The 70,805-nt window shown below is 52.7% G+C and overlaps 1 protein-coding gene across 2 annotated transcripts; it reads right to left on the reverse strand.

The window, feature by feature from the left end:
• Positions 1-7,724: 7,724 nt before the first annotated feature.
• Positions 7,725-41,950, reverse strand: ATOH8 (atonal bHLH transcription factor 8). Of its 2 annotated transcripts, XM_036874070.1 has the most exons (3): positions 41,077-41,950; positions 31,585-31,776; positions 7,725-8,770 (listed from the first exon to the last, which is right to left on the reverse strand). In XM_036874070.1, exons 1-3 carry the CDS (start codon positions 41,830-41,832, stop codon positions 8,765-8,767), a joined length of 954 nt encoding a protein of 317 aa, XP_036729965.1. In that variant the 5' UTR covers positions 41,833-41,950; the 3' UTR covers positions 7,725-8,764. The 2 variants fall into 2 exon arrangements, with proteins under 2 accessions (XP_036729965.1, XP_036729966.1); XM_036874071.1 differs by lacking the exon at positions 7,725-8,770 and having other exon boundaries at positions 31,592-31,776; positions 41,040-41,950.
• Positions 41,951-70,805: the final 28,855 nt, after the last annotated feature.

The raw sequence follows: 70,805 nt of genomic DNA on the forward strand, positions 1-70,805 counted from the left end.
TTGAACTGAGGCATGCAGGCAGGACAAGGCAGTGTGGAACCCAGGATGGAAATCAGCTGCGAGGGACCTTGGAGGTCACAGAGCCACTGTCTACTTGTCTACTCAAGACGGGTCACACGGGGAGTTGAAGGTCTGGCCAAGCTGGACCCCAGGCCCCCAGGTTCCCAGAGGACCGCGTTCTCCCCCAGTCACAAGGGGCTTGGCTCTGGGTGTTTCCTCCCTTGCGTTTCCCAGATCCCTGAGCTTGGGAGAAGAATGCACAGCAGAAGGCCCTCTGGAGGAGGGTGAGCCCAGAGGGCACTCACTTTGCCCCAGCAGGTCTGCCCGTGGGAAGTGCTGACGGGAAGGGCAGGGAGGGGCAGTGGTTTGGAACAGTCCGTCCAGCTCCCTGAGGAGCAGGACAGGGTGCACCTGTGAGGCTGCCAAAAGGGGACTGGGGCCTCCCTCGGGCTTGGCTCTGGTCCAGTCCTGTCATCAAAGCCAAGGGAGGCCGCCCTGACAGATGTCACCAGCACGGAGCTGTCAGTCATCCCAGCAGGTCTGCTCACCACAGCCACCGTCCTGTGAGGGTTGGAGGACAGAGCTCTTCCTGGCTCTCCCCCAGCGCTGATCACTGATCACCCCTCCCGGGTCCTTCCCAGACAGCTTCACCTCTTGGGGCTTTAGCCTCTGCCTTCAGCTTCGAGACTGAGCCGATCAGAGCGCCTCTGGCAGTACCTGGGGCCGCCATGTGGGTAAGGAAATCCTGGCCCATCCAAAACCCCCATTAACCAGCAGTCCCCAAACTGTGTTCCGTGGACCTCCCCACATGGTGTCCAGCGAGAGACTGGGGCATGAAATAAAGAATAAATGCCTTGCAACAACAGATGAATGGGTAAACCAAATGTAGCACACACATACAACGGAACATTATTCAGCCATAAAAAAAGAATGAAGTTCTGATACACGCTTCAGCATGGATAGACCTTGAAAATCTTATGCTTAGTGAAATAAGCCAGACACAGAAGGACAAATATTGTATGATTCCACTTATATGAGGTACTAAGAATAGGCAAATTCATAGAGACGGAAAGTGGAATTGAGTTTACCAGGGGTGTAGTGGTAGAGGCGGGAAAGGGGGAGTTATTGTTGAATGGGTACAGAGTTTTTGTTGGGGATGATGAAACAGTTTGGGGTATAGATAGTGGTGATGGTTACACAACATCGTGACTATATTTAATGCCACAGAATTGTGTACTTAAAATGATTTAAATGATAAATATTATGTTATACATTTTACCACGATAAAAAAATTTTTTTAAAGAGTAAGTGCTCAAACAACTTTGGGAGACACTGTGTCCTCAAATTTAAATGGAGGGGCAGTACAGGGGTAGGGGATTAAATTTTTTTTTAATAAAAAAATTTTTTAATTTAAAAATTTTTTTAATAAATAATTTTTAATTAAATATATTTTTAAAAAAGGGTTGTTATGGGATTATATGAAATCATGTGTGTAAAACTTTTGAAAATTGTAAAGCACTATAGAATTTAAAGAATCTTTCACTCAATAAAAAATAAATTTAAAAAAATTTAAATGGGTTTTCCTTGTGCAGGACTTTTCAGAGCCTTTATGAAGGGGAAATATTAGCTATGGTTCCCAGTGGAGAGGATCACTGAACACTTTGTTCTTAGAAAGCCTATTCATCTTTTTTTTATTTTAATTTATTTTTGGCTGCGTTGTGTCTTCGTTGCTGCGCGCGGGCTTTCTCTAGTTGCGGCGAGCCGGGGCTACTCTTTGTTGCAGTGCGCGGGCTTCTCATTGTGGTGCCTTCTCTTGTTGCGGAGCACGGGCTCTAGGCGCACGGGCTTCAGTAGTTGCAGCACGTGGGCTCAGTAGTTGTTGTGCACGGGCTTAGTTGCTCCGCAGCATGTGGGATCTTCCCGGACCAGGGATGGAACCCATGTCCCCTGCATTGGTAGATGGATTCTTAACCCCTGCCCCACTAGGGAATTCCCCCTATTAATCTTAGAGCTGCCCCCGAAGTTACAACATTTGACTTCCTAGGCTGCCTCTCACACCTGAAAGAGGCACTAAAATATTCGTCAAACCCTTTGTCCTGATTTTTATTTAGAAAATAAAGCATAGCATAGCTATCCCAAAGCGTACCCGAAGCTTGATTTTTTTGCTCTATTTTCTTCTCCAAAAATAGAAATTTATTTCCTGGGACTTGGAAGGGTTTTGAGTTCTTTATTAAAAAAAAAAAAAGTGTGTGAGTTGCATGCATATGTGTGCCTGCAAGAGGAAAATTCTGTAGAAACTTCTGGTTGTGGGGATGGAAATGAAATCCCGGAGGAGGAACGCATGTTGTCTGTGGGCCAGATGGCTTTGAATGTGGTTTGGGGTATGGGCTTGGCACGGGGCTAAGTTCAGGGCCCTGCTTGCCTCTTGGGGGAGGGGGCAGGCTCTGTTCTGTCCCTTCCTCCCCACGGTATTACCAGTCAGCTGCCCTTGGTTATAGGAGAGCCTGGGGAAAGGAATGCGCATCTCTCCACCCAGAGGCAAGACCCTGGATGCCGGTTCAGCTGAGTGTGGGTGAGAGGCCTGGCCAGCTGTCATGTTTGCTTGTGACCTTTCCACTGGGCATCGTATTTTATAGTCTCCTGTTTTCAGGCTGGGATTTGGTGGTGACCTGGGGTTGGGTAGGGAGATGTTAAATTGAAGAAAAAAGACTGGATTCAAGCCCCAGCTGTGGGACAACTTCGGTGAGTCACAGCCCAGAAATGTAGTGTCAGAGAGTGAAGCCAGAGGGGAAAATATTTATAACTGCCGGAAACATGATGAACCTGTCAAAAATACATGAAATCAGCTAAATAAATTGGGAAGAAAAAGGCAAGGTCTTATTTGGTTTTCTGTGAGTGTAAACATTTTAAAAAGTCATCAGGAAGGAGAAAAATAATTCCTCTATACACAACTGCCTTGTGTGAGTGATGTTTTGGGGAAATCAAGGGAAAGTGGCTGTGTTCCCTGTAAAGCGGAGTAAAGAGAAGGGATCAGCCACAGGAGGCGATTGAGAGAGAGATAATTAGATCAAAGCAGAGATAACCATGGGGATGTAAGCCCCTCAAGAATCCTCAGAGACCTGGGGCAATGCTGGCTTCTCAATGAAGATGGGGCGGCAAAGTGATGTTCTGATTAATATATATGAACAGGAAAGATGAGTCCTTAGGATAGGAGGACATGTACCCAGGCCATTGCTGTTGGGTTAAGCAGGGCCTCTCCGCCTGTCCAGGTTCTGGGATTGAGAAACCTAGATGTCCCCTAGGGAACCAGGGGCCTGGGTGGATGCAATACAGAGGAAAGTTAGATTAAACAGGAACTGTTTCCATTGCAGTAAACACGAGGGTCCAGAGAGAATCTTGTTTTGTGGGCAGCCAGAGGAAAGGGAACTGAGACATGATTAAGAAAGAGGGGCTCTTAACACCTGGGGATGGGATTCAGCCAGCATCCTTAGATGCCCAAACTGGGGGTCACTGAGTCTGGGGAGGCACTGGAGTCACTGGAGGAGGGGATGTGACCCTCCATGACAAGTCCTATAGGTAGCTAAGGAGACTGGACTTTGCCTGGAGGCGATGGGCCCAGGGCAGGAACTTCAGGACACACCTCCATCAGCAGGAGGGAGGGGCAGCAGGGAACAGATCAGACAGCGGGAGGCCAGCCAGCAGGTGGCCGCATAGCCCTATGGGCATAAGGAAGGCGACCTCCTAACATATCCTCAGTCATATCATCCTGATGGTGCCCCAGGAGGCTGGTCTGAGGGTGTCCCCACCTACCACTTACTCCAGGATGGCCCTGAGACCCAGATGGCCAAGAGAGCACATCTCTTCAGTGGATTAATAGCGACTGCCTGAAGCACTGTCCTGAACTCAGGCAGCTTCAGGGACCAGGGAGAAAAAGAGGCACCATTGATTAGAGATGTCTGAGGAGGGGCATGAGGGTGGGGCAGCGTTCATTCATTCATCCACACACCTTCAATAAATGTTTATTCAGCACCTAGTGCATGCCAGGTGCAGGTGCTATGAAGCTCTCCTCTTTGCTGGAGCACAGTTCTCAAAGGCTCAGCCACAGAAAGAGCAAAAAGCCCCAAGCCTGGGCTCCACTCTGCTCTGGACCTTCTCCCTTTGAGCCTCTTTGAAGCCTTGGCAAAGGCCTGTGTCCGAGTCTCTCAGGGTCTTGAATAAATTAGCTGCTTGGTAGTTATTTGTGGAAGGAAGAAAATACATGCGTGACTTACCATATTTTTCATTTTTATCCATTCATTCAACAAAGAAACCAACATATACATTTTGCCAGGCCTTTTCAAGGATTTGGAGATGTATTTGACCTAATCTTTGCCCTCTAGGAATTCATAGCGCCATCTGGAGATTAGACACATGCCCGCATAGCCGTAGAACAAAGTTGTTATTTATAAATCCAAGTTCCTTGGAGTGCCTGGCTTCAGGGAGGCAGGCATAGCTTGTCTGGGGTCCAGGGGACCAGAGGGGACCCGTGGGAAGGTGAGGACCCTGGGGCAAAGGGCGAAGCCAGCCGCCCCCTCCTCTCCACCCCTCGCCTAGGCAGGGTCTCCTCCATGCCTCCCCGTCCTCCTGGAGCCTGGAAACAGAAGGCAGCTGTGCAGGTGGCAGAGAGACAGAGGGAGAATGGCAACACAAATCCGCTGAAGGAAACACTTGGAGATGTCTGAGTCTTGCTTTGAGAAGGCCAGGCTATTTGTCAGCTGGGCTGCTGGCAACAGTCCCTTTTAGCCCAGGAAGCAGCGTGGAAGGTGGGAGGCAAGTGCAACCCCTGCTCCAGCCCCCTAGCAGGCCTGCCCTGGCTGCCTTACAGTACGGCTCAGCCTAATTAGCGGTACCCAGGTCTCTGCCCTGTATCTCGGGCACAAAGGAGCCCTGTCTGCACCTCAGCTCCCTACACAGTCCCTGCTCACGGCTCTGCTACCCAGTTCCCAGCCCCTGAGACCTGCCGGCTCCTGCCTCTCACTGGCTTGGAAGGAAGGGGAGATGCGTGGGAGGGATCAGGAAGAGAAATAGGACAGCACAGGACAAGGTGAGGTGGAGGGGGGCGGGGGAAGGAAGAGGTCCAGGACAGCGTGGTGGGCCATGGGGACGGGAGGAAGGACAGTGTGGGGAGACAGAATCCACCGGGGCCCTGGCCACGCTGTGAGACCAAAAAGGGGCCCAGGGACGCGTGGAAGGCCCTGCCCAGAATTTACACCTCTCTTCTGGCATTGTCCGAGGCCGGAACCAGGAAGCAGCGGGCAGCCCGTATGCATGGAGTTTTTGAAGAGTCTTGGAGGGCTCAGCCTTGAGCTGGGGAGATCTCCGACTCGCAGAGCCATTCTTTGTGGGTTTGTCCTTTGGAGAGCAGGAAGCAAGCATGCTGCAGGAACCAGGCATGCACCAGAGGTGCAGACACGTGTGTACACACGTGGCCTCCAACAGGGACACCCTCCCTCTGTGGCTGGTGGCTGATGAGCCATCCCCGGCATGTGGAGCCAGGACCCAGAGCAAACAACGGAGCAAGAGGGTGTGTGCGCAAACAAATCTGCCGGGGCCCTGTGACCACACCCTCGGCTGGACCGGGACAGGCGCTGTCAAGGCCCCATGAGGGTGGCTCTTCATAACTTTTATTTTGGTGAGGGCCTTCTTGCACGGTTGTTTACACAAACTGTTGAGAAGGCTGCCGATGAAATCTGAATCCATGTGAAATGGATTTCCCTTCTCTGGGAATGTACGCAGTGGGTATCTGGGTGTGCATATGCACACAAGAAGGAGTGTGTGTGTGTACGTGTGTGTGCACAAGAACCCAAGCTGCTGTATTGGGAGAGAAGCTGGAAAAGGAAAGAAAAGCATGGACTTTCAATCACTCATATACACACATACCTGTGTGCGTACATTCAGTGGTCGTCTGATGGTATCACAATTATTAGCTTGTCTATTTGTATACACACACACACACACACGTATCCCTGTACATTTTTGGCACAGCCTGTATCCCGTATCAGTGTTTCTAAATCACTTTTTTGTCAGAGATCTCAGCCCACTTCAACCGGTAGCTCTCAACCTTGCCTGCACATTGGAATCACTTGGGGAGCTTTTAAAAATCCCAAATGCCCAGACCACACTCCAGACCAATATAGCAGAATTTCTAGAGATGGAACTTTGGTATTAATACTTTATGTCAGTATTTAAAAATCTCCTCAGGTGATTCCAATGTCTTTCGAGGGCTGAATACTTCTCTGCGTAGAAAGTCCTTCTTCCTTTCCTCTGCTCAGAAAACTTCTATTCATCCTTCATGACCCAACTCACATAGCTCCTTTCTAGGAAGGCCCTTCATGATACCTCCCCAGGGAGAGTTACCTTTTTCTTTCCCGAAACTCCCAACAACACCTTAGTTATCCAACTGTATCACAGTTATTTGCTTGTCTATCTGTCCGTCCCATCTTCTGTTCAGAACTCTGAGCTCCGTGAAGACACTGCGTGGGATCCATCTCTCTATTCCTGATACCCAGCTTAGAGTCTGCTATGCGGCTGGTGATCAATAGATGCTTCAGAATGGAAGGGAAGTACGTAATGAAGGCCATGAGTAGGAGAGGGGTGGGGAGTAGAGACCATTATTGTTTCTGGGTAGAAAGGCCACGGGTCTGCTCCCTTGTCAGCAGGATGGGGGTATCTCCCCCAAACCGTTAGTAACAGGGTCCTTTTATGTCAACAAGTTTGCTGCAGGTTGGTCCACATTTCCTGCTTCCCTAGGAAATGCCACCAGTGTTACTCAGAGGCTCAGAGGGACACCAGAGTGAGTCTGTCATCTGTGCCTAGAGGCCTGGGGTGACGGACCACCTCCCCCTGCCCCACTCCAAGCCCACTCTGTCTGGCCTGTTTCCAGGGCACTGTTGCTCTGAGGAGCTCCATGAACAGCCTGTGGCCCCTGCTTCTGCCCCAGATCCAGGACCAGCCCGCATAGCTCGGTCCTTGGGCAGAGCCATGTCTGGGAAACACTGGTGCAAGAGGAGGTGCAGACGCTGCAGCCCCAGCCCAGGAGCCCGGGAGTAGACAAGAGAGGGCGACCCTGGGCGGAACCATGGGACAGGTGTGTATTCTGCAAGGGCACAGCCTCCTTCCCTCATCACCCCCCCTCTCCTTGGGCAGCCCTGCCCCTCCTACACAGCCCTCTGCCCTGACAGTACTTTCCTAGTTCTTCTCTTATTAACCCTCCCCCATCCCCACTGAGCCATTATTGCCCCATCTTAGGCCAAGGCCACACAAAGACTTCGGGCAGGAGCTGGCCTATGGGGCTGGAGAGGCGCTAAGCGCACAGGCAGTGGAGTGAGGCCGCCCTGATGTGAGAACTGTTTCTGTCACTGACTGGCCCTGTCTCCTCCCCACCTCAGGTTCCTCATCTGTACAATGGGATTAAAAATTCAGTCCCCACCTTATAAACTCACAGTATGGAGTAAATGAGGCACAAAGCCGAGAACGCTCCTCACATGTTCCTGACCTGGCCTCCTGGTCACTAGTCCAGACCAAGGCCATGGCGAGGGCCCCACCCCCTTACACACACACACACACACACACACACACACTGCTCACTTCCTGAAGGGTTCTCAACCTCTCCCTCCCCCCACAACCCTCTCCAGCTGACCGGCCAAAGGCCTGGTCACCCACAGAGTCCATCAACACAAGCAAGTGTTTTCTTTACATGTTGGGGCTTTTACTTCAATTTGAAGCAGATGGTTGAGCACAGATGTGAACAGCTTTGGCCCTGTGAGCACAAGGAAGGAACAGGCCTTGACTTTGAACATGCCCGCCTCCCCACATACTGGCCCATTACCCTGGTCCCTTCCTCCCCTCTGCCCCCCTGCACAACCATCACAGACCGCCGGCCCCCGGCCAGGGCGCCATCTTGTGTGCCCAGTCAGGAGGGCGGGCCCCCGGCAAGGAGTGGCTGGCTGGACCGGCTGGGGGTCACCCTGGGGCAGGTCCCTGGGGTGAGGCATGGGTGGTCGGTACTGCCCCCCACCCCGCCACTCACTTCTCATGATGCTTAGGGCCCAAGAAGGAGCCTGGGCCCAGGGAACATGGGAAAATCGGGGTCAGAGGCCTGGGCAGCCAGCGGGAAGGAGAGGGGGCCCGGGATCTCAGATCTCACTCCCCCACAGGCACCCCCAGCCTCCCTATCACAGCCCCCAGAAGGCTTATCTGCGTCCAGCCAGCTCGGGGCCCAGCTGTAGAAAGGGAGTTCCGGGTCAGAGGGTCAAGCGCTTCCAACAGTCACCAAACGTCCATCCTTTCCACGAGTTCCTAGTGGAACTGCTGACTCGTTCTTTGGCGTGAGATGGGACCCGGGCAACAGGAGGAGCAAACATCACAAAGCAACAGTGTGGCTTTTCACTATGGGGTCTTCTCACCCCATCTTGTTCAGTGTCTCTGTCGAATCTTTGGCAATGAATTTCTGCAGCCAGACGGTGGGCCTCAGGCCCGGGCAAGGGGAAGGCTTTGCTCTCCCCGTCCCACCAGGCAGAGAGCAAAGTGCAAAGTCACTATGGAGTGGTTGGCGGGGGGAGGGCGAGAGGGGGGCAGGCAAGCTCCTGTCCTGAGAGGTGGTGGTCTGAGCATCCGGTGGCAACTTAGAGAGGACGACAAGGCTGGACTTGGCGAGCTCACCTTCTCCTCAAGCTTGACTGGAAAGAGGGCCCACAGCAGCGTCCTTGGACAAGCCCATGGCCGGTCACTCCTGAAAGAAACAACCAATGGGAGGAGAGGGATAAATTAGGAGGTTGGGATTAACATATACACACTACTATATCTAAAATAGATAATCAACAAGGACCTACTGTAGAGCACCAGGAACTCTACTCAATACTCTGTCATAACCTATATGGGAAAAGAATCTGAAAAAGAATAGATATCTCTATATATCTGTATATAAAACTGAATCACGTTGCTGTACACCTGAAACTAACACAACATTGTAAATCAAATATACTCCAATATAAAAAAATTAACTAAAAAAATAAAGAAACAGCAGCTAAGACCCGGCACAGCCAAATAAATAAATAAATAAATGTTTTTAAAAAATAAAAATAAAGAAACAAACAAAAAATAAAATAAAATAGGTAAGCTAAAAGGATATATTGTATAGCACAGGGATTATAGCCAATATTTTATAATAACTTTAAATGGAATATAATCTATAAAAATTTTGAGCCCCTATATTATATACCTGAAACTAATATAATATTGTAAATCAACGATACCTCAATAAACTAGCAAACAAGCAAAAAGAAGGGCTTCCCCGGTGGCGCAGTGGTTACGGATCCGCCTGCCAATGCAGAGGACACGGGTTCGAGCCCTGGTCCCGGAAGATCCCACATGCTGCGGAGCAGCTAAGCCCGTGCGCCACAACTACTGAAGCCCATGTGCCTAGAGCCCGTGCCCCACAACAAGAGAAGCCACCGCAATGAGAACCCACAACGAGAAGCCACCGCAATGAGAAGCCCGCGCACTGCAACGAAGAGTAGCCCCTGCTCGCCACAGCTAAAGCCCATGCGCAGCAACAAAGACCCAACGCAGCCAAAAATAAAAATTAAATAAATAAAAATTTTTTTAAAAGCCAAAAGACAAACAAACAAAAAACAACCAATGGTCAGAAGTAGCCCCTACTGGTCCTGACTCCAGAAGGCCGACCTGTACCAGGTGCCGGCACCCAAGGCACCTCCGCTTACTCAATCCTCGCAGCTGCCCGGGGAGGGACTCGGGAGGGACTCGTATGGCCCAGGCAGGGACTGAATCTTGAAAGGCTCGGTAAGGGATGGAGCCAGCAGCTGGACCCAGGACTGGCTGCCGCCAGAGCCCACACTGTCCCCTTACTCCCCACCCCTACCTTGCTGCATTTCAGAGCCACTGCTGATTTTGTTGGTTTGGGGGATGGGCGGGGTTGTAGAGGAAGCTCAGGGACCCCTGGTCCTGATACCACAATCCCCCAGGTCACACCTCTGAGGGATATCAGAGTCAGCCCTGTCCCCCACGGGAATGGCATCCTTACCTCCTTCTCCCTACACCAGGGGTCCCCAACCCCCGGGACCCCTGTACCGGTCTGCGGCCTGTTAGGAACCGGGCTGCACAGCAGGAGGTGAGCGGCAAGCGAGGGAAGCTTCATCTGCCGCTCCCCATCGCTCACAGCACCTCCTGAACCATCCCCTCTCCCATGGTCCGTGGAAAAACTGTCTTCCACGAAACCGGGCCCTGGTGCCCAAAAGGTTGGGGACCGCTGCCCTACATCCTTCAGACAAGACACTATACCAGCAGCCAAGAGACTGACTCTAGGTGCAGCCCATCCCCCCGCCAGCTGGGCCTCAGTGTTCCCATCTATAAAACGACAGTGTCTTCATCTATAAGAGGTCAGTGTCCTCAGCTGTAGTAGAAATGAAGTCTGACCTGGGAATTCTAACACAGAAAACAGATGACCATGGTTCTAGTCTATTTGGATCGGGAGAGTACAGGGGACACAGAGAGAGGGGAGCCCAGAGTCTACAGTATTCCTTCCAACGTGGAGCCTGGGATGGCGGTGAGAACCCAGGTGCTATGGGGCAAACTGGAAAACTCCTAGGTTAGACCGTCTTTCAGTTCCTTGCAGTCCTGACCTTCGGAAACTTCACTCTGGCAGCCGAACTTGGTGTTGCTCGTGAGCAAACTGACCAGAGGGCTTGATTTGCTACAGGAAGGGACAGGAGATGCGAAAAGGTCCTGGGGCTGCCGGGGCTTTAGCTTTGGGGGAGGTCAGAGCTGGTGGGGAGGCTCTTCAGGGGTTCCCAGTGCACCCAGAACACGCAGGAGAAAAACAGCCGTCCGTTACCTGGGCACAGCACACCCCTAATAACGCAGTTCCAAATCCCTCTCTCCTGTTTCCTGCAACAACCCTGAACAAACAGCTAAGCACTTATTTTTGAAGCAAAACATCTGTCAGGCACCTCTGACATGCCAGGGAGCTCCTCACATCCCCAGCTCAGAGGTAAGTGCTACGAGCTGGCAGCAGCACGACTTGAATCCAGATCGGCAGTGTTTATTCTACCACACAGAGCCCGCTCCTGCTGAAAGGGAGGCTCGGGAAGCCGGCCGGAGCCAAACCACGGGGCTGGAGGGGCTGCGAACCACAGGCCCTGGTGAGCCTCAGGCCTGGGCGGTGCTGGGCAGGCAGCCAAGGTGCGAGGCCGGGGCAAGGCTGGAAGTGGGGTCCAGGGAGGGCGAGGGAGCCCAGCCAGGAGGAGGGAGTGTCCTCCAGCTAATAGAGGCTAAGAAGGGGAAAAGGAAAAGTGAGAGGAGGGAGCATCTTGATGTGGTGAATCCAGGCTCACATTCTCCGAGCCCATGGTGCGTGGCTGGCCCCAGCAGGAATCTGCTTTTTGTTACCGAGTCTGAGGAGGAGGATTAAGAAGCGGAAAGGAAACCCGTGGGGATGGCACTGGGTCTGTGGTCCACGGGGTGATTTACAGCCGCGTCATCCCGGCGCTGGCTGCCTGGGCGGGCCCTGCCGAGGACTGGCCCGGAGTTCCTCCCTTGTTCAGTCTGCCTGCGGTCGGGGAAGGCACGGAAGGCTGGGGCAGCTGAAGCCATCCCACTGGCTGCCCTGTAAAGGCGGCCGCCTGGCCGGGCCCAGCCCCAAGCCCTCAGTCGGCTCTCAGACTCCACTGAAGCCATGGCTACCGCCCAAGAGCAAGGGAGACAGGGGTTTCTCTCGCCAAGGCCTGACCTTCAATTCTCAACCCCACCCTTTCCCTAACGTCTACACGGGACCTGCATTCCCACCACCCACCTTGGTCCAGGAATCCCAGCACATGCATCATCTGTCCAAGGAAGCCTTATGTCAACTGGAGCGTGGTGGGAAGAACACTGGGAGGCCTTAGGTGCCACGACCCTTTTTGCAATTAACCAACTGTGTGACCTTGGGGAACTGACTCTCCCTCTCTGTGCTTTAATTCCTTCACCTGTACGGCAAGTACACGTACATGGATTAGCACCCCCCAAAGGGTGCTCTTCAGAATACTAGCCAGGTGAGGTATATCCCATGAGTTTGGGAAACATCACAGACCTTGGCCCTACCTTGGAAAGTCACTGTGCATATGAACATATTAAAGTCTCTGAAAAGTCTTACAGTAAAGAAATTCATGTGGCTTTACTTACCCAGTGTTTTCCCAACCCATTTGATTGTGTGACTGCAACTGCATTGTGAGGAGTAGAAACTCACTCTACTCTTCCCGTTACTTAAGGCTACACAAGGGCCTTTCAGAGCGGCCGGGGGAAAGTCTCAGGAAAGCTTGTGAACCTCAGTAGGGGCAATCTATGGCCCTTCCCTCCAGGTGCCTGCCAACAACATCACTCAGCCACTTCCAGGCTCTGCTTCTTTCACGCCTGTCTGCCCAGTGGCCCAATCTCTCAGCATCCCAACCCCAAACGCCCAGTGAAGGCAGTCAGTGGGTCCAGCCTGAGTCAGATTTCTTCCCCTAGACCAATCTGGTGTGGCTGAGAGACAGGAGACAAGCCTACCTATGCCACCCCTCCAGGAGAGGTGGGGTATGTGTGTGTGTGTGTGCACGCGTGCGTGTATGTAGGTGTAGGTGTGGACGTGTGTGTGTGCACGCACACATGCAAGCACAACTGCAAATACAGGGAAGAGGGCTGGACATACTCCCCGCTGTGACAACCACACCACAGACCCCCTTCTCATGTAACTCCTGGCAACATCCTGCTTGGGTCCATGTGAGAAGCACAGCTTGCGTCCCCTCTGGCTCTGGCCTTTTGTGGGTGGTGTTCCCACTGCGGCCAAGGCTCTGATTATGGCTGGGTAAGGCTCTCACCGTCCTGAGGAGCCCCCTGCAGCGTGGCCCCTCCACACATCTGTGTTAAAAGATGCCCTTTAAACACAGGTCGTGCTGCTCACTAATATAAACTTTGAAAATGACTAGACAAGATGCCTCCCAGGTCCCTTTCAGCAGGTCTGACGTGCTGGGTCCGATTGAAGTGATTTGGTCAGGGTGACAAAGTGTCTGGGTTTATAACATTCAGAAATCATCTTTTTTTTTTTTTTTTTGCCACAGCATGGCATTCAGGATCTTAGTTCCCCAACCAGGGATCAAACCGTGCCCTCGGCAGTGAAAGTGCAGAGTCCTAACCACTGGACCGCCAAGGAATTCCCAGAAATCATCTTTTTATCTGCTCACTCATTTGTGGTCAGAATGTCAGGTCCACAATGGCAGGGACATGGTCGTTTTGTTCGCTGCTGTAGCCCCAGAGCCTAGAACAGTCTGGACACACAGTAGCATCTCAATAAATATTTGTTATTTATTGGACATGTGAATAAATATTTCCAGTTACCAGGCATTTTACTTACTGTAGCATTTAAGTGCCACCAGATATGCTGCCTACTTCAAATGTAACACTGAGCATTTTTGTAACTGTGCCTATGCTTTAGGGCAACTTTTGGTAATTGTTGTGAACCCAGGAACATTGTTGTATCTTTCTGCTTTTGTTCACTTCCAGTTTTTAAATTTCTAATTATACCTCCTCTGCTTACTAAGTTTGTCCCTGGCTTTAAGTGGATTGGTTTCCTCTCCTCATCACTTCTGTGTGCTGCAGGGTAATTTTATCACTTCGGGGGCATTTAAAAAAACGATTATTTCTGCCTATAAGTTATTTTACCTTTAAAGTTCATTTTCAGTCACTTCACCTATTTAACCATTTTTGACTGTTTTCAAATCATACATCTTTCTGTATTTAAGCAATTTGTATACAGCCTTCTAGGTGCAGAAAAAGATGTCAAATGGGATTGAAATCCTGAGTTTTTTGTTTTTTATGGTTTGTCCTAAAAGGATAAGTCGGATTGCAATGTTACTTTAAAACTAAAATATGAAAGACAAGCAGGGAGGGCATGGGAGAAGTATTTTTCAAGACCCACACTATCAGGCATTATTTTACCTTTCACTTTTACGTACACCAATATATGGGCTAGAAAGGGTTTGGTTCTAAATGCTGACCACTAGGGTTCATCTTGGCCCCACAGTCAGTGGGACTCTGGGGCCCTGGGCAGGCTGGTTGATCTATCAAAGCCTCAGTTTACTCATCTTTAAAATGAGCACAGGGGAGGGATAAACTGTGAGATCGGGATTGACATGTACACCTATTATATGTAAAATAGGTAACTAATAAGGACCTACTGTACAGCACAGGGAACTCTACTCAATCCTCTGTAATGACCTATATGGGAAAAGAATCTGAAAAAAAGTGGATATATGTATATGTATAACTGATTCACTTTTCTGTACGCCTGAAACTAACACAACATTGCAAATCAACTATACTCCAGTAAAAATTAAAAAAATAAAATGAGCACAGTAATAGTGTCCACTTTCTAGCTCAGTTGCAAAGAATCAATGGGACAAGAGAGCCACACTCCCAGCAAGGCCTGGTACACAGTGTAAGCACCAGCTCCCATTCCTGCAAAGAGCTGGGTCCTTGGTGTGATTCACTGGTGTTTGAAAACATAAAATGGCATCATAGGCTGAAAAGTCTCAAAAGAAGTAACCAGAAATAGTCATATGGAACCAACTGTCATCTTGACCAATCTGCTTTAGACAAATTCTTTCTCAAAAATAAGCACAACTTTTAAATTACTTAAGTCACATCCATGACGAATGAATAACCAAAGTGTGGTATATTCATACAATGGAATATTATCCAGCCATAAAAAGGAATGAAGTACTGACACATGACAGAACCTGGATGAACCTTGAAAACAGTATGCTAGGTGAAAGGAGACAGACACAAAAGCCCACGTATTACATGATTCCATTCACATGAAATGTCCAGAACAGGGAAATCCATAGATTAGTGGTTGCCTAGGGCTGGGAGGGAGAAGGAGACTGCTAAAGCATATGGGGTTTCTTTGGGGGCTGATGAAAATGCTCTAAAATTGGCTGTGGTGATGGCCACATTTTAGTGAAAAAACTAAAAAAATCATTGAACTGTACACTTTAAATGGGTAAACTATAATCTCAATAAAAATGTTAAAGTTTTTGGGACTTCCCTGGTGGCGCAGTGGTTAAGAATCCGCCTGCCAACGCAGGGGACAGGGGTTCAAGCCCTGGTCCGGGAAGATCCCACATGCTGTGGAGCAACTAAGCTCGTGCGCCACAACTACTGAGGCTGTGTGCCACAACTACTGAAGCCCGCGTACCTAGAGCCCGTGCTCCGCAACAAGAGAAGCCACCACAATGAGAAGCCCGTGCACTGCAACGATAAATAGCCCCAGCTCGCCGCAACTAGAGAAAGCCCATGCACAGCAACGAAGACCCAACGCAGCCAAAAATAAATAAATAAATATTTATAATAAAAAAAACTGTTAAAATTTTTGTAAATGCGTAAGTAGTATATGTTAATTATAGAAAAGTTAGAAAACACAGAAGAGTGAACAGAGAAAACCATTTAAATCACCTCCATCTCCCCACCGAGAGAAACCATGATAGTGCTGGGTGATTGCTGTTCCACATACTTTTCCTTTTTTTTTTTTTTCCTAGTTGATATACAATGCTGTGTTTGTTTCAAGTGTACAGCAAAGTGATTCTGTTATATATATACATATATATATATATATGTACATATATATATATATTCTTTTTAGATTCTTTTCAATTATAGGTTATTACAAGACATTGAATATAGTTCCCTGTGCTATACAGTAGGTCCTCGCTGTTTATCTCTTTTATATATAGTAGTGAGTATCTGTTAATTCCAAACTCCTAATTTATCCCTTCCCACCCTTTTCCCCTTCGGTAACCATAAGTTTGTTTTCTACGCCTTTGAGTCTGTTTTTGTTGTGTAAATAAATTCGTTTGCATCATTTTTAAGATTCTACCGATAAGTGACAGCATATGGTATTTGTCTTTCTCTGTCTGACTTGCTTCACTTAGTATGATCATCTCTAGGTCCATCCATCCACATGCTTTTCCTATGCGTAGGCAGACCTATGTTGGATTTCATGGGAGTGAAATCAGCTTGTGCAAACTGCACGGCAAGCTGGTGTTTGTGTTTTCTCCAACACTCCAGCCCATACATCTTGGCATCTGGCAGATCTGCTTCCACATCTCCAAGGGCCAGGCTCTGCTGAGGTTATTCTGGGCACAAGCATAGGCCTGGGCTTCTGGCCTCCAAACTTCCCAGGCAACTGGAAGCAGGTATGGACCAACCCACCCCAGCGCCTCCCGCCTCGCCTGGCCTGGGCGCCACGGGCGACAGGCAGGAAATTTATGAGCAGTTGGAGCTGGCTGCTCTTTGCTGAGGGCGGGAACATGGTGTGAATCAACGACCACACTGTGTCCAGGCTGGGAGGGCTCTCAAGGTGCCGGGACCCAAGAGTTGCGAAGTTATAGCCAGAGCCCCTTGTGAGCCAGGGGAATCCGCCTGGGGACCATGAACTGGGGGAAAAATTCATTTAGTCATCAAAGATTTATTGAGTTCCTCCTGTCAGCTCCGTGACAGGCATCGGGATTGGAGGCCCTGACCTGCAGCAGCTTACAGTCTAACCCCAGGGCAAAGCAGAAACCACCAAAATGCTATCCTGGTAAACGCTGTCGAGTCACCTCTTCCCCCTGCCCCCCCCGTTGTGTCCCTCCAGGCCACTCATCAGAGAAGCGAATACGATTGCCAGGGGGCTCCCGGCTACAGGGTGCAGATAGCTGCCTGTGATGCTAGGACGACGTCCTGCCCTGCCGGCCCAGGTCAGGAGCAACGGTGGGTCCAGCAGTCTAAACCGCTCGCTGACTGAGGCCAACATTTATGTTCAAACCTCAGGGTCAGTCAAGGACATACAGAAGAACTTTCCTAGCGGTAGGAAACAACCACTGAGTAACCCTGGGGACCCCTCCTGTGCTAAGATGCTGGAGCTGGGACCCAGGCACCCGGGCCAGCACTGAGAGAGCCCCGTTCAGCCCCGGGCGCCCCCTCTGTTCCAGTACAACCTTGCTCAGAGTTACTTCCGCCCACGGGAACGGAGGCTCCAGGAGGGCAGGGTTCTGCCGGCTGTGTCCCCAGTCCAGGACAACGGGGGCTCCGGTCCAGCTGCCTGCCCCGAGACCCACCTCACTGCAGTCTGGGGAAATGCGTTTCCCCTCCGAAGCCTCCAAGCACTTCATACCGACTCCTGTATCCCTCTGTGCTCGAGTCATGGTTGATGCAACTGCCATCGCCCACTTGCTCAGCCCACACAGCTCCACCACGAGCTCCCGAGAGAGGGGGCCAGGTCGTCCTCGGCTCCCTGTCCTCCCAGGCCTGGGGACAGAAGTCGGTGAATCGGCTGAGGGCGGCCTCGTCCGGAGCCCAACACACTCCTTTGCATGTGCGGTTGTACAGTCCTTAGGAGGTGTTGTCGCCGCTTCCATTTTGCAGATGGGGAAATGGAGGCCCCAGGTCACGCACTGGGATGCAGCAGAGCAAGGCAGACCCCTCAGCCCCTAAAGGATTCAGCTTCTTCACTGGCAATCGGGACTAGACAGTCCTCAAGCCATCCCCCCAGCTGCCACCTTTCTTGGTTCTAAGAAAATCTCAGCCTTCATCCCCTGGGGCCTAAGGGAAGGTGGGAGGCCCGGTGCTCGTAGAGCCAGGCCAGAGCTCAGAGGGAGAACCCGCGCCTGCAGGGGACAGGCAGGGAGACCCCAGGCGCCGCTGCGCCGACCCTTCTCGGGCTGCAGGCTGACAATCTCTGCTTCTCTCTCCGTGCTCCCGCCGCATCTCTCTGTGCCAGCTCTCTCTTGGTCTCCCCTCTGCTTCTCTCTCCACGTCTGTCAGCCTATCTGCCTTTCTGGGTCCCCACCTCACCCCCCGCACAGTACAGGGCACAACAAGGGCCGAGCTGGCCTGGGTGAGGCCTGAGGCCCAGCTGCTGCAGCTTCCCATCTGCTCCCCATCCTGTGAGGTTGTCCAGCCAATTCCACTTCGCTGCACGCTACCCTTCCAGACCCCAGAAGCTCAAGGAGCTCCTGCCCTTGCGCCATAGCCAGAGAAGGCACCCAGGCTGGAGGGCAGCAGACAGCTGGGCAGACAGGTGGCCCAGCCAGGTGAGGAAGGCCCTGCTCCCTGGAAGCGTCCCTCGGGCCCTGACTCATGACCCTCACACACGCTCCCCCCCCCCCGCCAACACTACATGTATACACACACCCCCAACCACAGTGTCGGGGGTCCCTGGGGCCCCCATCATGCTTCTGCATATCTCCGTGCCTCCCCTCTCCCCAATCCTTTTTGTTAATTTAATTTATTTTGGCTGCATCGGGTCTTAGTTGTGGCATGCAGGATCTTCGCTGCGGCATTCGGGATCTTTAGTGCAGCACGCGGGAACTTCAGCTGCAGCATGCGAACTCTTAGTTGTGGCACGTGGGATCTAGTTCCCTGACCAGGGATCGAACCTAGGCCCCCTGCATTGGGAGCGCGGAGCCTTAGCCACTGGACCACCAGGGAAGTCCCTCCCCTCCCCCCCAATCCTTATAGCAAAGCGACAGCAAGAGTGATGGGGCACCAACCAGACAAGCCAATTCATGCTAAAGTGCTAGCCCACAAGCCTTTGCAAAGCCCACAGCATGTCTTCAGGAGACCCCCAGTAAGAGTCTAGCTGTGGATATTTCAGGATCAGTGGGGGCAATAATGGGGTGGCTGGGAGAGGCCACGAGGCCCCTGGACAGCCCAAATAACCAAATGATTTCTGAAAAAAACAGTGTGCAAACCCCTCCTCTGGCCCCTCCCATTGTCCCTAAGCCCCTCATAGCTAGATTCTGGAGCTCCCGTGGGATTCAGGAAAGGGTAGGACATCTCTGATCAGGGCTCTTTACTCACCACCACCCTGACCGTCAGTGACACCACGAAAGTACTGGGAAGAGAAACGGATCTTTCACCCACACACACACTTAAGTGCACGTACATACACTCCCTGACGCACAAGCACCCTCACTGATGCAGTGCAGCGCAGTGGTTAAATGTACCGGCTATGGCATCAGACAGCCTCTGTTTGAATCCTGACTTCCCCGTTCCACCAGCCGTGTGACTTTGAGCAGTTACTTAACCTCTCTGTGCCTCGGTTTCTCCACCTATAAAATGGTAATAATAGTAGTCTACCATCTGAGGTTGAAGAGAGGATTAACGATCACGAAGGCTGCGAAGCCAAGCACGCAGGGTTAGGCAGCCACGTGTCACTACACACACGTGTGTATGTGGGTGTGTGTGTGTGTGTGTCTCCCCCCATTTGCATGTCAGCTCGTCAAGGCAGGAACTGTGTCTCCCCATCAGGTGGCCAGGGCCCCACTGGGGACACGGCAGAGAGGCGCTAGCTGCCCATGAGATAGATAGTGTGGAAGACAGCTAGAAACACCTCACTTGCTCGGGCTTTCACGCTTCCATTCATTCGGCAAACATGTACTGAGTGTTCAGACCGTGCCGGGCTCCATTCGGAGCATGGGGGGCCCCCCCGCAGTGAGCAAAACAGACAAGGACCCCGACCCGCCCAGCGCTGCCCCCGCAGGAGAACAAGCCCCTGAGCAGGAGCGAGTTTCCCTAGAGAAAGGAAGCCGTGTGTTTTCTGTGCCCAAACAGCTTGGACAGGTCCCAGTTCCCAATAATTGATGCACTTCCCTGCATTCTCCGTCAGACGCTACTGGATGTACTTCAGCTTCCTCTTGACAACTCAAGGTCAAGCCCGGGAACGTCAGTCTACAGAAGACTCCCCAGGTCCTTGAGGCTTCTGGGGCCCTTTAGCCCGACACTAAATGGCTCCAAGCCTCTTGGCTCCTCTGAGCCCCTGGTGTTGCTCTTTTTGTTCTCTGCTCCTTCCCACGCCATCAGGCCACTGGCTGCGATTCTGGGGGCTGTCACTGCACCTGCTCCAGGAGCTGGCCTCCTGGTTGCTTCTGCTCAGCTGCTCCGACCTGAGCCTCCCGGGAGTCAGGCTTGTAAGAACTGTGCGCAGAGCTAAGCACAGTGGGCTCCGAGGAAGGTCCCGCAGGGCTCTCCCGTGAGCTTTCCTGCCTGGCCTTTGTGTCGTTTAGCCTGAGTTCCAAAGGGTGGGGCCTTTGTTTTGTTCTCCAAAGTGACCCAGCACCTAAAACAATGCCTGGCACATAGTAAACACTCAGAACTGTTTATTCTTAAATAAATGTACTGCGTCCTTCAAGCTTAATTCATCTTCTTCTGCTCCTGTTGAATAAATGAAGCACCACTGCGTGGTTACGTGGAGGGGGTGGGTGGCCAAAGTGGATCCTGACCCCTGGGGGAGAGGGGAAGTTCTGAAACCCTTGAAGGCCTCCGGGCACCTCCCCAGTGCCAGACACTCAGTCCACCATGTGGGAGGCCCTCCATCTGATCCTGGCAGACAGTGCCTACAGATGCCCCAACAAACCTGTGCACACACACACACACACACACACACACACACACACACACACAGGGCAGAAGGGCAGACTCGGTGTCTGCTGCCTGGCAACAGAGTCAAGCCCACCCAGTCTAAGCCCCTGGGTGGGGAGGGGACACTCAAGGTCCCTCTGCCCACCTTCCAGATGGACAGCATTGCCCTCCAGGAGCCCCAGTGACTGCGTAGTGCACCCAGTTGACGTGGCCCTTTCATGGCCATCATTTCCTTGAACCCTCCTCACCCATGGACATTTCTATCCATGTCTCATGAGGAAAGCGAAGCTTGGAGAAGGCAAGCGCCCGAGCTGACAGAGCTCATGAGTGGCTGGGCTGAGACAGACCCGCGTCACTGCTAGACCCCCTCACCTTGGGAGAACAGAGGGCAGTGATGGTCTAGATTCAGGAGCGCTTGTTTCACGGGGCTGGATGAGCCTAGGTCCTGCCCGGCCCCACCCAGCTGTGTGGCACTGAGTGACTTCACCCCCCTGGGTCCCAGCCTCCTCACCCAGCTCCCATGGTTAGTGATGTGGATCTCAGGAGGTCACTGCAAAACTCAAGAGGACAAGAGGCATGAGAAGCCTCTGCAAACTGAAAAGCACTGTGCAGAGGGACCAGGTCACCAGTGGCCTGGCCTAGTCACCTGGGTTCTCTGAACCTCAGTGTTGTCAACTGAAAACAGGGCTGCTGGCCCTCACTTTGCGGGGCTGGGGGGAGGAGTAGGCAAGCTCGCAGAGATGGGGTTCTGACACTGTGGTTGAGGTTATGACATTGGTCAGCCCCGTTGGGAAGAAAACCACTCTGTCAAAAATCAGGGTCGGGGCTTCCCTGGTGGCACAGTGGTTGAGAATCTGCCTGCTAATGCAGGGGACACGGGTTCGAGTCCTGGTCTGGGAAGATCCCACATGCCGTGGAGCAACTAGGCCCGTGAGCCACAACTACTGAGCCTGCGCGTCTGGAGCCTGTGCTCTGCAACAAGAGAGGCCCACGCACGGCGATGAAGAGTGGCCCCCGCTTGCCGCAGCTAGAGGAAGCCCTCGCACAGAAACAAAGATCCAATACAGCCAAATAAATAAATAAATAAATAAATAAATAAAAATTAAAAAAAAAAAATCAGGGTCAACTTTCCAGGGATGAGCCACGTGGCTGTTTACCCTGCTGTCCTCCCAGATGAGAGGCCCCAATGTCCTCCTCAGTTTCAGGGACAGCACCCCTTCTTTCAGGGCAGGTAGGGGATGTCTGGACAGGACTGACTGAACTGGTGAGGAGAAACGCTCTTCCTGGAGAGGCCCTGCCCTGCCTTGGATGTAGTGTGTGGATGAAGTGCTCAGTGCTGTGGCAGCCACTGTGCAGTCATGAGGTAAAGACCAAGAAAGAAGCCCAAAGCCTTAGCATCACCAGAGCCTTGGAGCCAGGCAACAGTCTCCTCACGTCACCTTTCCTACCTGTAAGAAACAGGAGCCCTGTTAGTTTAAGCTGCTGCTAGAGGGGTTTCTGTGATCTGAAATGCAAAGCTTTCTGCGCTGATTCAAGGCAACAAGAGCCCAAACTCCCCTAACAGGAGCCTGGGGGAGCCCAGGGGCACTTCTCTGTCTGTGTCCTAAAGCCCCTAGTTCACTCTTCCCTAGAGTCTTTGCCTTCAGCTCAGGAATATTCAGCCCCAGTGTGTGTGGATTTTCGTGGAAGGAATGCTGTGCATTATTTGGCAGCTTCCTCTGTGCCAGGAGCTGCGACACAAAGATGAAAGGGCTGACAGTCTAGCTAGAGAGGTGTACTAAACACACATTGTGTGACATAATGTAATGTAGTATAGAGTTTTAATATCACATAATTTATCAGGTAACATATCACCTAAAAATATAATATAATGACATAAAATGAGCTCTAAAATATCACATAATAGAGTATCACATACTAATGTCTTTACTTCATACTGTATCATAGGATGCTCTCCTGAATTAGACTCTACACACCCCTATGGTAAGGGCAGGGAAGTGGCCATGCTATGGGGCCCTGAGGTGGAGGCTGGGGTAGGGGTCAGGGAGGGCTTCCAGGAGGAGCTAAGCCTTCCAGAATGAGCAGGACTTAGCCAGACAGACAGGGTAGAAGGGCATTCCAGGCAGAAGGGACGGCATGAGCACAGAGGCCAAAAATAGCCCCTCCGGGCGAGGAGTTCCGCGTTGCTGGAGTGTAAATTGGGACACCGGGAGTGACCGGCGGGAGCCAGGTCACTGAGAGGGAGGCACAGGTGTCCTGTAAGGGAGTCTGGCCTCTACCCTTGGCCTGTGGAGAGCCCCTGAGGGGTCCTGAGCCGGGGAGTGAGGCAGTCAGACCTGGCTTTCAGCAGAGCTGCTGGGAGCGGCTCAGGTGGGTATGAACTGAGCCAGGGAGCAGCTGGGCAGCAGGGCCAGGCCCCAGGTGGCCGTGAAGTCTGGGCAGAGAACTAAGCACCTTGAAGGCAGGTGCCTTCGCCCTCTAGAAACATTTATACTAGGAGGTCAAGAAGGCAGGGATTTATAGTTTCCCCTAGAACCAGCCTCCGGTCTGCAGGGGCAGGTAGAAAAAGGACGACCAGGGCCTGCTGGCGCCCCCTGTGCCAGGCGATCCACTGTGCCAGGGGCAGGGGCTCCAGGCTGGGCCGTGGGCAGGACAGGCCTGGTCACTCCAGTGGGAGGGCAGCCCCGCCCTCCCTCCTCCTCCCACTGCTCCTCTGGAAGCCCCAGGGCTGGAAAGCAAGTTCTGGTCACTGGTCGGACCCCACATCATCACCAGGGGCCTGTGGCCAGCGGCCACTCCTCCTTCCCTAGGCCCTCCTCACCTTTGGCTCCACGGGGACCAACTTCCCAGGCAGGAGACACAGGAGGGAGGACAGAGTTCACAAAACAGTTTCACATCCTTTGTGCCACTGACCCCTGGATAGGTGGGCAGTCAGGCTGGCATCTCCCGGATACGACACTTGAGCAAGGCCACCCAGCTACGCAGCCCCCTGGGCAGAGCCTAGACCAGCCTCAGAGTCCAGACTAGGTAGCTGCCCACCAAGGCCTTAGCAGGGAGGGGGGGATCTCGGCCCATGCCCAGCCCTTCAGACGGGGAGATTAATAGCCCTGAAATTGTGATAAACTTATATATATTTTGTCCTGCCAGAGCTGCCACCTCTCCAACCGAAACTGGGAAGAGAGGAGAAAGGAGTGAAGTACGGGGCCTGAGTAGAGCGCAGATGAAACGCCCTCCAAAGCCCGAGCCTCAGCTTGTGAGGACCGGCCACCCGTAGCGATGTGGACGACAGGCTTTTTCCACTGCTGGGGTGAGGGGCAGCCGAGCTTCTGGGTCTCATGGGACAGTGTTGGGGCAGGCAGTGAAAAAGGGGTGCCGGAACTGAGAAAGGAAAGGGGAAGCCCCCAGTCCCCTGCCCCTGCCCCGTGACCCACCCCCCCATGAGGTCGCGTCCATCTGACACTTGGGAGGTGTCCCTCTCCCCACCTCCACCTGGCAGCCCTGGGCCTGACTCTCAGCTCCCCCTCAGAGGTCCAGGGGGGTGGCCTGGACCTTGCCCTCCCCTCCCCACCCCTGCCAATGCTGGCCTCCCAGCTGCCAGCCCTGCCCCAGCACACCCCAAGGGCCCCACTCAGGCCACCCGGTGACTTCTCCCAGGAGGTGCCCAGATTCCAGGCAGACATCTCCCAGAAGTTTCTGGCGGTGGCGGCGGTTCTTAAAAAAGGCTTCCTGTCATACTGCAATCAGCTGAGGCGCCAAGCGCTGAGCGTTTCATTAATGCCACTGCTCTTCCAGAGCGGCTCCGTGCTGCCTTCTGATGAGTTGATGGCGGTCTCTGAACTCTCTCTGCCCCCGACCCTTCCCCGGGTTGACGACTTTCTGCTGCCTTGCCCACACTGTGCCCTCCCGGGCACCTTCTTTCTGCCCTGTCTCCTCCAGCCCGGGGTTTTATGAAAACAGTCACTTCTAACCATCTCCCATTTTAAGAGCTTTGCGAAGAAAAAAACAGTTCGGCAGCGTCCAGGATACCTAATTAGGTGGCCTTCAGGCACCTTAGAGGAGGAAGAAAAGTCACAACTGGTGCAAGAAGGGGAAGAAACACCATTAAAAGAAAACAAGGGGAAACCAAATAAAGAGCAGAGATAAAGAGTCGAGAGAAAACAGCGGCGCCTGAGAAACACGGATTCCAGCCGCCAACTTTTACGGCGTCCAGCCCTGTTATTCATAAGCGAGCTTCCTCTCTCACAAAGGACCTTTTGCACGGTTTTCCCTGCTGCCTCCAAACCAGCTGCTTGTGCTGTTGTATCCTGAGTGATGATGAGGCTCTGAAAGGGTTTTTTGGGAACAGATGGCCAGGGGAGAGCTGGGGAATGTGCCAGCAGAGCGCTGGGCGGGCTGCCAGGGCCTGCGGTGACTGAGTGCTTGGGCTTCCAGCTCGCGTGCTTTCCCTGCCCTCTGCCCTCCGTGGCGCCAGCAGGCCTTCCCAGCGAGCGCTCGGAACATCTGGAGTCTGGGGCTGCCAGGAGGGGGGGGCCGCGGCGGCCGGGCGGGGGACCCTCTGTTCCAGCGGAGCTCCCAGGGCCTCGCCACCAGGCCCGCCTTGTGGAACAGCTAATCAAAACCACAGCGCCCGAATGGGAACCAGGCGCGCTCCCAGCTGCAGCCAGAGGCCGCCAGGGCGACTTAACCCGGTGTCAGGCCTCGCTGGCGGCGGCACTGGGGGCGGGGGGTTGCTGACACCCCCCACACACACACCGGCCCGGCCCACCCCTTGCCACCCCCAGCGGGCTGTTGGCTCCCCGCGGCTAAATGTAGCCTGCAAGCGCCGCAGCCCGGGTGCTTACATAAGAGCTCCTGCTCCTGACAAGGCCCTGCACCCGCATTTGCTGGGGGTCCCCGGGCGCAGGCCACCCTGCTGGGCGGTATGTGAGCTTCAGGGCCCGGGCGCAGCTGAAGAGCTCGGAGTTTAGAACCAAAGAGACACGTGCTCAAAGCAGCTCCACCACTTCCTCGCTGCATGGCCTTGGGCAAGTTACTGCCCTTCTCTTGGCCTCAGTTTCCCCTCCGTGCAATGGGGAAGTGGTGCTAACTTGTGGGGTTAGCATAAAGGGTAGAGATAAAGTATGGGAGGTGCTCGGCACGCAATGGGCGCTCCCCACTCGGTCAGCGCGATTGTTGGTGAGAGTCTGTTTATTAGCATTATTACCATGTACAACCACACGTTATGCATGTTCTTTGGTATGGATCCGTGAACTTTGAAAGCCCAGGGATTTCTGGGCTGCTAGGTGCTCGCCCCCCTTTAAGGATGCAGGGCCAGGGGGTTTGCCCTGAATGCTGGACAAACAGGAGTCCCCCAATCAGAACTATCTGCCCTTATCTGCCTTTTGTCTGGTCATTCATCCATTCCAGGCACTGCCCTTTCCTGAGATGATCCTTCCTGGGATTCCATATGAAGTTGTTACCTCGTGGCTGTAAATTCATGAGATTTCCCTTCTGGCACTGAGAAAAGGCCAGCCCTTTCTCATACTGGATCTCCTTTAATCCTTCCAGCAAGGTGGCAAGGAAGGTTTACAAGCTCACACTTTACACACGAGAGAACGGGGGATCAGAGAAGTTAGGTAACACACCCAAGGTCACATGGGTAGGAAGTACCAGTGCCATGATTCAAACCCAGGTCTCCAGCGCCAAAGCCTACACTTCCCCTACCTCATGGTCTTGCCAAGGGTCTCCCTGTTGTATGTGCCTTAAAGTTAAATGACAGCACCAGAGAGAATTGAAAGGAATTGTAGGGTTCTCTCAACTCAACACCCACCTATAGCATCCTGGACCACCGAGCCTCTGAAGGGGTTTCCAGCGGGGCACCCTGGCTCAAAGAGGTGCCCTGGAGGTTAGAGCATCAGAGGGGACTTTTCACGTCTCTGACTTTCTGAGCATGAGAGGTTGGTTCTTTCTCACTGTCCGAGACCCCAAGTTTTCATTCATACACAGCGTGGTGGGGAGAAGGGTGGGGTCTGGGAGTGCGTGTCAGGAGGGGAGAGGAGGAGGAGGTGAAGACAGTGTGAAAGGAGAGGGGAAAGCAGCGCCCCAGTCTCTCCCCCACCTCGGGACCACCCGGGGAACAGCAGAGGGCCAGGTTCTGCGTTCCAAGGAAGCCAGCTCCAAGCTAACCTGGGGGGCTCCCCAGCCCACGACCCCTCCATCCCAGTCCCTGCCAGCCGTGTGGACTAACGGTGTCAACTGTGAGAGGAGAAACCACAGCTGAGAGAACACTCCGTGTTAGAACAAACAGCTGGCGACAAACGTCTATGTAATTGGAATGCCAGAAAAAATAAATTGCATCCATTTTTATGACGAGAAGGGAATTTGATGGTGGTTTCCCACCCACCCCCCCTTCTTTCCCAGCATAGACGGACTCCATGGGCTTTGAAAGCACATGGTATTTAACTCAGTAACATGGCTTGGAGGATGTGGAAACAGGACCTCCTCTCACCACCCTATTTCCATGCGGGGGGCGGGACAGGGAAGTGGTAGGAGCCCCGGGCACCTCTCCTACTGGCCAGTTCCTCGGGCCTCTGAGCCTCAGATTCATGGTTCCTGGGACAACGTCAGGATCCACCTTGAAGGGGTGGCGGGAGGAGTCAACGGGGTGATATGTCAGAAGTACTAAGCACCCAGCACCACGCCTGGCGTGGGATCCGGGCTCTAAGAACGTCAGGTAGTATCAGTATTCTCCGGGTGCACTGCACTGGGGTCCCAACAGTCTCTGTGAGCAACTTTCAGATCTGTGTGAAATGCCCGTGATGGGCAGAGGGGAAGGGAGAGTAAACGCCTTTTGTCATTTAGACAGAAAAAGGAGCTGAGGTGACCTCAGTTCGGAAAGTCTGACCAGAAGGGGCCTTAGAAGTCACTTCTGGGGTCAACTCACCTTACAGAAGTGGGAGACCAAAGCCCCAATGGGGGTGACTGTGTACGTGGCAGGTGGGGACAGAGACAGGACAGTGTCCCTCAATGGGGACTCTGGGGATGCAGGAGACCCTGCCCACGAGGGTCTGGATCCAGCCAGAGCAGGTGCTGGAGACTCTGCCTCACATACTCTGGGCCTCCGGAACAGACCACATAAAGAGCAGGTGCCACCAGGTCCTGTCCGAGGCCTGGTTTCAGCCACCCAGACAGAACCCTCTCGGCTCCCACTGACCCCCCCAACCCAAAACCAATGTGCCACCTCAGCTGGCCCCCAGCACCAAAAATACAGAAGTCTGCACCCAAGATGTTCTTTCCAACAGGAGTCCGGCTACCCTCGAACCTGCCATCACCACGAAAAGCCTCCCCTATCCAGAAAGCAGCAGGAAGAGAGAAGACGCGGTCGAGCTACGCCAGCCTCAGTGCCTCCTCTGGCACTGGACCACCCACAGGGTGAGGAACAGCCTCTGGCCTTGCAGAGCCAGCCTTCCCTGCCCAGCTGGCACACACGGCTACAGTCACAGCCCCGGGGTCACCAATCGGTGCCCAGGCGTCTGGTAGGGCCCTCAGCTCAGCGCACCATAATGGACTTATCCCTCCCCCCCCCCCCCCCCGGGCAACCCGCGGCCTGTGAGAAACCTGGGGGCAGGAACTTACTGGCCATTTATCACCAGGGCTTAAGCTATGCCATCAGTGTTAGTAGCTGCTGCTGCCGTTATTATTATTATTATTATTATTCACTGGAAGGCAGTGCCCTAGATTGTGGGAAATCGGTCCTCTCCTATCCCACAGGTCCGGCAATGCCCACCCTGCCCAGGTGTGGAACAGTTCTGCTGCTTTTCCTTCTCCTCCTCAGAAGCTCCCAGGAGTTGCTGCTTTAAAAACAGGAGCTGCGGAAACATGGCCCAGAGCCAGGTGCTTAATGTGCATTATCTCCGGCTGCAGCCGGAGCTCGAGCTGAGATCTGCAGAGCCCTTCCACTCCTCCCACCTGTCTCTCTGCTTGGCAGCCTCCGACGGGCCTCTCTGCACGACCAGGGCTTCCAAACGGACCCTGGACCCTCAAAGTCACTTCCTGTGAGGCCCAGATATAGAGCACTCACCCGTCAAGGGACATGGGTCCCCACCCCCAGCAAGGAAGGGCTGAGATGGGCAAAAGGATGTGCCTGGGGCCTAGAGGGTAAGTAAAGATCACTTTAAATCGCATTCTTAACACAGGTCTGGAGGGACAAGGCAGCTCATCAGGGGACACTGAGTACAATCTGTCAAGGAGGCGTTCTGGAAAAGGGTCGCCCAGCCTCTGGGGCACATGAACTGTGAGAGAGCCACGCTCTCTGGGACAGCTCAGATCGCCCTCAGTGGCACTGGTGGTGATCATTTATGGAGGACTTCCTTTCAGCTGGTCACTTACGTCAGCATATTTTCTAGTGTCTTCCTTTCTTTATCCTTCATGAGAATGTAAGCCTGACTCACTCCCATCCCCAAACCCTCAGGCTGCCCTGAATGGCTGCAGGGGAGGGGCAACAGGGGCTTGATTTGAGCCTCACATCCACCTGCCCTGTCTACAGGGACTAGGGAGGGTCAAGCCCGCCCCATCGCAAATACCCATCACAGTGCCCATGTGCTCAGGATGGGATTGCCCAACACGGAACTCACTGCCAGTGCTCGATAAACACTGAATGAATGAATGTATGAACAAATGAAGGAATGCGTCTCCAGGGACACCAGCTCCCTTGGTTCTGGTTAACAAAATGGTGGCCTATCCCAGGCACTCAGGGCCACTGGGTGGGTCACTGAAGACCATCCCTGAGGGCACCCTGAAACTCACCTACCTGCATGGGGACAGATGCAGGAAGGCACACACGCCAGGAGTGGGGGGGTGCTGTGATCTGCCAATCACCTACCAGGGCAGTTACAGGGCCCAAAAGGCCTCAGATGTCCCAGCAGCTCCTAGACCCTGTCCCATCCCTCCCTCTAAGTCCTCTGGGCAATGGTGGTTGTCCAGGCATGGTCCTCGGGGGGTGGTAGCCTCAGGATAGCCCGCTCGGCAGGAGGGGCTACAGGATGCAAGGGGCCCCTTGCCCTTCGGAGGTGGGGCAGGACCTCTGCTTGTAGAGTCAGACTAGAAAGGGCCTTGGAAATCTCTGCTGTTTCCACCATCCCCGTTTATTGAGGAGAAAACTGAGGCAAGAAGAGGTTAAGAAATGGGTCCAAAATGATACAGCTAGTAGGTGGTGAGCCAGGCCTTGAACTCAGGGCTGTTTGATGCTCTGACCCACAATCTAACACCTCAGTCTCCCAATCTGGACAATGGGGAGGCTGGACCAGATGGTCTCTAAGGTGTCTTAGATTTGATGTGATTTCAGGGGAAGCCAAAAGCTCGTCTCTGCTGGGCTTCGTCACCCCACCACCCCCCTTCTTCCCTCACCTCCCAAGCATCTAGTTTCCTCCCCAGCCCAGGGCACTTGCTCCAATCAAAGAACAGGGAAGGAGGGGGGCCCGGCACTCTGGCCTTTGGTGGCTGACGGGAGGACTTGGGGAGGGGGGGGGATGAGGGGCAGAGATGGGGGAAATGGCGCCTGCCCACCCTGCCCATCCACACCTCCGAGCGACCACCACCGAATGCCAGGGGAAGTTCACCGAGAGTTTACAACCCTCCTTTGTCACAGAGCGCTGCATGGAGCCATCAATCACGCCCTTAATTTACCCGTGTCACTTTCCAGAGGAAAGCCGCCCTGCGAGCAGCCAGTGGCGCTTCCTCTCTCACCCACTTGACGAAGATTTCATCTAATTGGTCCACATTAAATCACTCCCAGGATCCCAACGTGCCATCGCCGCAGCAGCGGCAGTGGCTGGCGGTGGGGACATGCCGGGGCCCTCCCTGCTGTGGGCAGGAGAGACCACAGAGGGCCTCCCTGGCTGGAAGCCTCTTGAAGGGGCCCCTGGGAAACCTGGAGAACCCAGAGAGGGGCCTCCTTGAAAGGGGGGGCTGGGGGAGGAATGTCAGGGATGCGAGGAGGGGCCGGCCAGGAAGGAAGGAGGAGGTGGTAGGAAGGAATGAATGGAGGATGCCACAGTCACTTGGCTCCCCCCCCCGCTCCCCATCCCCGGATGCCCAGGGGAGTCAGGCATCTCTAACCACCTCTACCCTCTTCATGGATGCAGACTGGGTCCCACCCTCTGTCTCTCTCCCTCTAGCCTCGTGGGCACAGAGATCCAGAGGGCTGCCATAAGCCTTGCTCTGCACTGCCTGGCAATGACCCCCAACTGGAAATGCTGGAAGCCTAGGCCACCTGGGAAGCGTAGCTGTGCCCGACACCTTTCCTCCTGCCCGTATTTCTCCAGACACATCATGCTTTGTACAGGCTGTTCCCTCTGCCTCAGATATTGTTCCTGCTTCATCTGCCCGGTGACCTCCTGGTTGTCCTGCTGATGCCAGCTCAAACACCACTTACACAAAGATGACCCTTCAGACTCCCTTGGGCAGGAGAGGTAACCTGTCCCTTCTCCGCCTGGCCTTCCCCTGCCCCAGCACAGGCCTCCGGGGCCTCCTTTCCTACACTCTTCTGCCCTTATCCACAGGCAAGAGGGTCTCTGAGCATCCTGTGAGCTGCGACCATATGTTTATCATTTTTATACCCCTGCCCGGCAAGCGTGGCACATGGCTGGGGCTCAGTAAATCTCTTCAGAATGCATGAATGAATGAATGAATATCACTTGCCTTAATGCGTGGCCTCAGGTAACCCACAGGCCAAGTCACATCACCAAAACACACCGAAGGGCTCTCTTGGGCTGTTACCAGTTCAGGAGATCTCACCCTGATATGACATCAATCAGGGGTCGCATGGGGGATTCATCCTAAGAGCGTGTAAGGCCAGGAAGAGCTTCAGAGATAAGCTGTCCTCCTCATTTAAGTGATGAACAAACGCAGGCCCAGGGTGACTGTCCCAGGTACCCAGCAGCCCCATTACCAGGAGTAGAGTCACACACAATCCCAGGGGCCTGAGGAGCCCTGAAGCTGGCACGAACCCCAGCAAAGCTCCTAAAGGCCGAGCTCACCGGTCCCTTTGGAAGCCTGGGGGAGTGACGGGCTCCCCAGGTTCCTGTCCCCACCTCTCTGTCTTCCCAGGAGGCTGCTGCCTGCGTGGCTGGCACATACCTTGCGTTTCTTGGCACGGCCCTCGGCCTGCAGGGTGCGGGTGCAGCGTTGCACACACTCGGAGAAGCTGAGGTTGCTATGGTCGGCACTGTAGTCGAGGTCGGCCAGCCGCGCCAGGGACAGGATGTAGTTACAGGCGATCCTCAGGATGGCCAGCTTGGACAGCTTCTGCCCATATGAGTAACATGGCACCTGGAGGGTGAGAAGGCGTCAGGAGGGGCTGCCAGGGTCTCTGCTGAGAACGGCCCGGGGGCACCTCAGCCAGGCAGGTGTAGGGCCCCTCACACTGACATCTGCACCGCCGGACAAGGGATTGCAGGGCGGCAGAGGTGGCCCATCTAATCCCTCAACCCGGATTTTATTCCCTGTTCTAAGCACCCGCTGTTTCCACACTCACAACCTTGGGAGGCATCCATATTCCCGCGTCACAGGCAAAGAAATCGAGACTCAGCTCTTGCCCGAATGTCAGTGAGCACGAAGCACACCGAGTTCCCCCAGGACAGAGCTCCACCCCCCTCCCTCCCTGAGAAGGAATCTCTCAGAGAGAACAGATGTTTTTTAGCTCTGAGGGTCTACTTACTCATTCAGTGGCACTTGTCTTGCTGGGCACTTGGGGCCCGACAACAAATAATAGCTCGGGTCTGCCATCAGAGAACTTACACTCAAGAGTGACGTTATAACGTCAGAGCAGAGTTAGCTGCCCGGGACTCTGGGAACAGATCAGAAGCAAAGTGCCAGTGCTCAGCTGGGGGGCCCACAGCTGATTGGCTTTCTTTTGCTTGTCTCTTTTTCTTTCTGCCCTCTGGACCTGGGGTTCTGCTGGGCATTGCAACAGGACAGCCCCAACCAGACTTGACAGCCTTGACATTCATCACCAACTAGGCACTCACTAATGGCACAGGGATTTGTATGGGTGAAGCGATGGAGTCTCTAACATTGTCCACCAATGCTCCTGCTGCTTGAGCAAAAAGCTACAAAGACTGCAGCAGAGTTCTGTGTCGTAACACGGAGACATCACCACAAAGTCCACCTGACAGGTGCTAACCAGTAGAGCTGCTCTGATGCGTCGTTCACCTAAATGGCCCAAACGTGCACTGCAACCCAGGCTGCGGTATCCTCCTCTCTATGGCTCTCCAGGATCTACACTCAGCATCCATCCCCACCACGGATACCTGGTACTAACCCTCAGCCCACAGAGAGTTGGGGTGCCTTGCAGGGACCACTCAACAAGTATGCCGGGCACTGTTCTGGACCAGTGGTTCTCAACCGGGGACGATGTTGTCCCTAAGGGGCAGCTGGCAATGTCTGCAGACATTCTTGATCGTCACCACCGGGGAGCAGGCGGGGAGGGGCTACTGGCCTGTAGAGGGCAGAGGCCAGGAATGCTGCTAAACATCCTACAATGCTCAGGATCCTACGATGCCTCCACAACAAAGAATGACCCAGCCCGAAACGTCAGCAGCGCTGTGCTCGAGAAAGCATAATCAAGAGAGCCGCTTCAGATGAGGACCCTAAACGCGTCAACATCTTGATCTCACGTTAAAGCTCACTTTGTCCAGGAGCTTTCCCTGACCTCCCACCCAACCCTACCCCGGGGACTAGGGCTGCCTCCCATTGACGGTGCTCTAATAGCCCGCCATCTGTCCTTAACTCCTGATTACTGTGACTCATTTAATGGTCAGTCTCTGTGTGAGCTGTCAGGGGAAGGCCTCTGTATGCAGAGCCTAGCCCAGGTCCTGCCCATCACCGGCCTCCAAAGGGTTTGTTGACTGAGGGAATGAATGAACAAATGAATGCTCTCCCTCCATATCTATCAGGTGACTCCAGAATGTTTAGAACTGGGTTCAAAAACCGTTCTCTCTCTCTCTCTTTTTTTTTTTTTTTTTTTTGGCCATGCCGCTCAGCTTGTAGGATCTTAGTTCCCGGACCTGAGATTGAACCCGCGCCCCCTACAGTGGAAGCATGGAGTCCTAACCACTGGACCGCCAGGGAATTCCCAAAATTCTCTGAGGATAAAGATTTAGTTATTTGGTGCAGAGGTGAAGCTCATACACCTTCTGGTCACCTGGGCTAACTCCTGGCTCTAGCTACAAACCCTGGGCAGGAGACATAACCGTTCTGAGCCTTGGTGTCCTTGTCATATTGCTAACAGGACTGACCGACCACACAGCGTGGTAAGGACTAAAGGAGATGGCATATGCGCTGCACAGAGTAAGGCCTGATACAAGTCAGTGACATTATTACGGTGGGTGTTGCAGAGGGTCTCCAAAGAGGGGCTCCAGAGAGGGTGAGAAGCAGGAGATCTGGAGCCAGGACATAGTGCCTGCTCATTCCCCCACCCCCTGGGGGTCCTGAGACCGCAGGCCCAAGGTGAGGTTTGCTGCCACCTTTCAAAATCCTCTAGCAGCCAAGGAGTTGCCCTTCACCAGGCCAGGAAACGCAGGGAGGGGCAGGGAGGTGACACAGGGACCACCAACTCCTGTGCATTCCCCTTCCCCCTCCCAGCCCTGGCCACAGCTCCAAACCCATCTGAGAAACGCCTGCAGAACAATGCACTTTGCCTGTTCTCATCCAGAGTCCAGAGAATCCTGCTTTATTAGCCTGAACAAATAAACAAGGTCTGTGGGACAGAAAGGTTCCCTGGGGCAGGGGCAGGGGTCTCAGGGAACAGCCTAGCACCTCTGCCTCCCCTGAACCCAGGGAGGGAGTGCCCTCCTGGTGGAGGCTCTGGACACCGGGCGCGGCTCTGTGACACAGGCCCTAGTGTGCTGTTACCCAGAGGCCATGCTGGGAGTTACCCAGCTCTTTGAGCCCTGGGCCCTGAGCAGCTGGGCTTCCCTGCCAGCAGGGAGCAGGGATCTTGCAAGGGATCTGCACATGGGGATCCAGGGTCATTGTGGGACCACAGAGCAACAGATGAGGTCAAGGCCGACCTAGGGGTTCCCGTGCCAAGTTCTGAGCCAGTTTTGCCCCAGATTTGTCACTCTGTCCCACTGCTTGTGTCAAAGTCCAGGTCTAACAAGAAAATCATCTATTGAGGGGGCTTCCCTGGTGGCGCAGTGGTTAAGAATCCGCCTGCCAATGCAGGAGACATGGGTTCGAGTCCTGGTCCGGGAAGATCCCACAGGCCACGGAGCAACTAAGCCCGTGCGCCACAACTACTGAACCCCGCGCGCCTGGAGCCCATGTTCCGCAGCGGGAGAAGCCGCCGCAATGAGAGGCCCGTGCACCGCAGCGAAGAGTGGTCCCCGCTCGCCGCAACTAGAGAAAGCCCTACGTCACGCTGCAACGGAGACCAAACGCAGCCAAAAATAAATTAATTAATTAAATAAATTAAGAAGCAACTGTGGAGTTTAAAGAACAAAACCCATCTATTGAGCTCTGGTTGTTTACCTGGCACCGTGGTCACTATTTACAGGTAGTTTTAGCCCATTGAAACTTTTCCCCAAATAAAGATTGTTACCCCATCTGCACATGAGGAAACAGAGAGGTGACATATTGGGCCCCAGGTCACTCAGCTAAGACCCGGTTGGAGTCAGAAGCTCGTGTGTTTATCGCCCAAGGAAGGCGGGCTCTCCAAGCTCCCACCAGGAGCTTGGCCACCGGGCTCTCCAAACTCCCACCACCAGTGGTGGCCATATATGGGACACCAAGGGCGTCTTCTGCCAGCTCACTCTACCTCCTCCCGCTCCCCAGGGTGTGCTCCTCAGCTCACCTGGCTAATTCCAGATGATCCTGGTGCCCACGGCCCAGGATGCAGCAGCTGGGCCCCCGAAAGCCCAGCTCAGAGGCAACCTGGTCTATGAGGATCTGATTCTAGGAGGTCAAGGTAAGGCAGAAAGAGCTGGTCTGAATCCCAAACAGCAGGGTGACTTTGGACAGGTAGCTTCACCTCTCTGAGCCTCAGTTTTCTTATCTGGAGAGTGGGAATAATGCCTGGGTACCCTGGATGACTGCTGGAACCAGGCCATCCCCTTGCTGTTTCTTGTGATCTACTAAGGCCAGGCAGAGGGCTGGGTGTTGTGAATATAATTCATCTTTAAACAGCACCATGAGGTAGAAATGACAACTTCCACTTTACAGAGAAGCATTTGATGCCCAGGGAGTGTAAGAACTTCCTGTATCTCTCAGCTGATGAAAGATAAGCTGGGTTTTGAACTCACACCTTAGCTGGGCTCTTTCCAATCAGCCAGAAGCAACGGCTTCGGGGGATGGATGAGCATCTATAGCCTATGGTGGGGAGGTGGGCAGCCCAAGCTTCTGAGCAGGGGATGGAGAGTTCTGGACTCCATGGGACCCCAGCCTTGGTGCATTACCTCTCTGAGCATCCACAGCGAGGCCCAGAGCCCAGCCATCCCACCACCTGCCAGGGACCACACAGCAGTCATCTGCTCAGCCTGGGCAGAGGACAGAAGCCAAAGGAGGCAGCAGGGCCACTCGGCCGCAGCTACTGACAGGCAGCAAAACTTCCTGTAAAGTAGAAGGACCTGCCTCACGCTCACCCCACAAGAATTGTTACGCTTCAGAGAAGCAGGTGCAGTATGGGGATTTTTCACCAGGTCCCACGTGCCCCTAAAAGATTCCATCCCACCTACCCCAAGCTGGACCCTCTCCTGGCTCCAGCAAACGGGAAAAAGCAGGAAGGGCACTGGCCCGGGATTCTGAGGACCTAGCTCTACTCCGGGCCATCCACGTGATCTTAGGTCCACAACCTTAGGGGACCTCAGTTTCCTCACCAATAAAATGGGCATCAGAATACCTGCTACCTCAGAATGGAATCGCCATGGGCAGATGTAGGGAGGCGCTACAGAGAAGCAAAGCCAGGAGCCAACCAGCCAATGTAGAGGAGGCCTGGAAGCCCTCCACCCACTTGCCTCTGTGCCAACTCCTACCCACCCTTCAGACCCAGCCCAAGATGCCCACTGAGACTCCTGGACCCGCAGAGCTCCAACATCACTGCATCCCCGGCACACAGCCGAGCACTTGATTCCATTTGAAATTTTTCTCTAATCGGCTCCTGTCAGTGAGTGCTGGCTCCCTGGGGTGAAGCCGCTCTACACAGAGCTGTTCAAGGTCCTTGTCAAGTTCTGTTTAAACAAAATCCCAACCTGCTACACAGCAACGAGGCTGGACCCTGAGAACCTGGGTCTGAGTAGTTAAAAGCCATGGCCCAGGGCCAGACGGGACAAATCCTGGTCACTCACTCCACCTCTGTAAGCATCCCCATCTGTGAAATGGGAAGGCAGCATGACAACAGGGCCAGGTAAGGCACTTCGCCCCGTGCAAGGAGGCTCAACAAGCTGCTGTCCTGGTGACTGTGGATGCGAGGGGGCAGGAGAGAGGCTTCTGTCACCCCTCTCCCATCTGGATGCAAGCAGGTCCGTCCCCCATTCCCTGAGGAGGGGGGTACAGGTTGCAGTGGGGCCATGGGCCCCTGCCATCCTATGGGGTCTGAGATTGAGGGAGGTGCTGGGCTGGGGGTGCCATCCTCATGTCCCCTCCTGGGCCATCCTGAGTTCACTTGCTGAGGATTCCCTGGGACACTCCAGGGGCAGCAGAGGAGGGCGCCACTGGTTTGGCACTTCAGCAGGTCCTGAGGGCTCCTCCTTGCTGCCCCAGGCCTCTGCCTGGCTAGGCTGCCATTCCTCCATCAATGCTGAGGGGCTTCATGCTTCTTGGGGAGAGAGGAAATCTGCACAAATCGGCACATGCACCAGATGCCCCGAGGGTGAGCACAGCCTGTGAACCAGAAGGTTCTGCCGGGGAGGCCGAGGCCCACAGCTCTGGCCCCTCCCCTCACCCACCCAGCAAGGCCAGGCTTTCCCTTGGACCCTCTCCCACCTGGCCCGGAGCAGCCCTGCACATGGGCCAGGCCCAGCTATGCACACATGGCCTTCACGTGAGACGGCGGGGAGGGCCCCGAGCAGCTGGGCTGGTGGCATGTGCTGCGGCCTGACCATCTGCCCCGCATACGCACCCCCTGGCCCCGCTGCCCGGGGGCCTCCCTCTCCCCCACCTGCACTTCTCATGGCCAAGCAGCCCCCCACCCCATTCCCTTCCTGCTTGAGAGCATGATGGGTTGGACAACACAGAAGACTGTCTGGCTTCCCCCATGCTGGGGGTGGACAGCTCCCGGGTGGTCACCAGGCTGAAGAGCGGGGCCGTTAGGAGCCTGGGCCCTGGAGCGACTCGCTGACTCCGATTCAATCCAGGCTCTGCAATGACAGCGGCACACAGCCACGCAGGCTGTGACTGCACCACGCCCGGGAGGGCACCGGCACCCTGAAGCCTGGTGAATGGCAGGCCGGGGAGGCATGCAGTGCAAAACCCAGGAGGCCTCATACGGTGGCCAAAGGCTGCGAGACCTCCACCAACTTACAGAAGTTCCCTGAACCTCGGCCTCACCATCCGTGAAACAGGGGTGGGAATGAGGGCGGGGGGATGGGGGGGTGGGAACAATACCTACTTCATTAAATGAACTAATACGCATAACACGCTTAGCACACGACCCAGTACAAAGGAAGCATCTGATAAATGGCAGTTTCTATGATTATTATTAAAATGATTACAGAATTCTTATTTCTACATCGGTCAAGGCCTTTGCCCAGCACTGAGGACGTTGCAGATGTTCGAGAAATGTTCATTCCCCCTACAGCCCCCATTCCTTTCTTCATTCGCTCTCTGCAGAGAAGCGGTGTATGAGGTAAGCATTATCACCATTTTCCAACTTTAGCAACTGAGGCTCAGAGAGGGAAAGTGACTTGTCCACGGTCACACAGAAAGCATACAGCAGAGGTATAACTCAAACTCCGGCCTCCGGACTCCCCGCCCAGTGCTCTTTTCACCGTACCAGGAATCTGCTCAGAGAAATGAAGCCCCAGACCAGAGCCACAGTCCCAGAACTGACCTCGGTGCTGCAACAGCCATGGCCTCATTTCAGGAAAAACCGTCCTTCTTCCTCACCCTCCTTTCCCAGGGTCCATTTCAGACCGTCAAGCCTAAGCCTAGATCCAGAGTCACAGCCTGCCTGGATAGGGGCACACACACACATACGCACACGAGTGTGTGTGTGTATTCACGTGTGCACTTTCTACAGGTGGGATACTGAGGTCCAGAGGAGGAAGGAGCGCCTCTGAGACGCAGGACTTTCCCCATCGGATGGGGGCTGTGATGTGGACATGGTGAGTGTGCCCTAGTGACATTTCTTTCCCTCCCAGACAATAGACCGGTGCCCACCAGCAGCCTTTTTGGGGAAGGGACAGATGGACTGGACAAGGGGGGGAACAAACCGGGGCAGGCGCTTCTGATCACGCGTTTGTGTGTTCTCTTGGGCACGTGTACTGATCGTGTGTATAGGTAGAGCTGTGTGTACCTGTGTGTGTGTGTGCACACTTTCTCCCTGAATTTGTCCCTCTTATATAGAACTTCCGCACAAGAAGGACAGAAGTGAAAGGAAACCACGATTAACAATCTCATCTCAGAGAGTCAGCCATGTGTACGCCCACCTTCCGACTTAACAACACTGTGAGTGCAGGGCCCACAGCGCTGATACAGCTGACATTGTGAGAAGCATTTGGCCAGGCGGGCATTCCAGAAACTTCTGTCATCTTCCCTAACCCACTAGGTGATCTTGGAAGCGTTTCCTTCCTTCTTTCTCCAGGCTCCAGTTTTCCATTCCATTAAATGGAAAGCTAATTCAACCGACGGGGATGTTAAGATCAAATAAGATGGAATTTATTACTGAAAGAAGTTCAAGCCACTGGACAAATGAGATGTAGTTGAACACACAGAGACCGTGAATACTTTCTCGGAACTGAAAGAGGCAGCTGGAGGAGTAAAGAGGACCCTGAACTGTCAGTTAAAGGACCTAGGTGCCAGCCCTGCCCTTCCTCTCACCAGCTGTGATGCTCTGGGCACGTGGCCTCCCCAATCTGAGACGGGTTGCCCTAGCTGCAAGGTGAGCAGGTGGACAGTCATCTCTCTGCCATCTCATCCTTCCATCCTGGGCGGTAGGTAGCAGGATGCCCTCCAGGCTGCCACCCTCTGACACAGAGCCACTGCCTGAGGGTGAAACTGAATTCTCCACTGGGCCCACTGCCCAAGGTCCCAACTGTCTATGACAGTTATCTGACTCCTCCACTCCACTCTACCTCACTGACCAATCATCTTACTCAAGCCCAAATGTGACACTTTGGCTCAAAAGTCATAGAAACTCTTTTCCCCAGGAGTTTAATTCCCTTCCCATGGATGGACACAGGCACCTTCCCTGCCCCACCCACAGGAGGAAGAGGAGAGAGTGTGATCCAAAAAGATCATGTTTTCTGAAATCCTTTGTTGTTGGCTAAAGCCCAGAGAGGGTGAGTAACTTTCCTGAAGTCACACAGGAAGTCAGCTGCAGAACAAGCAAAAATCCTGACCATTCAAACCAGTCACATCCACACCCCCCCCAACCCTTCCCCATGCCCTGTGCGGGGTGGGGGCAGGGGGCACTTACCACACTCTTCTTAGATCTCCGCTCTGTGAAAATGAGCAGCCTAGAATCCCAGGGCAGTCTCAATCTTGTCTAAGTGGAATTGTAAAACTGCCACTCCCCACTATGGGTAATTCTTGGACAAATATTCTTTCCCATCGGCCCCAGAAGACAGTGTCTGGTGAGGACAGCCCCCACCTTCCCCAAACTAAGAAGCCCCTAACCCACCCCAGAACTAGTTTCTGAAGATTCCCTGATCAATCAGTCCCCTCAGCAGACCTGCCTGCTTCAGCATGCGGCAGGCGGCGAAGGGCAGCAGTGGAGGGGATCTCCTGGGAAGGCTCTCTCCAGCCAATTCCTGAGGCCGCCCCTGCAGAGGGGGCTCAGGCTTGTACCCCGGGTCCTTAAGGACACCAGGAGCGAGGGGTGCAGAGCGCAGAAGCAACCTGAGTTCAGGGGCATCCCTGCTGGGAGGTGGGGGCTGAGGAGGGACTGACAGGTTCCCGTGGAATGAGGGACCCTTATGTTCTGGCAAAACCAGGACCACCCCTCCGCAGCATTCCGGGCCTCCAAGACCACGCCAAATTGCCGGAAGGGTAAGGGTCTTCCCCCTTTCCCCGCCGGAGACAGATTCCCACATTGCCCCTCTCCACTCCCCACCGCGTCCGAGGGACTCCAGGAGACAAATATTCGCTGCCATAAAAGTGAACTATGAGGGGTGAAGTCAGACGCGCAGACAGGGTCACCCCAGGGGGGATGGGGGTGGCTGTAACCAGGGCGTGCCCGAGCCAGAGATCTCGAACCTTCACCCCCACTTTGCAAACTAAGAGCCGTACCAACGCTGTGGCAAAGGTCACTGCCCCAGGAGGACCCAAACCTGTCTGGGCCCTGGGGCCGACCGGGCGGGGACAACTTGCCGCTTACCCACGCCCTCATCCTCCCAAAAGTTCCCCCGCCACTTACCCACCCACTCCCGCAGTCATACCCGGGCGCAGTGAGGATGTGTGGCTGGGAGCCGGTACCTGCTTCCTGAGCGCCTCGAAGGCTGCGCTGATGGTGTGCACCCTCGTCCGCTCCCTGGCGTTCGCCAGGAGCCTCCGGGTCTGCTGCAGGGCTTTGATCTCGGAGGAGGCGGCTGTAGCTTCGCCCGGCCGTTTCCTAGGCGACGCGGAGGAATCCGGGTGGTTATTGTAAATTACGTGTGAAATTGACGAGTAAGAACTTTCCCCAGGGCGCGTGGGGGGGGCCGGGCGCACTGAGGGCTCCGGGGGAGCAGGGGCCGCCGACGGCGTGGGGCGTGCTGGCGGTGCGCACAGCAAGATGCGGGGACGTAGGCCGGGCTCCCGGAAAGGCTGTGCCTCGGGACCCCCAGGTACCTGGCCCTGGGGCGCTGGAGGCGGCGGCGGTGGCGGCGGCGTGGGGAGTCCCGGCCCCACTGCGCCCAGGGCGAAGCCGCGTTTCCGCGCGTCCAAGACCTCCGGAGCCCGGGCGCCCCCGCGCTCCCCGGCCGTGTCCGCGCCCCCACCTGAGGGAACGGCCGGCGCCACCCGGGCTGGCACCGGGGCCGGGACCGGCTGCAGCCGCTGGGTCCTGTCCCGCAGCCCGTTGGTGGCGGCGGCGCCGTGCTCGGGCGCTTCCAAGTCCAATCGGAAAGTTTTATAGCCGTTCGCGCGCCGCGCCGGCTCCTTGCCTTTCCTCTTGAGCTTCTTGAGGCCGTTCAGCTCCTTCACGCACACGGTCTTCCACGGCCCGTCCTCGAGAACCGGGATGTGCTTCATGGCGCGGGCAGCGCGCAAGGCAGCGGCGTGGGGCTGCCCGGGAAGCGCGCCCGCCGCGCTCGCTCTACACGCTGCGCGCCGGCTCTGCCCGGGCGGCCGCGGCGCTCAGCGCCTCGGAGTCTCCTGCTCTCCCCCTGCTCGCTCCCTCCCTCCCTCCCTCCCTTTCTCCCCCTCGTCCGGGGCAGCTGCGCCGCCGGCTCCGCGAAGCCGCCGGGCTGTCCGTTCCCGGAGCGCTCAGAGTGTCATCTGAAGTCGCTGCCGCCGTGCCAGCATTTCTGGAGAACGCCCGCTGCGCTCCATCTGTGTTTGTTTAGCCTCAGTTTACACAGAAGCCCAATTCGCTAGATCAGTCAGCGCCGCCGCCCGGAGAGGAGGCAGCTCCCGCCGCCGCCTCCCCAGCCCCGGCCGCCCGATCAGCGAGCGCCTTTAAAGAAACAGGAAGCATTTTTCAAAACAGCTGGGCTGCCGGCCGCCTCCTTTGTCCGCGTCCTCTCCACCTCCCCCCACCCCCATCCCTTCTGCCCAGAACCTGCGTCCTCTGACTCTCCCTCCCCGCCCCCTCCTCAAGTCCGGGGTGCTTCTCTTTCCCCAGAGGACAGTCCGCTCCCGAGCACGTGCCTTCTGGGCCCTTCGGCCCTTCCCCAGATCAGAGCCGGGCCTTGTCTCCCTGGCCTTGCTGACCTCTTGGTGACGCAGCGTCGCCTTCCGCACCCAGCACCTCCACGTCCAGCCCTCCACCCCAGCTTGCCAATCGAGAAAGAAACAGAATGGCGACTTCTCCTGGGGGGCGGGGGCGGGGGTGGGGGTAGGTCGACGAGGGAAGGGAAAGGCTCTGGGGTTGCCCGAGACCCTCACTCCCCCTGCACCGCAGCCCCATCCGCTCGGGTCGCTTGCTGGAGCAGAGAGAAGGCCTAAGCGCCAGGCAAACTGAGGCTCTGAAAAGGAGTGGGCTTTCCCACGGTCACGCAGCCAGTTAAAGAGGCCGAGCAGCGTGGAAGCTTTGGGTTTAGACGCAGCATCTGGGAGAATCTCAAGTCACCTCACCCCAGGTTGCCCGCTACGTTGCTGTGGGGAATTCAACCCCAGGCACATAGGGGGTACCAGTCAAATGGAAGCTTTGGTTATTATTATTATTAATAACAGAAGCAGAATAGCTTCTAGAGGCAGATTTCCTGGGTTCAAATGACAGCTCTGCCACTTACAAACTGAGTGTCGTTGGGCAAGTCACTGAACCTCTCTGTGCCTCCCTTTCCTCGTCTGTAGAATGGAAGTAACAATTGTACCTTCTTCCCGAGGTGTTGTGAAGATTAATTGAGCATATGTGTGCAAAGCGTTCAGAGCTGCCTGGCACAAAGTGAGAGCTTTGCAGGTGCCCACTGTTATTGGCAGGCGACAGAGGTCGACTGCCCAGACCCTCGGTCCTCAGTGCCATCCCACTGGAGATTCTGGGGGGGAAAAAAGGGCAAACTAGTGGGCTCTCACCGGAGCCCACCTCCCGGAGGCTGCCCTGAGGACCAGCACACGGTCCTTCCCTCCTCGCAGGTCCTTCCTCTGTGGTAGTAAGTTCCTCCTTGGTGGTGGTTGCTTTAAGCAGTTTGAGAGAAGATAGACCCTTGACCCTGGCCTTGGGCTCTGACCTCTGCAGCCACTGGAATCTTTGTCTTTCTGATTTCAGTCATTCACTCCCATCCCCAGACCCACCAAACCCGGTGGGGTTTTTCTTGTGAAAATGCAGGGTTCATCAGAGTGCCTTCTCTCCTCTAGGGGAGAATGCCCTGGGGGTGGGAGGGGGCAGATGACATGGTGACCTGTGCCATACAGTGTCCTGTGAGGTAGGATGGGGGTCCAGGCAGAAGGTTCAGGGGCAAGAGCGTAGACTGTACTTGGCTTTTCAACTATCAAGCTCCATGACCCTGAGCAAGACAGTTCATCCCACTGGGGTTCTGAATCTGTCCTTGAGGATGATATTTCTGTCCAGCCAACCTCTCAAGATAGTTGGGAAAGTAAAAAGAGATCACAGATGTAAAAGGACTTTGACATAAGACTTCAAACATCCCTTCACACGTCCACATTCACACAGAGACACACGCAGAGGCATGCAGTTTTCTGACTATGGTAAATGCAAAACCTCATTTTTTCCACCGGGATGGGTCCCGGCATCATAAAATGTGTGCTTCCTGAGGCACCCCCTTCCCTGGGCACCCAGCATCTTCCCAGACCTTATCTCTCTCCTGAAGACCCAGGGTTAAGCCCCAGAGAGGAGTCCCCATTCTCCTTCTGTTTCCCCCACCAGCCCGGGACCCTCTGAAGAGAACAGTCTTCTCACTCTTTGATGACTGGCCCCAGTCTCCCCTCCTCCTGTAAGCCTTGGCTGGTCAGCACAGCCCCCTGTCACTCTTGCTGGTCTCTGCATGTGGCCACTCACAAGAACTGCTGCAACTCGTCCTCCACTGAGGTCCTGCCTGAACCCCTGGGTTTGTGAGCTCCCGAAAAGCCACTGTTTCCTTCCTCCCTGTCTTCCAGGAAACTTTTGCTGAAGGCTTCATGCCCTTTACATTCTCCAGATCCCAAGCAGAAGCTGAGACCCCCAGCCTACCCACTCCTCATGCACCCAGCCAGTCGGTGGCAGAGTTGGGGGGAAAGCCAAGACCACCTCTCCAGAGCTGCTGAGGTCCTCTCTGAGCCTCAGTTTCCCCCTCTGTAAAATGGAGATCGTATTATTGTCTCATAGGGCTGGCATGAGGATTAAGTGAGGCTGCAAGTACAGCACTGAGCCTGGTACGTAAGTGGAATGACGGTGGCTTTACGCATCCTGGGTTAGCACACCTGCCCAGGCTCCTTGCATCCCAGCTTTTCCCCCCAGGCTCGGGGTGCACTTGCAGGCTGGGGTGTCCATGGCTAGTTAGGGCGTGCAGAAGTCTCATGGCAGGACTGAAAATTGTCCCTAAAGAGGCCAGGCTGTGCTCCAGGAAAATCACGTGTCTTGGTTGAATAGCGAAGGCTCCACTCATGCTGATCCTGAGCCTGTCACCAACTCTTCCAAAACAGAGGAGAAGGTCACTGAGATCCCAAGGGGTGGGAGGAAGAGAAGGGAGTGGATAGGAGTGGTCATCTGCGCTGGGTGGAGGTAGAACGGGACTCAGACCCAGCCGGTCTCCCAGGACATGCTCCTTCCCCCTCGCCATGCTGCCTCTCCCGCTGGTCAAATCGCGGGGCCCAGGGGTTGGCATCAGGCTAGCCTAGTGCTTTGCCACTCACCAGCTGTGTGGCCTCGAGCAGCCTCTTCACCTCTCTGAGCCGCAGTTTGTTATCTGGGCGTTATCTCCTTAGTCATAAGATGGAATGCCATGTACCGGAACAGGAGGGCCCAAGTGATATGAAGGGTCCCTGTTATTGTGATTCTCAGCCCACCAGGTGGCAGACCTTCGAAGTCCAGGCTAACTGCCCAAGGTCCCCCAGCCTAAGGGCAAACCGGCCACCCAGGGCTCCCTTCCCTCAGCCTCCCAGAGAAGTGGAGGGAGACCAGCCTGCCAGCACCCCCTGGTGGTATGACACTGTCCGGACTATACACAACATAGCCGTTTCCCCACAAGGATTTAGAGCCAGGAGTGGTAGCCCTGCAATGACAGCAATTTGGATTTTGTGAATTCATAGAATTTCCAGGATAAAAAGGCTCTCCAGGCTCCAGGTGGTCTCACCCCCTGTTTGGAATGGGACAACACGGACATCCAAAGAAAACCTATGCCCTACATTAAAAACATCCCCCACTGAATCAAGTGTTTGAGGTTACTCTGGGCTAGCATGACCGTGCCACTGGGAGGTTCCACATCCCCTGTATGGCTGGTCCAGGGAATAGGAATGAAACTAGAAAGGGAAGTGAAGGCAAGAGCTTAGGGCTTAGACCACTGGGAACAGATGTTAGAAAGCCAGGCAGCAAAACTCACCACCACACAGGGAGTGACTACAGGCTCTATTTCACTAAATCCTTATAACAACCCAGGGAAGTAAACCCATTCTACAGATAAGGAAACTGAGGCTCCTAGACCAAAAAACAAAACAAAACAAAAACTTGCCAATGGAAAGGAAATAACAGAAGTGGGATTTGAACCCAGGCCAACGGACCCAAAAACTTAAGCTTTGAACCATTGTGTTTTGCTGCCTCCCGAGACCTCAGTGAGTAGCATCTGGGGAGGTGAGTCACTGGGCCACCTACAGGGCTGGCCTCTCTGGAAGCCTGGCTGTCCCTGCATGTGCCACCAGCCTGGGCGAGCTTCTTGCTGTCCTCTTCTCAAGGGAAGCCACTGTTCTCCCTTGGACCAGCTCAATGACCCTCCAGCTCCTTCCAGGTCAGGGTCAGATGGCAGGGGCACTGCCTCTGGACATTTGATGTTCTCGGGCATATGGACCCCAGGTCTTATCCAGGTACTGGTGCCCTCCTAGCATTGCTGGTTGGAACCTGCCCAGCAATTCCTTAGTGCATATGCACCACCCGTGGGTGAGGACAGGACAGCTCTGCAGGGTGACATCCCAAGATTGCCATCTTCTTGGCCAAATGGGATGGAACCTTGGATACTTGCTACATGGAACACTACATTCCTGAATCCGGAGTCCCTATTTCCGGCTGTCTAGATTGTTCCAAAGTGGGTGTGTCATCCATTCGAGAAAGGGAGGAAGAACAGAAATTAGACTGCCAGAAGGCAACAGAACGCATGTGATCAGTGCCTTCCAGAGTTGTGCTCATAGCCACCCTGGATAGGACCACCCAAGGCAGTGAGCAGAAAGTAGAATATAGTCAGCCTGGTGGCCTCCAAGGGTCCTCCCTACCTTTCAGTCGCAGTGTCTGCTCTGCCACCATTAACCAGCAGGACCCTGGATCCAGAGGACAGAAATGAGACATCCAGGCGGAAAGCTGTTCCAGACTCACTCTCCAGTCTTCCTCCTACCTCTCTCTATCCAAGTGACCATCCCCGCTGTGGAAAATTCAGAGAGTCTCTGGGGCTGGGAAAGGGGCTGGATAAGGGCACGGCAGGAGGGAGCGAGGAAGGCCTTCAGCAGCCTCTCTCTGGGGCTCGCTCTCTGGGATGGGCTAGGGTGCACCTTCTCAGCCCTGAGCACATGCTCTGCGGTTAATGGAGCAATTTCCCCCGCAACAGGCAGAGCCCGTGGGGTGCACTTAGTCCTGGCTCCTGTGGTCAGGGAGGAAACGGGAGGATTGGCTCAGGAGGGAAGGGGTTCAACAAGCACCAGGAGGAGCCTGGCACAACAGGCTGGCAGGTGCCAGGTTCCCACACAGTTGGCCAGATGTCCTTTGAAACCTAGGACACATCATGTCATTCCTCTGCTCAAAACCTCTCTGTGACTTCCTATTTTTCTCAGATGTGTTAGGAGCTGCCAGCAATCCTCTCCCCCTGCAAGCTTGGAGACAGGGGTCTGTTCCTCCACCCCGGGAACCCGGACTGCCGTGGCTAACGGAGACCCGAGGGAGTGGAAGTGACACCGTGCTTTTAAGGGCACTGGCTGTTTCAGCTTCCTGCCAGTGGGAGCCCTGAGTCACCGTGTGAGCAGTCCAGGTTACTCTGCTGGAGAGAGAGGCCTCGTGGGGAGCACCGTGGTGCCTGACCTGTGAGTGAGGAAGGCACCTGGACACCTGGCCCAGGGGAGCCTTCAGACGCCTCCAGCCCCAACCTCTATCTGGCTACAGTCACATGGGAAAACCTAAGCGAGAACTGCCCAGCTGAGCCCGGTCAACCCCCAGAACCATGGGAATGAATCCTGAATTGTTGTGTTAAGCCACTACATTTTGGGGTGGTTTGTTACGCAAGCAATAGAGAACTGGAACATTCGAGCAGGAGCCAATGTTGGCATCTGGTCCTCCCTTTCCTCTCTGACTTCATTCCCTCAGTCCTCCCCCACCACCCGCCCCATCCCTCTGCTCCCACCGCACTGGGCTTCTTGCTACTCCTTGAACTTACCCAGCAAGCTCCCTCCCGCCTCAGGGCCTTTGCACTGGCTGTTCTTCTGGCCTGGAATGCCAGGTAGCCCAGGTAGACTCGTGGCTTACTCCCTCACCCCCCTCTGGTGTTTCTATGTCACCTTCTCAGTGAGGTTGTCCCTGGGCACCCCATATATCCTCTTCTTCAATATCTCTACCTCTTCCCTGCTTTAATTTTTCAAGTACTTACCATTATCTGACATATTATGTCTGTAGGTGTATAACTGGGTTTTTTGTTTATTTGTCTCCCCCACTAGAATGTCAGCTCCACGAGGGCAGGGATTTTTACCTGCCTTGTTCACTGCTATATCCCAGGATCTAGAACAATCCTGGTATACAGTAGGCACTCAGTAAATATTTACTGAATGAACGAAGGCTCACTGCTCAGTTTGGACCAGGTCTTACTCAGCTAGTCAACCAGCTGCTTTAACAGAAGAAACCAGTGGATCCAGAGTTGATCGTGTCCCAGGGACAGCTGCTCTGACCACCGGGAACTGGTGGTTGGTCGAATTCACTTTCTTTTCTCTGGTTTCGTGTCTCCTGGCCTGATAAACAAAGTGGGGACAATGGGTGCAAATCAACAGTCATTCATTCACTTGACAAACCTTGGGCCGAGCCAGGCCTCACGATGGGACTGGGTCAGAGAGATGAGGTGTGTGCCATCAGGAGCTCAAGTGATTCCCATCTCCAACTTGGTCCACCTGTGACAATTCAACACACATTTGTAGATACCTACTGAGGCTGTCTACACTTACAACACAAAGACAGCTACTGGGGGATACAGCAGTGAACAGAGCAAAAACCCCTGCCTCACGAGCTAACATCTGGTGAGAGGGCACGAGGTATCCACCTCAAGGCATTCCAGGTCCAGGAGAGAAATAATACAAATCTGTTAAGAGCCGTAAACACAGCACTAAGTGATACACTCTGTAGGGAAAGCTGTGGGAATTCCGAACGCGGCAGAACTGCTCTTGGAGACTTCCCGAAAGAAGAGGCATTTGAACCAGGCTGGAAGGTCCATGAGATCTGGCCAGGCAGACCACTTCCCTGACAAATGCCCATGGCTCACTCCCTTACCTCCACCCAGCCTCCTGTTATGTCACCTCCTCGTTAAGTCCTCCCCTCACTATCCACTTACAACTGGAATGACCACCAGCCCTTTTCTCCTTGTCACACACTTATGCATCACGTTTATGGGCTGCGTTGCCACCCAAAGGAGATAGAAAGTGGCGCCTGCTCCCTTACGAAGCCTAGAGAAGTTTCGTCCCGGTGGCTGGTAAGATGGCAGAGGAGAGAGGGGATGGTCACGTGGCACCGCCCTGACTGTCGGGGATTCGCTAAGAAGTTGAGGGGATATCTGAGCCTCAAGGAGACTTCCTCAAGAAAGCAACACAGCGAGCCAGGCTGTGCCGGGCGAGCACACCCCCAAGAGGACACGAGGGCTGCCCGAAGCAGCTGAGTCTCCAGGCTCTCTGCTTCCTCTGACCAGCATCTGACCTGGCCCTGCCCTCTCTGGTCCTCTTCCCTCCCCCTGACACCTCGCTGTCCCCCAGATTCCTTCATTCCCATGGCCTCTGATGGGGAAAGTCCAGAGTCTTCTGTGGCTTCTCCTCTGCTCCTCCTCTGTGCTCTATGGGCTCTGTTTCAGCAAAACGACATTATCCATCATAACTCCATGTTGTTAATGTGAATTTTATCACCTTTGTAGTTTTGTTTATTAATTTATTAACTTATTTCCATTTATAGTTACATAAGAATTAAAAGCATAAAGCATAAGTGTATAATTATGTCTTAGGGCTCTGTGACAGTGTGTCACCTTTCGAGACAGGAGCACACATTACCCAGGTTCAAGAAATTCTGGGCAGGACATTATCAGAGTTGTCCTGCAGCTTTGACTTTCTGGTCTGAGAGTCGAAAGATACATTCTCTTCCCAGGACCAGCTATGTACCCTTCCCTTGGGCACCTGCTTCCCCTGTCCCCTGCCCCCTGCAAGCCTCACTTTCTTTTCTTTTCTTTTCTTTTCTTTTTTGGCCACGCCACATGGCATGCGGGATCCTAGTTCCTGACCAGGGATCGAAACTGCTCCCCCTGCACTGGAAGCGTGGAGTCTTAACCACTGGACCACCAGGGAAGTCCCAAGCCTCAGTTTCTTCATCTATAAAATGGGAAGAGTGAGAAGGCGATGGCACCTACCTACCCCGAGATCTTCCCATCTCCAGCATCTTAGCATTTGTCTTAAGCCTCTTCAAAACCCAGAGCACAATGGGGGAGAATGAAACATTCACTCGCTAGAGAGAAAACTCTCCTGCAAGCCTAACCCCTATTGCAGGCAAGAGAAGCTCTGTCACGAAGCCATCAATCCCACTGGAACACCGAAGCTGGATCAGCCAGGGGGCGGGCGGGGAGCGAGCCAGAGGCCCATTAGTGCTTTCCTCATCAGGACCTAGTTGTCAACAGCCTAACAAGACCTGGCTTAAGCCAGTGATCTCCCGGGAGCTGTTACCAATCCTCATAGGCGTGCTCTGTGGCTAGATGTGAAACCAGTGTGTGATAAGTTCTTCTTCTTCTTCTTCTTCTTTTTTTTTTTAGGAAAACAACATTAAATTCCCCAAGGAGCACATTCCTTCATTGTGAAGTATTCCCTACCCATCTCCCCCATTCCCTCAGAAAAGAAAGGAAACAAAAAAGGCTTGGCTACTTCTTCTGTACAGGCTCCTTAAAAACTATTTTTACAGCTCTCTAGAAAAGTCCCCTCTGATGGCGGCAGCCGGAACACATGAGGGGGCAGGACGGAGCTGACGCAATGCACATTTATTAGCAATGTGGAAAATTAAAAAGGTACTGGCTCTTCCACGGCCCAGCTCAAGGGCAGCCCCGCAGACCTGGGAAGCCCCAGTGACAGCTGTTGATCTGATGGTCTCCAGGCTGAGTCCTCAGACGCCTAATCAGTTGCAATTCTAGATTGGCACAGCTGGAGGGATGCTTGGAGACCATCTAGTGCCCGGAGGACAAATACTTTTTTTTCTCTCTCTTTTTTTTTTTTGAATTTTATTTTCTTTTTATACAGCAGGTTCTTATTAGTTATCTATTTTATACATATTAGTATATATATGTCAATCCCAATCTCCCAAAGGACAAATGCTTTTTATCATGCATGCCAAATCTAATTGATTGGTAGGGGCTGCTTGAAACCCCGTGTTGAAAAGGATTCTGAGGCTGGATCTGGGTCCCATGGGAATGAGTGCTGTAATTGATTAGCAATGTCTGCCATGGATGAAAGAGGAAGAGGGCAGTATTCATGCCATGTGTTGGCCACTTCTGGTCTAGTCCAGCCTTCCCATTTTATTGATGGGGGAGACTGAGTCCCAAAGCCCATTGTTTGTAGGGTCTTCCCCAGCCTTCTTGGGGGCTGGCTGTTGTTGGTAAGTGGCAGGGAGCCTAAATATCTCTGAGGTCCAAAGATGTCAGATCCAAAGACTGTCTCTGAAAAACCAAAACAATGATTGTGTTTGGTTAATACAGTCAATTGCCTGTTCCCTGGAAATAACTGGTAAAATCAGTCATCTCACGGGATTAAGTCAGTTCAACCAATGAAGATGACCTGGCAGCCCCAGGTGACCCCCACGCCAGTGTTCACCTAACACTAGTGGTTACACGGTCAAAAAGAATCAATGGGTGAGACTCACCAACTATTTGGCCTCAGGACAATAAAATCCCCAAATGGCCAATGGAGTCGCTCTAATCAAATGGACAACTATCCCTCTGGTCTCTACCCGACGAGCTTGGGTCTAACTATCCTGTCCATTACTCCACTCCCTCGCCCCCATCTTCTTCTCCTCCCTGCCAAGCCTGGCTTATTTCCTTCTCCTCTCCCGAGTCTGGGAGAGACCCTGCAATAGACTCTGCTTTCTCTGACCAAGAATCCTTCTGAGGTGGGTCAGACACCCGCCCTCCCACCAAATACCTGTATATCAACTCTGCATCTTAGATTCTCTCCCCCCGTCTATGACAGCTCGGGGAACATACAGACCATTCCTCAGGGGACAGACTCGCTTGACATCACTGAGAAGTACTGGTACCACTGGGTCCCCCGACTCCAGCTCTTGGGTCATGCTCGTTGCCCTGGATAAAACCATTCTGTCTGGTCCACCTGGGTTTCATGCACTCCTCAGAGTAGCAGATAACTTCTGAAGACCCCTGAAGGGGGCAGTCCCACGGTGAACATTTGGGGTGGGAAAGAACTTGGCATGTGACGGGGGTATGCTGAGGAGTGCGGGAGGGAACACGGGTCATTGATAAGGTGAGCCAGGCTGTTGGAAAGACCTGGCTTGCTAGGCACCCTGGCAGGACTGCCAGCCGTCACCTCCTGGGAATGGTGAGGCAAAGCAAGTTCCTCTCGGATCTCCCAGCGCTTGTCACACTGCCCTCTGGGAAGTCTACCTTGGCATCTTAGATCCCCAACTCAAATTGAACAGTTTTTTTTCCAGGGACAAAAAAATAAAGAAACAAAAACAGGCCCTTACTCAGACAACTTGGCTAAGTGGGAAAAGACCCTCAGCGGTGGGGAGAAGCCACGCTTTCATGTGGGACAGCTCTGAGCTGAACCCGGCTGACCACGTACAAGCTGGGGGCTTGGCCAAGTTCCCTAATCGCTCTGGGCCTCAGTTTCCTCCTTTGCAATGTCGGATAGGAAGATCCATGACCCTCATGGGTTGTTGGGAGGATAAGGGATCGTCACTGTAAAGGGCTCAGCACAGGCTTGGCCCGTGGTAGCTACTAACAGTCTCCTGAACACCTCTCCTTTCCTTTCAACGCAACACATACAGTCCCTGACTTTCAATGGTTCAACTTAAGATTTTTCGATTTTATGACGGTGCGAAAGTGGCACACATTCAGTAGAAACTGTTTTTGGAATTTTGAATTTTGTTCTTTTCCTGTACATGCGGTACATACTCTCTTGAGATGCTGGGCAGCGGCAGCCGCAGCTCCCAGCCAGCCCCGTGATCACACCAACGCACAACCATTCTGTACCCAGACAACTTCTGTTTTTCACTTTCAGTCCAGTATTCCACACGTTACATAAGATAGTCAATACTCTTATTATAAAATAGGTTTGGTGTTTGCCAAAATAGGTTTGTGTAGGCTAATGAAGTGTTCTCAGCACGTTTAAGGTAGGCTAAGCTAGGCTGTGATGTTTAGTAGGTTGGCTGTATTAAATGCATTTTCGACTTAACAGCACTTTCAACTTCTGATGGGTTTATTAGGACGTAACCCCATTGTAAGCAGAGGAAGAGCTGTACTTCGTGCTTCAGGGCTGGGACCCTACCACACCTCCTCCAGGAAGCCTACCCTGAACACCCTCAGCCATTCATGCAGCCTGCTCGGGGGAACTTCCAGGCTGGCCTGACTGTGTCCTGTACTGGGAGCCTTGTTTCTCCAAAGAGCCTATGGGTCACCGGGGGCCAGGGAGGTCTGCACCTCCCCTTGCTCCCGAGAGCCCCCAGCTTTAGGCAGAGAACACAATGGGTGCTGGATAAAGTAGCTACACAGATCCTGGCATCCTCTTCCCGCCCCCACCCACCTAATCTCGCTGGTTCCCCTGACTTTCCAAACCCCTGTCTAGTTTCTTCCTAATGCTTCTGTCTCCACGTCTCCAGGGTTCTGTTTGCATGAGCGAAAGAAGTCTACACACACACACAGAGCTCAGAAAGCATTCAGTTGCTCCCGGGCAGGCTGCCAGCGATTGAGTGACCTGCAGCTTCCCCCCCAAATCACATTCCACTGGCACGGATCTTGCCCCGCCTGACGCCAGCCTCCGAACTCGCCCCCAGAGCAAACATTTCCAGTTGGCAGCCCGGCCTTGTTTTTCTGAGGCCCTGATTCAGGCTCCCTTGTAGAAAACAGAAAACAAAATGCAAGGGACCAAAAAGGAATTCAAATCAAATGTGAACGGAGGGGGGGGTGAGGTGGGGAGGCATTTGCTCCAAGGCACAGGGAAAAATAGGAGCTTGGGGATGTGCAAAGATTTTCTAAGAAGCAAATACACATGCTCACAAGCCCTCCTTCCCTGCTGGCTCGGAGGCTGGGATCAATTCATTCAGGCCACTGCCTCCTGCTAAAAGACTTACTCTGTTCTCATTCACAGCTGCGCGGGGAGGACAGGGGATGGGGGGCGGGAGTCTGCGGATCTGAAAGGAGAGGGTGGTCTGTGTTACAGGACTGGTGTTTGTTCCAAAGGGGAAATTAAAGGAAGAAAAATAAACACGGCCAGCCGGATTTTCACGCCAGCGCGTGTGGCGTCAGGGCGAGGAGGGGTGCGTGTGTGCATGTGCTGGCGTGTTTGCCTTCTCCAAATAAGAGCCGCTCAGTGGAAAGATGTCATAACCCAGGCTCGGGTGCTGGGGGACAGGCCAGCCAGGGAGGGCTGAGGCTGGCGCCCAAGTTTACCCATGGGGTCAGGCAAAGGCCAGGTGTCAGGACAGGGGCGCTCACCCAGGACCCATTAGCCAGGGCTGGGCGTGTGGGGACCAGACTTGGAAGGTCAGCCCCAAACTGGGCGCTCGGTCCCTGGGGAGGAGGTGGGCTGTGGAGCGTTACTAGGGAAGGATGGACTCGGGCCTGGAATCCGGGTGCTCATCTCAGCGGGAGAGGGCCACGAAGCAGGGAGGGAGGGATGGGAGAGGCCCAAGGGACAGGAAGGGGCTAGGTGGGGTGGTAGGGTAGGAAAGGGGATGGCGAGGAGGCTTAGCGGACTCCAGAGTGAGCGTAGACTGGCCACAGTCTGGCTCAGGCACACAGCCGGTCAGCAGGGCTGCAAACAACCCCCTGCCCAGGGATAAGGGTCCCGTGAGGGCACCACGGAGGAAAGAGGAATCCCGGGCCTGAGGGCACCTCAGGGCCTGGGCTGGGATATAGGGCCCCGGGCCCGGCAGAGCCCGAGAAGCGTTGTCAAGAGTGAGGGGCCCTGAGTGAGCGGGCTGTCACATGGGAAGCTGTGAGAGGGGGTGAGGGCTGGCAGCTCAGAGCTCACACTGGGACCCATGTGGCTGTGTCCCTTCTCCATAGTGCCAGCTTTCCCACACAAGGAAGGGCCTGGCATCTTAAAGGCTTCACCTGGCAGTAACGAAGAGGTCCAGGGTGAGGGGACCGGTGAAGTTTGCAGAGGCTGTAAGTGCTCAGCTGTGACAGTCCAGTGCTGCCGGAGCAGGAAGTCACACAGCCAGTAGGAGAGATTCAGGAACTGTGGTCCAGTGTCCCCCAGAAAATGTAGCAGGACAACCATGTTTGAATCACCTGGGGTGTATAATAAAATGTGCATCTCTGGCATTCTCTCCACCTGCTGGACCAGACCTCATCTGATTGGGCTACCGAGGAGCTGCACTTTGGAAGGCCAGCCCAGGGGGTTCTCCTGCCCTCCACGATGGTTCCAAGATCTTTCCCCTCCAGCCCTTCTTCTCTGGCTGTACCCCTACCTGTTCAGACTCCAGGAACCATAGGACTCACCAGTTTTCCTCTATCACGATCTGTGAAGAAAGTAGTTAACAAACCTTTCCCAATGTTACTCTGACTCCGATTCAGGACATTTCTAACCTCAAAGAAATGAGTCTCTAATGGTGGAAATTCAGGCCTGGAAAAAGGCAGAGGCAGGTTTGGGGAGTACATGGGAAGCCTTCCAACTAACCCTTAACTTCACTATATCATTGGGATGCCCCACGGGTAGCTTTTTGAAAACTTTTTTCCCTTTATTTATCACTTCTCGGAATAGGGAGTTAGTTTTCTCTAAGCAGCCTCCAAATGTCTTTTTATTATTATCATATTTTAATTCATGGACTTTAAAAAATATTTGACGTGTTTCAATTCATTGCAGGGTTTTTGTTTGTTCAGTTTTGTATTTGATGCTCAAATGATCCCATTTTATCCAGGAGGAGCTCCTTCAGTCTGGCATCTGAGTCCTTTTGACACGACCTCAGTGGTGTTTGACAACTTTCTTACCTTCTAATAAAAGATGCTCTGGGTTTATCTTATATAATTGTTGCTCTGGACCTGGAAACAGCCAGTTCTCCAAGAAGCCTTGGTTCCTTTCAGTGAGAAAAGATGCTTAGAGACCACAATTTGGTCACTATATGTGCTCAATCAAAAACAGCTTATTTTCTTTCAATCTCTCAATCTTCTCCAAGTAGGACTTGAGGCTGGGCCCAAGGGCATCTGAAGGATACCACACCCTGCCCCATTAAGTATGTCTTTCCTCCTTGGAGGTAAGCTCTCTACCCACCTGAGGCAGCTTCCCCCTCCCCTTATCTTCTCCTCAAAGATTAACCTTGGTCCCCCAGGCTGGCCCATCAGCCCCAAAGCCCTCCTCACCATCTTTCTCGGATGTATACTATAATGTGAGGAGCACAGATACGAAAATCAGACCTCAAGGGAGTTGCCATAGTTTCTATGCCATAGTTTCTTCATCTGCAAAGTGAGGTCAAAAAGTATTTTAAATGAGATAATTCAGGCAAAGTTCTTAGCACAGTGCTTGGCAAATAATAAGAACTAGAAAACTTCATAGATATGGCATTCCCTGCCAGGGGAGCCTACGAAGTCTTCATGTGCAAATAAAGTTTCTCCGAAGCCACCTCTGACATTCCCGAGGCAGGAGGGCCTATAGATCCCCATCTTGCTATAAAACAGAGACACAAAGATGGTTTGTACTGGTTTTAGGCTTTCTTTCTTTGGCTGCACCTCGCTGCTTGTAGGATTTTAGTTCCCTGACCAGGGATCGAACCCGGGCCCTCGGCAATGAGAGTGTGGAGTCCTAACCACTGGACCGCCAGGGAGTTCCCAACTTTTTGCTTTTGAGGAAGGGAGTCCCCAAGTGCGAGAGGTGCATTCAAAGGAAATAAGAAGTCCCAGGAGGGAGGTCTTAATTTGCAAGAAACAAACAAATGTATGTGTGGAAGATGATGGGCATTGCAAGGCACGTGTGGGACAAAAAGGGCGACGGGGATGTTGTGTGAATACAATCCACAGTATGGCAGGGCCTCGTGAAATCTGGACCTGTGGGATCTGAGGCTGCTCTAGGGACCAGCTCCCCTCTCTGTGGACATCAATAAGGCTGGTCACAGATACTTAAGTTTTTCCTCTTTCCATGCATACAGTAGCCTCACACGACTCTTCTACCTTTAAAATTAGGCACAGCCATGAGATTTGCTTTAGCCAATGAATTGTAAGCAGAAGGGGCATGTGTCACCTCTGGACAGAAGCCTTAAGAGCTGACATGTAATTGGCTGAATTTCCCTCCCCCACCTCTGCAATCGTGGAAACCCGGGTCGAAGTGGAGCCTCTGTTGGCCTGAGTTCTCACACAACCACAGTGCGCAGAGCCTTCCCTGCTCACCGGTGATGGACAGGTCGTGTATGGTCAGGAATAAACTCTTGTTGGGTTAAGCCACTGAGATTTGGGGGATGTTTGTTCCCACGGCAGAATCTAGCCTATCCTGACTAACTGTTCTCCATCTCTTTCTCCGTAGCTCGCTCCCTCTCTCAGGGAGTCGGTTACTTTTTCCGTGGACTCTAGGATAGTTCTTCTCTCCTTGTAGTCTCACCTGCTCCTCATTTCTGCTCCCTGCATAACTTCTGCTAGCTTAACATTCTCCTGTGGCCCCGTCTCTGCTCCGTGGCCCTGCCTGGAACTGCTCCCTTCTTCAGGATATCTCAGTTCAGAGAGACAAAGAAAGACTCTGATTGCCCCAGCTCGCCTCTTCATGCCAGGCAACACATGGGTTGTTGCCCAGTGTCTAGACTGGCTCTGTGGGCTAGATACCAATTCCTGGTCCAAATAACTGTGGAGGAAGGAGACAAGTGGGGTAGGCGGTACCACATGATACAAATCATAGCACCTACCTGAGGATTCGGGTGGGACATGGCTATCTGGAAGTGACTAGAAGTAGGCAGGCACCAGATGGGGGGGCAGGGGAGGGAGGAGAAAGGAGGAGTATTTGCTTTTAAGCATTAAATCATGTTAACCCTCCATCTACAAGATATTCAACATCTGGCTGAAACAAGAACATTCGACGGAACATCTGGATACTTACTCTGCACAGTGTGAAACAGCTGGATCCTTGGCAGCATCTGTGTGAGTAACCGATGTGGGGTCTCCTCTGTGTGTTTAACATCACATTTGGGCTTTCCTTTGCCTGTAACAGAAAACCAGACTCAAACTGGTTTAAATGTTTTAAAGGGAAATTCTTAGCTCAGTGGGCTGAAAAGTTCTGAGAGGAGGCTGGCTTTAGGTAGGTGTTAATCTAGCAGCTGAACAATATTACCAAGGACCCAGTTTCTTGTATCCTGCTAACAGCTTTATCCCCAAACTGACTCCCCTCAGAGGTCCCAAAAAAGCTACCAGAAGTCCCATGGTTACATTTACCTTGTTCAGTCACAAGAGTGGAATCATATCTGACCCAGCATCCCTAGCAAAAGGCTTGACATCTACTCTGATTGGACAGGAGGGGGGTCACATGCTACAACCGATCCTGTCACTGTGACCTAAGGGTACTGGAATGTGCTGACAGGCTTAGTCACATGCTCCACCCTTGGACCCTGAGAAGGAACCAGCTTCTTCAGAGCCCCAAGGACACCCAAGTACAAGCTGGAGAATGTTGGGAAGGGGAAAGGGGCATGGAGGTTTACATACTGCTAGACACAAGGTTGGGACTAAGGTGAGGCCAGTGAGGAAGCCAGGGCACAAAGTCTAAGGAGGCACTCATTTTCAGGGTTGGGTTCCTCACTTGCTTTGCCCTAGTCCCAGCTCTGGCTGCACGAAGAATTACCCCAAAACTTGGTGGCTTCAAACAATAAACATTTATTATCTCATGGTTTCTGTGAGAAAGTCAGGAGTTTGAGAGTGGCTTAGCTGGAGGGTTCTGGTTTGTGGTTTCTCAAACCCCAAAGTTTGAGAAGATGTTGGCCGGGACTGCAGTCATCTGAAGACTCGACTGGGACTGGAAGATCCACTTCCAGCATGGCTCCCTCACATGGCTGTTGGTAGAAGGTCTCAGTTCCTCCCCACATGGACTTCTTTGTAGGGCTGCTGGAGTGCTCTCATGGCCTGGTGGCTGGCCTCCCCAGGACAAGTGATCCAAGAGAGAACAAAGCAAAACCTCCACTGCCTTTTATATCTAGTCTCGCAATTCACACACCATCACTTTTCCCATTTTCTGTTCATTAGAAATGAGTCACCAGGTCCAGCCCCCGCTCAAGGGGAGGGGAATATGCTGCCACTTTTTGAAGGAAAGATTGTCAAAGAATTTGTAGACATATTTAAAGACACCATGTGAGGCAGTAAGATGACTGGGTCACTAAAGATACCCTGAATTATTGCTTCCTTACTTCTCATTATCTAAGGCCGAAATGACACGTGCTTTATCTCCTGTGCCAACTTTGATTGACAATGACTGTCAGAGAAAGAGAGCTATAAGTGATAAGTAATGTCTGCCCTAAGCCTAACCAAGAGCCATGGCTCCCTACAACATGGTGCCCTATTTCTTTGATAACAGAACTTGTCTGTTGAGAATCCAGATGCAGTGTACTCAGAGAAGGTGGGCCCCAGATGATGAATCATGATTCGCCTAAACCAGCCATCCCATGGGAAGGGGTAATCCCATTCCCCCTTGCCAGTATTTGATTGGGGGATAGAGATGTAACCCAGTCTGGCCAAAAGAAGGGGAATTCTGATGGAGAGGTTCTGGGAAATGTTATCCTTTCAGATAAAATGACACTGGTGAGGAAAATACTTCCTTTGAAAGCAATTTTAGGAGGACATCATGCTTGGAAGTCCAGCTGCCATCTTACAACCAAACAGAAAAGCTATGAGAATTTCTGGGAAATGGAGTCAGAGCCCAGACATCACAGAGCTATTGAATTAACCGATCCTGGAACTGCCCTCCTCTGGACTTCTTGTTTTGGGAGATAATAACTGCTTTTATTGAACATTTTGGTTGGGTTTACTGTTACTTGTGATCCAGAGCAACCTAGTTGATAATGTGAGATGGTCCCATGTTTTATGTACCTTCACGTACCTTGAGGAAAACTGGACAAGTTCCTTCCTTACATCCTGAAAGAGTTGGACTCAGTATGACTTATCACATCCTTCCTCACGACTGCCAGGTACACTCTAGAGCCTCTTCTTGGCTAAGTGGGAAAGCAAAACCCTGCACTTCATTTTCTTTCCTTTTATTAGATGCAGACCTTCCCCAGAGACCTCACTGAAGTAGCCACAGCCCACTTCAGGTCTGGGCCCCAAAAGCAGGTTAATCAGTCTTTGAGAAGGGGAAGGGCTCCTAGCCCCCAGGGAACTTGCCTATGACAAACCCCTAGACCTGGTCACCCTGGGGTGGAGCCAGGTGTGCTGGGAGGTCAGGTTTAGCCACGAGTACAAGCTGTTCCAAAGGGTTTTACCCTCCTTCCCTTCCTGTCCCCGCCCCTCCTCCTTCCAAGAGCTTCCCTTCCTCTTTATTTTCCTGCCCCTATATCCAGTTTCCTCCTTTCTCATTCCTTCTACTCTGGATACATGCATGCTCAGAACAAAGACTACAGTTCCCGGCTTCTCTTTCAGCTAGATGTAGCTCTGGTGACTACATTATGGCCAGTGAGCTGTCAGGGGAAGCGATGTGTGCAATGCCCACTTGGGTCCCTAAAGCGAGGGGCGTGCCCTTCCCCCACCCCTTCCTCCACGCTGCAGCTTGGAATTGTTAGGAACGGTGGAAAAAGAACGCAAGCCTTGGTTTTCACTCTAGCCCTGGACTACCTACCTACAGCTGTATGTAAGAAAAACTGCCATCTCATTTAAGCTTCTGTTACCTGTAGCCCTTCCTCGCCCCTCTCTCTCCTCTCTCACATCTTTCTCTTCCTTCTCCCTTTCCCTCCTGATCTTCAGATCCCCTCACCTTCCCTTCCTCTCTTCTCTCCGACCCACTGGCCCCTTCCAAACAGCAGGCGGCAGGAGCAGGTGGCCAAGGGCCCAGATGGCTCTCTTGTTCCCCAGTCCCTGCGAACCCGGTCCTGTCCTGAGGGTCCTGACCATCTGGGGGTTTGTTCCAACCCCGAGGTGTCTCCCACTGTGTCCGGCTCTGTGCTCAGCCTGGCCTGCTCCCGGGGAAGGGCAGAGCCAACCAGGGCACCAACCCCAGGCAGCCCATCCTGTGGCCCAATGCCCAGTGCCCAGTTCCAGTCTCATGATTCTGCAGTGACCGCTGTGATGCGTAGGACTGGACGCTTGCCTGGGCTGTAGACCATCTGGCTGTGCCCTCTGGCTTCCCCAGAAGGGAAGGCTCTTGATGTTGGGGAAGCCAAAGCCAGCCTGAGCTGGGGACTGATCACTTCTAACTCTCTTCTTCTTCAGCCCCAGGTCCGAGCTCCGCACAAGTGGGTGATGGTGGCAGAAGAAGAGGGGGTAACAAGGGCACCCCCAAACCACCATGACCTCCGCCTCCCAGCCCTGCCTTCTGAGCGCCAGTGCCAGCCTCCTGTCCCCGCTCAGCCCTCGCAGGCAACAGATGGTGCCTTGAAGACAAGCCCTGGGTCCGGGCCGGGCGCGGATGTCAGCTGTGGCAGGGCTCCCCTTTCACCCTCCGGCAGGCGGCTGGGGCAGCCCCCGCTCTTCACCTGGCTCAGCCCGGCTTAGCAGAGCTAGCAGGGCTGAGGCCAAAGAAGCCACATGCAGAGTGTTAGTGGCCCTTTGGGAGTGGAGGCCTGGCCTGCGGGAGGAGAGGTGGCCGAGGCCCCAGGTGGGTAGGAGAGCAGCCAAAACGAGCCTCGCCCACGGCCGGGGATGTGAGTGTGGGGCCTCCGCTGGGCTCAAGTCACAGGAAGCGGAGGAAGGGCATCCGTTTGCCTCTGGGCTGCTCCTGGCGATGGTCTGGACGCCCAGAAGGCCCCTCCCTGTGCCACCCCTTGGTTCCAGATCCCCACCCGCCAAGCCAAGCTCCTTGATCTGAGCCAGCCCTGGACAAGGGGCAAGGTTGGCAGTGACTTCACCTGGCCACTCCCAGATCGGTTACCGTCAGCGCCATGTCCTGACAGCGTGATGTCATGTCAGAATTCTCGAAACACTTTCCATCTGGAGTCAACACCATCCTTGCAGCTGCTCTGAGGGCCGCACCCCACTGCCAGCCACGGGATGGGATCAAGTGTCCTGGTGGAAGCCAAGATTGGGGCAGGCTCAGGAAGAACAAAGTCAAGGCGGGAGCTGCTGAGGGAACAGGGAAGCCCTTGTGGGGCTCAAGTACAGAAGCTCTGAGCCCACAGGGGAGCAGGGAGAGGCCCATAGAGGTCACAGCTGGGCCCAGAGCCCTGAGGCAGGGGCTCAAGGGGGAAATCAGGGACCAAAGAAAGTTAAGTGAACATAAATGGAGCCTCTTTCTCTGTCTCTGTCTCTCTGTCTCTCACAGACACACATGCACCTTCATACCCATACCATCCTCTCTGTGCTTCACACGCCCAAGCCTCTGAGCTTTGTTCACGTTGTTCTCTTGCCAAGAGTGCCCTCCCTCCACCTGGCGAATTTCTTTCATCCTTCAGAGGGCAGCTCAAACGTCACCTCCTCAGTGACACATCTCCCCACACTGACCCCCTCTGCCCCTCACCCACTGGCAGGTTCGCGAGCCCCCCTCTGAGCTCCTCAGGCACACTGAGCTCACCCGGCAGGGCTGGCAGACGGGTTCACAGCCTACCTGCCCACTTCCTCCTCTGACGAGGGGCACCCCGAGGGCAGGTCGAGGCAGCCTGGTGGAGCTCAGGCGTGACTTGGTCCTCCATAGACAGGTGGCCACCAGGGCCTGCCCTTGGAGGGTTTATGGACAGGCATGAGGACACGCTGGTGGGTCACTCGATTGTCCCACGCTGAGCACACAGTTGGAGCTCAAACAAAGAGTTACTGACTGAATGCATTTACATAGGCCTTTGTCGCACACCCACACACAGCTCACGGGTCTCTCCCTTTCCCTTCGGTGTCTTGGAGTTATTTGGGGATTGGCCTTCAGTGTGGGGAAAAGATGCCGCAAAGGCAGTCCAGTTTTGTTGGAACAAACAAACGAAGTCAAAGCTGCCCAGGTGTTTCCCACACCACAGAAGCCCCAGGAAGAAGAAGGAGGCCTGGGGACCGAATGTCAGAGAACCTCGTGGAAGGCCTGTTCGCCACTCACTAGCCACATGGGGCTAAGCCTCAGAACCTCAGTTTCTTCCTTGGTCCAATGAGAATATCTATGGTAATAATATTCCCAATGTTGTTAAAAGAAACAAATGAGGGAACATGTGACCAAAAAATGTAACACATTAATGTCATAAATTTTCATTCAGCCCCAGCTCCCACTTTTTTATTTATTTATTTATTTTATTATTATTATTTTTTTTGTCTGCCTACAGGATCTTAGTTCCCTAACCAGGGATTGAACCCATGCCCCCTGCAGTGGAAGCACAGAGTCTTAACCACTGGACCACCAGGGAAGTTCCCATCTCCCACTTCTTTAATTTCTAGTTCTAGAAAACCGGTGGAGTGGGAATCCATTAATGCCCCAGAGAAGACAACACAGGGAATTTCCTGGCAGTTTAGTGGTTAGGACTCCGTGCTTTCACTGCAGAGGGCCCGGGTTCAATCCCTAGTCAGGCAACTAAGATCCTACAAGCTGTGTGGCAAAAAAAAAAAAAAAAGATAGAGAGAGACTATATAAATGTAGAAAGACTGATCCATATTAATTATTAAATATTACTAAATATTTATTGATGAGATTATATTTTAGAACGATGTCTAACTCCAAAAGTTTAAAATTTTAAATGTGTTAAGGGTGACCCTTATCTAACCAGAATGGCTTGGTCAGCTGAACTCCAGCCCCTGGGCTGGTCCAAGCTCTTCTGCCATCCCTGGGGATGAAGGACTGTGTCTGCCATTGTAAACAAAGGGTGGTAAGAGAGGCTGGGTCTCTTCCCAGCTAGCTTTGCTGAGTCCTGGAGCCCACTGACCTTGACAACTGACCCTATAACCATCTCCCAACTACCCTCCTCCACCCTCCCTCACCAGCTTCCTGAGCCCCGGTTAGGTCTGCTTCAACTGTCCCAACTCACACCCTGATGCAGGACTTAAGAGATGCAAACTTCATGATTTCTAGAACACTTGGCATTCTCATCGCATCTAATATTTTTCAACCTGGCACCCCTTACCCTTCTAGACCAGCATTCTCAGCCTCTTTCTCTGCTTCTACTCACGGGAAAGATGACTCCTACAGACGGACACACTCCCTTGGGTTACCTCCGAGCTAAATCCCTAAGGTATAATTCCACCCCTCTTTCTCCCACTTTGTGCTGACACCACATCTCACATGTATATGTATTATTGCAGTTTACACAGTGTACCTTGGTTATTTATTTCTGTGACAGTGTCCCCTGGGGGTAAGACCTGTTTGATGGGGTGTTTTTAAAATCCCAGCGCCCAGCCCAGCATCACACATGTTGTCTGCAGGAAGTGTGTGTGTCCCTGAAGCCTTCTCCTCACCGGCCAAGATAGAACCTGTTTGAGGAAGATGGAAAAAGTGCTCTGTGAGCAGGATTGTGAAATGATAGGGATGACGTGAGGGGCTTTCGAAACCCTGGGAAGGAGTACCCACGTGAACTACAGCCCCTGGCTATTCTTGGCCACTGGCAGTTCAGGTTTTGAGTCAGGACAGCTGCCCAGAGCCTGCAGTCAACCGGGGACATGGCCGTCCTGGCCAGTGCAGGCCTCTGCTGCCCCCTGGTGGCCCCCAGGGCCTCAGCTGAGCAGAGTCTCCAAGGCCTCCAGCTTCTGCTCTCTGGGAAACTTCTCAACTCCAATGGAGAAGACAGAGATTTTTCACGGGACCCCCCACTTCACAGCTGTCTGGGAAATGCCTCTTTGCAACATGGTGCCAGGCACAGCTAAGAATAAGGCCTTAGGTGTTTTTCAACTCAGAGCTTTGCAGTTTAACTCATGGTGTGATCTTCAGTGGCTTCCTTCACCTATTGTAGGCTGTTTTCTCATCTGTAAAATGGGAATGATAATACAGATCCTACCTTATGTGGGTTTTGTGCAGAGTAAAGAAAATAATCCATGAAAATCGTTTAGCACAGTACCTGGCACACCGTAAAGACCCAAGGCAGTAACTATTGCTATTATTATAACAGAGAATCTTGGTGACTCTCTTGTCTCATTCCTCTACTCTCTCTGTCATCCCCTTTCTCCATGAGACCCTCTCTCCAGTAGTCTGTTTCCCCCAGCCCACCTCCTGCCTGCTACCACCTCCCAGTGCTGGCAAAGAATCTGCACCCAAGGAAATAATTAGGATGCCCATGGTGGCCTAGACATCTGCAAGACCAAAATATGATGACAAGTGAAATGCACCAGGCCTGGCTCAGGGACTCCTGGCGTGGCTGGAGAAACTGAACAGAACTGCCACACTCCCCCCAGCCCACCCAGGTCTGCCTACTCAGGGAAATAGGGCCAGGTGCCAGTGTTTTGTGCCTTGGATGGTCTGGAAGCCCCAAACCTGGCCAAGCTGGGGCGGTGGGGGTGAGGTGTTCGGTGGAAGGAGAATGAAGTCAATTTAGGAAAAGATGAATTTTTCTGCACCACCTCCTCCACTGTTTTTCCTTTTCTTTATACTTTACCTCATTAAAAAATTTTAACTTACTGGGCTTCCCTGGTGGCACAGTGGTTAAGAATCCGCCTGCCAGTGCAGGGGACACGGGTTCGAGCCCTGGTCCAGGAAATCCCACATGCCACGGAGCAACTAAGCCCGTGCGCCACAGCTACTGAGCCTGCGCTCTAGAGCCCGTGCACCACAACTACTGAGCCCATGAGCCACAACTACTGAAGCCCGCACACCTAGAGCCCGTGCTCCTCAACAAGAGAAGCCACCGCAATGAGAAGCCCGCGCACCGCAACGAAGAGTAGCCCCCGCTTGCTGCAACTAGAGAAAGCCCGCATGCAGCAACAAAGACCCAACACAGCCAAAGATAAATAAATAAAATAAATAAATTTATTTTAAAAAATTTTAATGTACTGCGATGATGCAATTAAACATGTTATTGTAGAAATTTTGGAATATACAGGAAAGTATTGAGAAGAAAATCAAAACCACCTATAATACCTTCACATATTCGGCAGATATTTGTGAGAAGCGACAAGATCCTGGGAATGGAAAGGTGAATGAGAGACCGCATCTCAACCCTCCCAGAAATCACACTTAGGTAAGGCAATCCCATCATCCTGAGACAACCAACTACAGTAAGTCCCCTACATATGAACGAGTTCCGTTCCAAGAGCACATTCATAAGTCCAACAAAGTTAGCCTAGGTACCCAACTAACACAATTGGCTATATAGTACTGTACTGTGATAGGTTTATAATACTTTTCACACAAATAATACATTTTTTAAAACCCACAAAAAATAAAGAAAACATTTAAAATCTTACAGTACCTTGAAAAGTACAGTAGTACAGTACAACAGCTGGCATACCGGGACTGGCATCAAGTGAACAGGCAAGAAGAGTTACTGACCGGAGGAGGGAGAGGAGGTGGGAGATGGTAGAGCTGAAGGATCGTCAGCAATAGGAGACGGAGGGCAAGCTGCAATTCCACTCACGCCTAACGTGATTGGACAGGCGAACACACGTTCGCATCTTTGAAAATTCACAACTTGAAGGTTCGTATGTAGGGAACTTACTGTACTGATAATAGTCTGATGTGCTTCCTCAAGTCTTTTTCCTAAATATATCTAAGTATATATCTAGTTATTTTAAACAACACAGAGATCATACTGTCTATATCTATACATGCTATCTATCAAAAAATTCTGGCATGAATTAATAGCTGAGTAGTCCAACGTATAAGTGTAATATAATCTAACCAATCTCAATTTGTCAGTTATTAGCTCCTTTCCAATTTTTTTTTGGCAATTCTAAATAACATTGTGAAAAATTGTTTTAGATAATTCTTCTGATCTGCTCTATTTCTCTAGGGTATTTTCGTAGGAAAGGAATCATTGGATCAAATGGAATAAACATTAGAAACAAAACAAAACAAAGAAACACGGAATTTTGGTTGTAAAGTAATATGTGCATTTTGAAAAATAATTGACTAAATACAGAAAAATACAAAGAGGAAGATAACGCTCACCTGTAATTCCATACCTGCAGGTAATCTCTGCCAATATTCTTGAGACGTATTTTTCCAGATTTGTAACTGTATATAAAGGTTTTTAAATCCAGTCTGACAGAATTCATCTGGCAACTAGAGTAGTACATTTTTCTGTGCACATATACATAATATTTTTTCCATAATAGAATTTTACTGTAAATATTTTGATTCTGTACTGTAATCTTTTGGTGATATATTATGAGTTACTTTCCATTTGCATAAATACATTTCTACCACATCATTTTTAACGGCTGAATGGTTGTATAGTATGATTTATTATAGTTGTATACTATGATTTATTAAATTAGTCCTCTATTTTTAGACATCTAGGTTATATAAATTTTCTGCTATTAGAAACCATGTGATAAATACTCTTACATGTGCATTTTCATGTGTTTTTAAGATTTTAAAAGACTACTCGTCCCTAAAGTTCTCTAGTTATCTGTTTCAAGGGAAAAAAACATACATACTGACTATTCCATGTGGATATTATATTTCTTGAAGTTTTCCTCTATTTCCTGCATTGACTTTATTTCCCTTTGTAGGCCTGTTCTGCTTTAGTTTGCCTTGGTTTTTCTTTCTTATTCATACAGAGCATTTCCTCAATCACTAGCTGATCTTTGGCTGTTCATGTATAAACGGGTGATATTAGAAAGCTGATTGGAAGCTTCCAGGTTAAGAGACCAGGTTAAGCACACACGCACTGTCTCTCCCTCCTGAACCCCACCAACATTATAATAAAGAGATTAAAGGGGGTGGGAGAGAGAGACATCAAAACGCATAGAAAACAGGAGAGGGGACCACGGCAGCCAAACTTTGGAAGTTGGAAACCAGATGGGTAAGGAGGGATTGATCGGACAGAGCACAGGAGGAGCTGATGCCAGAGGTGGGGAAAACTAAGAACCACTGCATCTCGGCTATGAGATTTTCAAGAGATCAGGAGATGGCAGCCCCCAGAAACTCTCGGATGGAGGGCTCAGGGGCCTGAACTGAGGAGGATGAGGGGGAAGCTGTGTGAGAGGCAGCTGCTCCTTCCTCCCCTCCCCTGCAACACTGGGCAGCTCCTTCCCCTACCCGTTCAAGCCCGAAAGTGTCTTCTCTGGAAAGGGGGATACTGAGTGTCTCAGGCCAGACAGAGGTCACTGGCACAGGCGAGGGTGTGAGCTGCAGGAGAGAAAAAAGTGGGTTTGCTGTGTGCTGAAAGCTGAGGCCCCCTGGCTCTCCTTCCCCACCGGCCCCGAGAACAACCCAGCTAGACCTTTACCTCCAGGCGGGAGATTTGAGAAGACTTCTCCAGGGAATCTGAGATCCCACAAGGAAAGACCTAAAGCCCTTCACACACACACACACACACACACACACACACACACACACACACACACAGAACAGTAAACAGCCCAGGAACAGACAATATGTGTGTGTGTCAAGAGAGGACTGTTACGCATGTTAATACAGTAACATCTTTGGAGAGATGAGAAAAGCTACTGTATCCATCGAATATTCTATCAATAGGAACAGGATGCTTTTTTTTTCAAAGTGCATTAAGAGAATTTTTTTAAAGCTTTTAAAGGTGAAAATTGATAGCAGCATTGAAAAACTCAACAGAAAGAAAAAAGCTGAGGAAATTTCCCAGAAGTAGAGCAAAAAGAGAAAATTGGAGAACCCAGAATAGGAAGTCCAACATCCAAATCACTCTGAGTTCCAGAAGGAGAGATCAGGAAAAAACAAAAGGAAGGAACCAATAAAGAAACAAATTAAGAAAATTACTCAGAACTAAAGGATGTACATTTCCAGATTGAAAGGGCTGGTATATACCCAGACAAACAGATTAAAATGGACCTACACCAAGGTATACTGTTGTGACATTTGAGAGCACGGGGGAATGAGGGGAGATCTGACAAGCTTCAGAGAGAAAAAACAGAACATGTGAAAACGGCTCAGAACCAGAATGGCTTCTGACTGCTTCATAGCTGCCTTAAAAGCAAGAATACTTTGAAGCAATTTTACAAGGAAAATTATTTCCAATCTAGATGTTTAAACCTAGAAAAATCTCAGTCAAGTAGGGAGAGGAAAAAAGACATTTTCAGACATGGAAAGTCCCAAAAAATTTACCTAGAATACAGCCTTTCTCCAAAAGCTTCTGGAGGATATGCTGGACCACAGCAAGAAAGTCCAGAAGGAAGGAGGCAGGAAACCAGGAAACAAGTGTTCAAGGCAGGAGGAGGAAGGCACCCAGGATGACTGGAAGGGAGAGCGGGGAGGGAGCTGGGCACTTGATGTGGAGGGTGATGGGCACCAACGGGAGACGGGCACAGTGAAGGCTGCCATCCCCAAGGTGCCCACTTCCTTACACCATCTGAGGACAGAAGGATGCCCAGGGAGTCTGGCCCAGGCTCAGCTGCTCATCTGGACTTGGCTGATGAAGTAAGTTCCTGTTCTCCACTCCAGGAGGGAGGTTCAACTTCACCCCACAGGTGTTCTACTCTGACCTGCTCCTGAGAGCGGGGGATGTGAGCAACTGTCCTCTGACCGCATCTCTGCTGGAGATCCACCCTGGCCCACACGAAGGCCCAGCCAAATCCCCCGCTCTGTGATGGCCCTGATCTTTCAAGGTTCACTCGTGACCTCACCCAATGACTTCTGCAAAGGGTCTCTGGGAAACTCCCAGGGAGGCTAAAGACAGACTTTGTTCAGCTTCTCCTCTCCTAGGAGCTTGCGTCCAATGGTGCAAACTGCCCTTTTCCTCACACAGCGAGCTTTGAGCTTGTCACTCTGCGATTCATAACTAAACAATACGCTGCTTAGATAGGAAGAGATTTACTGGGGGTAAAACTATAGAGAAACGCAAGAGGATGATCAAGACAAAGGTCCAGATAGTGTTAGGGGGTGAGGGGATGGGATGCCACACCAAGGGGACCAGGGGTCTCGCAGGTACCGGGTAATGTTCTATCCTTCTACCTGCTGCTGGGTCCCTGGTAGACTGGTGGTGCATCTTATTGTCACTCTTTTTTTTTTTTTTTGGCCGAGCGGCTTGCGGGATCTCAGTTCCCCGACCAGAGATTGAACCCAGGCCATGGCAGTGAAAGCCTGGAATCCTAACCAAAAGGCCACCAGGGAACTCTTGTCACTCTTGAAACTGTACCTATACATTTTGTGCTCTCCTCTGTATATATGACATGTGACAATTTTAACAATTTAAAGCCAGCTGGAAGCTCTGTGTAGGGCAGCTTGTCGACTCCACACTTCATTCCAGGGTTATTCAGCGGGACTCAGCCATTTCCTTCATTAATTTAATCATCCCGTTTTCAAGTTCTTGCCTCGCCCCTGCTTCTGCTGTGCCCAGTGTCCTCAAGTCCAGTATCCCTTGGCTCAGCTTCTCCAGAGAAGAAATGCCTTGCCTTCTGCTGGCGTCAGTACAGGGTTCTGCAGGATCAAATACAGACTTTTAGCCAATCCACTTGTATTCAGCCCTACCCCTGCCCCAACCCTACTTTTCACATTTAGAAAACCCAGGGCCTCTGATCCCTGAACTAGTCAGCAGCTCTATGGAGTCAATCAGCTTGCTTTTTTTTAAATTGAAGTATAATTGACATATAATATTGTGTAAGTTTAAGATGCACAAACTTTAAGGTGATACACATATATTGCAGTATGGTTACCTCCTGCGGTGTTAGCTAACACCTCTAGCACCTTACAAAAGTATTATTTCTTTTTTGTGGCGGGAACAACTATGATCTAGTGTCTTAGCAACTTTGAAGTTTATAATACAGTATTGTTGACTATAATCACTA

This window comes from Balaenoptera musculus, chromosome 13, assembly GCF_009873245.2.
Source record: "Balaenoptera musculus isolate JJ_BM4_2016_0621 chromosome 13, mBalMus1.pri.v3, whole genome shotgun sequence".
NCBI lineage: Eukaryota > Metazoa > Chordata > Mammalia > Artiodactyla > Balaenopteridae > Balaenoptera > Balaenoptera musculus.

What these genes read in the sequence shown, in the direction of transcription:
- ATOH8 (XM_036874070.1), bottom strand. Translation starts at nt 41,832, where the DNA reads ATGAAGCACATCCCGGTTCTCGAGGACGGGCCGTGGAAGACCGTGTGC. An exon ending in TCGAGGCGCTCAGGAAGCAG is followed by an intron (nt 31,777 to 41,076) that starts GTACCGGCTCCC and finishes CTCACCCTCCAG; the next exon opens with GTGCCATGTTACTCATATGG.